This window comes from Vitis riparia, chromosome 18 (assembly GCF_004353265.1).
Source record: "Vitis riparia cultivar Riparia Gloire de Montpellier isolate 1030 chromosome 18, EGFV_Vit.rip_1.0, whole genome shotgun sequence".
Lineage (NCBI taxonomy): Eukaryota > Viridiplantae > Streptophyta > Magnoliopsida > Vitales > Vitaceae > Vitis > Vitis riparia.
In genome coordinates this window covers 24,370,020-24,425,226 of record NC_048448.1, presented here as the reverse complement: position 1 = coordinate 24,425,226, position 55,207 = coordinate 24,370,020, and the positions used below count along the sequence as shown (strand labels likewise).

The 55,207-nt window shown below is 32.4% G+C and overlaps 2 protein-coding genes across 2 annotated transcripts; both read left to right on the top strand.

Annotated features, from left to right (window-relative positions):
* The first annotated feature begins 24,237 nt into the window (after nucleotides 1–24,237).
* Nucleotides 24,238–26,598, top strand: LOC117907254. Its single transcript, XM_034820730.1, has one exon. It carries the CDS (start codon nucleotides 24,793–24,795, stop codon nucleotides 26,113–26,115), a length of 1,323 nt encoding a protein of 440 aa, XP_034676621.1. The 5' UTR covers nucleotides 24,238–24,792; the 3' UTR covers nucleotides 26,116–26,598.
* A 2,586-nt stretch (nucleotides 26,599–29,184) lies between these two features.
* Nucleotides 29,185–47,661, top strand: LOC117905572 (trihelix transcription factor GT-2-like). The gene is made up of 4 exons (XM_034818470.1): nucleotides 29,185–29,331; nucleotides 44,840–44,841; nucleotides 44,931–45,179; nucleotides 45,731–47,661. The coding sequence occupies exons 1-4, from the start codon at nucleotides 29,185–29,187 to the stop codon at nucleotides 47,175–47,177; spliced, it is 1,845 nt and encodes a 614-aa protein (XP_034674361.1). The 3' UTR covers nucleotides 47,178–47,661.
* Nucleotides 47,662–55,207: the final 7,546 nt, after the last annotated feature.

Genomic DNA, 55,207 nt, shown 5'->3' with positions numbered 1-55,207 from the left:
ATATCTTATATCAATATTTTTATGGTTAATTTTTTTTTTCTTTAATTCCAAAAATAAAATGAAATAAATAAATAAATTTGGTATTTTCTAACTAATCTTATATTCATATTTCTTATGGTTAAATAAATTTTTTATTCTTTTTTCTTTATTTCCAAAAATAAAAGGAAATAAATAAATAAATAAATAAACTTGGCTTAAATAATAGTTTTTAAGTAATTTCTTTATCTTATTTTTAATTACATTTTGCATTGAAAATAAAATAAAATAACTTTTTATTTGTTTTAATTATTTTAAATGTCAAACTATTGGGAACATAGTTTACACACTCATGTGGATATAATTTATACATATATATGAAATTTATACCATTATACAAGGTTATTATACTAATTGTACAAGGGGTATACAAAACTGTACATTTTGAACAACTTTTTTTTTTCTCTTATCATCTAAGGATTATACATTCTCTTACCACAAATTCTTTTATTTCATATACTTTATTTAACTCGTATATAACAATTCAAATACTTACCTTAATAATGATGTTTAGAAAAAAAAATTGTTTTTACGTTTTATATCATTTTTTAAATCAAACCATTGGAAACATGGTTCACATATCATATGTGGCACATAATGTATGCATATGGATGAAATTTGCACCATTGTACAAGGGTGTTATACTAACTGTATAAGGTAAATGTTCAATTGGACAAGGCAAATGTTCTAACTGTACAAGACAAATGTTTTAATTATACAAGGGGTATACAAGGCTATCATTTGTGAAAGATTTTAATCAATTTTGGACAACTTTTTTTTTTTTTTTTTTTTTGTCTTGTCATTTAAGGATTGCACACTCTTAATACACATTTCTCTATTACACACTCATCTTATGCACTTTATTTAACTCGCATATGATAATTCGATTACTTATCCCACTAATAATGTTTGAGAGAAAATTTTGTTTTTCCATCTTCCACTATTTTTTGAAACAAACCAATGAAAACATGATTAACCTACTTATGGTTACACATTGAATAGGGGGTATATGGAATTTGAGTCACTATACAAGGTATTTACACTAAGTGTACATGACAAATATACTAACTATATAAGGGTGTACAAGACTATTATTTGTGAAGGATTTTAAGTGATTCTGAAAAACTTGTTTGTTTATTTCCCTTAACCGATGATAAATGACATTCCTTACACACATTGGTTAAGCATACATTCATCTCAAGCACTTTATCTAACTTGTATATGGTCATTTGAATAGGTACCTCACTTATGATGATTGTAAAACAAAATTATACAACAATTTTTCTTCTTTTTTAAAACCAAACCAATGCAAACATGGTTAACCGACCTATTGTCAGATATTCATGAGATAATGTATGAAATTTGAGTTATTGTACAAATGTATTACACTAATTGTACAAGACAAATTTACTAATTGTACTAATTGTATGTACAAGACTACTTTTTGTTAAGGATTTCAAGTGATTTTGAAAAACTTTCCCATTTTTTTTCACTCAGATTTTTTTCCCCACTCAAATTCTCTCACTCAAGAATTGTTTCGAATTTTATTTTTAAATTTCATCATCAAAATTTTGTAATTTCATATTTTGTTTTTGTAGTTTTAGCAATGTTCTTTCTTTCCACTATTTTTTTTTTTTTTTTGTGAAATTTTATCCAAATGAATCTATATTTAAAATTATAATCATATTTATCAAATTTTTTACTAAGATTATCTTTAATTATTTTAATATATTTATACTTATTTATTTAAAAAATTAAAAACTAATTTTTTTTTTTTTTTTGTAAACATGTTCTACTGCCTATCAAGTAAAAAATTAGATAAGTTTGAAAGTCAATAAAAAAAAAAATTAAATACCACTTTCAATAATTTTTAGATAAAATTTTATATAATATATTTTACTTGAAATTTAATTTCTAAAGTTTAACTAAAAAATTGTATTGACAATTTTCTTGTTATAAGTCAAAATACTTTGCATTAGTCTATCTAGATAAGAAAAATTATTAATATAATATTAGAACTTCATATCTTAGTTACTTTTTTCAATAAATTTATCTTTTTAAAAATTTTAAAATAAAAACATTAAAAATTAAAAAGCTAAAAGGATATATATATAATAAAGTGAAGTGATAGTCAATTTTTAAATTTTTTGAAATATGGTTAATGTAGAAAATATAAAAAATAATTAAAAATATAAATGAAAGGGCAATATAAATTTAAAATAAAAATTAAAAATTAAACTAAAAGATAAATACAAAAAGATAAAAAAATAATTGGATGAAAAATCCCAAAGTTTTTATCATTGCAAGAGCAAAATGATTCAATATCTTTAAAAATGAAAAACAAAAAAACATTATTGCTTTTTATTTGACATAAAATAGAAATATAGATTGGAAGAAAAAAAAAAGTTAAAATGAGTAATACTTAATAGGGAATAGAAAATGGGAAAAAAAAATACAAAAAAAATTGAAATTCACACTCACTTGTGCCTATGTAAGGGTTAAGGGTTTTTTAGGGATTAATAAAAGACAAAATCGTTCATCTTAATTTTCATACTTTGTTCAGGTCTTGGGCTTAAATATGCATGATAGATGGACCAAATGTTAATTTTTGGGCTCAATTGGGCTCAAAACACAATTCTTCCTTAAGATTAGTCATTTTGATTTGTTGTTGTAGAATAAAAAAATTGACCTTTAATTTAAGTAAAAAAAAAAAAAAAGCAAGAGAACATAAATGTAGTTTTATTATGTATATTTTCATAATATAATGTGTATAATGTATAATATCATGAAAAAGTGAGTTTTGATTCACTAATTTGAAAAAATATAGAAAAATGAACATCAACTTTTATAAATCAATTTTATTTTCATCCATTTAAAAATATTTTAAAATATATGTACTTTTCATAAGTCAAATATTTGTTTCCTAAAATGACCTTTTATTTGTCAGGTTAATAATACCATTTTTATTTTTATTTTTTGCGGTGAGAAAGGATTAAAATAAAAAATTTAAAATACAAGTAAAACTAAAAAAAATCTTTAAATCTAAAAATATAAAACAAAATATTAATTTTCACTTCGCTAAATGATACTAGTAGAAAATATAGATATCGAAAAAAAGTTGAAAATACAATGAAAGTCGATATTTTTTTTTTAATTTTTAAGCTTTTTGGTTTTAATTGTATTTAATTTTAATTTTTTAGTTTTTATTGTATTTAATTTTTAAGTATTTTGGTTTTAATTTTTAAAATTTCTTATTTTGTCGTTGATGTCAACTAACAAATTTTTTATTTAATTTTATTAAAGAAAACAAGAAGATGAAGGAATTTATACAATACTATATATAAAATCATTATTAATTAGGAAATTAGAAAGATTTTATTTATATATTGGAGAATTTTTCCAAAATGATTTGTATCTCATATTATATAATAAAAAAATTATAATATATTTATTTGTAAGATATTTTTATTAAATTAAAATGATAAATTTAAATAAATAAATATGGTTTTTTTCTCTCTTAGAGAATTGGTTTCATTGAAAGACACAAGAGAGAGAAATACGTTTTTTTTTTTCTTCTCTTCTTAAATACAAAAGAAACATACATTCTTTTTTTTTTTCGTGAAAACGAAGTTCAAGACTCTTATACTATGAGAAAATAACAGTTATCATATTCATAGTTTCATTCACGACTTGAGATGAGAAAATTAGTTAGTAAAACAATCAATTGAGATTTTTGGGTATTTCTGAAGGTAGCCCGAAAGTCTTATTTTTCATCACATATTATATAAAAAATTTAATTATATTTGTTAGTTAGTGAAAACTCAAAAATCAAATAAGATTTTATAAATTTTAATTCATAAACATAATTTTCAGTTTTACTAATAAAGACATTTTCAAGAAAATAAAAATAAAAATTATTTATACAAAATGGAATTAGAAGATAAAAACAAGAGACCTAAATTAATTCTCAAAAAAGGTAACATCAGTCTAGCTCATTCTCTAATAATAATACCAATAAATAAAAAATTATTTAATTTTTAATTGCCACTATGTCATCCAACATTTTATAATTAAAATATTTTGGTAAGATAGACCTTAAGGCACGGCTAATTCCAAGGGACCCCGCATTTGAAAGTGGCTTATAATAAAAGATGCATGTCCATTGCATATTAAAAACATGTCACATTTATTAATGATAGAATTAATAAGATTTCAAATGTAGAAAAACTGAAAAAAAATAATTAATTAAAATATTTTTATTAAAATTTTACAAGTGGAGATGAGAGAGAGAGAGAGAGATACAAAATAGATAAATAAATAAATTTAAGCTAATGTGTTGGACCATTGGAGCTAGGTTTAAGCCAATCCTAAGCAGGTTAGAAGTCACTTGCCTAGCTCACCTTGTTTTATGAAGGGGTCATCAACTTGCCAATAATTGAAGAATAATCTATTAAGAGTTTATTTGACAATAATTTTAAAGAATGTTTTTAACTTAAAAAGTGTTTTTGAAAAATATTTGGCAACTATTTTCAAGGACAATTTTTTATTCTTCAAAAAAAAAAAAAAAAGCAAGAAAACATTTCTGACAATCATAAACTGTTTTTTATTTTCTGTTTTTTGTTTTTAAGAACAAAAAATATGGTGTTTTCAAATAACATATTTGAGTTTTTTTTTTTTCACTTATTGTCTTAAGGTTGTATTAGAAAATAATTATACAAACATGTACAATGATTAAAAATAAAGCATTGGATATAAGAATTATTTTTAAAACATATTTACAAATATTAAAAACATGTTAAAAATAATTTAGTTTCTCAAACAAACTTTTGTTTTACAAAACATCATAGAAAAACTATTCTCAAAAATATTTTTTTAGAACTATTTTTGAAAATAGTTATCAAACAGGGCCTAGGTGTTTTACAAAATTTAGAAAACGCTTTTAAAAATCTAAAAAATCACTTGAGTGTTTTCTATCAAAACATTTGATCAATGATTATTCTAAAAACATTTCTAAAAAAAATTCCATTAAAAATACTTGGAGTAAAAATACTACCAAATGCACTCTAAGTGTTTCTCTAGAAAACATTAGAAGTGATTTTTTAATACTACAAGTGATTTTTCAAAATTTTCAAAATGTTTCCTAAATTTTAATAAACACTTAATGCTTTTTAAAAACACTTTTAAGGGTAAAAACACTTCCTAAAATCATTATCAAATAAACTATAATTTTTATCAAATTCAATTACCTTATGTTATATAAGTAGATGATTCAAAATGTAATAAAAATAATAAAAGGACACAAGTTTTTCATTTTGTCTCTATAATATTTTAATCATTGGCATTTTAAGTATTTTTTTTATGTTAATGGTTTTTTTTAAGTATTTAATTTTCTTTTTATATTACATTAAAAAGTTAATTACTTTGGGATCAAAGAAAATATATTAATTAAGTGAATATTAATTTATCAAGGTGATCCTTATTTTTTAAAATATTGCATTTAATATCATTTTATTATAATTAAGTGAATTATTATATTTCATTTTATTAACCAATTCACATTAAAAAAAAAAACACTCAAAAGTGATGATCCCATCGAATAATTTCTTATTATAATGTGAAAATGTCATATCAAAACTTATTTCCATATTATGAAAAGTTAAAGATAAAATCCAAGCATATCAATTTTAAGAAGAAATAAGTAATTCTTGATACATATTTTATGAGTCTCCTAAATGAATCATATGGATTCAATTACATATTAAAAATTATTAATTTATGTGGTAAGTGAGTTGTGGACCTGCATTTTTTACGTGCATTCCCACTGGACGGTGAAACTCGTTTTTTTTTTTTTGTGAAAATTTGATTTTTTTTTTTGAAAAAATACTTGGAGTCACCACTTATTTTTGTTTTATTTTTTAAGGGAAAAACAAAATAAGAAATAAAAACTCTAAATGACCTGAAAGAAAAATAGGTCTGCAAAAAATCGAGTCTGGGTCTAGGGGTCAAGTTACTTATTGAAAAGGTACGGTGGTGAGCCGTAGCACCCCTCTAAGCTCGTATACGTATGACCTTTAGTAAACGAATTAAGGGAATTGTGGCAATTAATTAGTTAATTAATTATGGATACAAAAAAAAAAAAAAAAAAATCATGCAAATGAGTATGTACAAGTCATGGTGAAAATCAATATACATAAAAATAATGATGAAATCTAATTACAAGAATACACAAAATAAATGACAAGAGAATTATGCAAAATGATTTATTGAACTAAAAAAATTATTTCAAAAGAATCAGTTTTAAAGAAATTTCAAAGAATTTTGTTAAAAACAATTTTCAATTAATGATTTCAATTTGTTTATTTACAAAAAATGGTCAACTTATTTTCTCAACTTCATTTGTATTCAATTTTCAAAAAATTTATTTACACTTATTGTATCAAAAGAATTTATTATAAAATTTCAATTTGACAACAAAAATTATTTTACTTGCTTTTACAAAAAATGAATGAATTTTTACAATTTTATTTACAAAAGTATTTCAATTGATTTTCATTTAAGAAAAGTGATTTATACAAATTATTTAAAAAGACATGACTTTATTTGCAAAAGAAATTTTAATTAAAAAGAAAAAAAAAAGATTTAAATCATCTATTTCTAAAAAAATACTTTTAATCCCATTTTAATTAAGGAAAAATAATTTATTTAAAAAAATTGTTTTTTGGACAATTCTGTTAAAAATTAATTTTTGGGACACCTTATTTACAAAACAAATTTTAAACATTTTTTATTAAACAAAGAAATTTTTAGACAATTTTATTAAAAACAATTTTTCAAATTCTATTAAAAACAATTCTTTTGAATTTTTCTAAATACATTTTTCTGAATTTTTATTAATTAAAAAAACTTTCTTTAAAAAAAAATAATATCTTAAAATTATTATTTTATTAAAACATATTTACTGAATTCTACCTCTTATTTAAATAAAATTTCTAATTTGTTCGATATTTCATTTTGTACACACTCAATAAATATGTACAAACGAATATTTACAAGAACTAATAAAAATATAACCAAATAAAAGTGGAAAAAAAAATATGTACCCAAATAAACTTACAACAAACTCAATGTTTTCCTATGACTTTTTTATTCTCACTTTCTTCCATGAAATTTCGTGCTCCACGTGTCATAAATTCGTACTCAGCCAATAAGATTGCAAAATAAGCCTATGCAAAAACAAAAATAGCTCAAATGTAAGCTCAATTAATCAAACCCAAAACATGATAAATTAAAATAAATCTCATTAGGCCTAAATTTAATATTCCATAATCCAAGCCCAATTTAATATACAAACATAAATCCATGATCAAAATCAACTCAATTTAATATGCAAACCTACATCCAAAATATACCAAAATATTATATCATATCCAAATTAAATAATTAAAATGAGCACAATCATATAAATTATCAATTAATCTAACCCAAATTAGTCAATTCCAAATTAATTCATCAACAATAAATTATCACAAATTTCATATTAATTTACCAACAACAAATTAACCTAAATTTCATACTAATTAACAAAGACCAAACTTAACCCACAAACAAGTAATAATAATAATAATAATGATAATAATAATAATAATAATAATAATAATAATAATAATAATAATAATAATAATAATAATAATAATAATAATAATGAAAAATGAGTATGATGGGAAAGTGAGGAAATGAGAGAAAATGGGAGGGGGTCGTTGGGGGTAGAAGCTATAGGGAGAAGGAAAAAAAAATGCAAGAGAAAATGGGGGTCAGCCCTGTGTGTGAGTTGGGGGTGGAGTCTATGAGAAGGGAGAACCAGTAGAGAATAAACAAAAAAATAGAGAAAAATGGGCGCGTGTGGGGGGTGTTGTGGTCGTGCTGCTGGAAGGGAGGTGTGGTGGAGTGTATGGGAGGAAGAAGAGGAAGAATGGAAAAAAAAAATGGGAGAAAGAAAAGAAAATAAAATAAAATAAAAAATTGGTCGACGTGTATGGGAGTTTGGAATAGGAAGAAGAAGAAAAAAGAAAAATGGAAGAAAGGAGGTGAGGAGATGGGGAGCTGCCACTGCCGTGTGCTGTTGGGAGAGAGAAAATGAAGAATGGAAAGGAAATGAAATAGGAGTGGCCGACCAACCCGGGAATGGGGAAGAGAAAAACTAAAAAAAGAGAAAAAAATCATAAAAGAGAGAAAGGAAGAGAAAGAGGGGAAGTGACGTGGGAGGTATGAGAGAAGATAGAGAAAGTGGGTGGGGTAAGTGGGAAATGTAAGAAGAGAGAGGAAAGAAAAAGAAAAAAGAAAAATACATAAAAATATAATATAATATAATATAATAATAAAAATAAAATAGTAATAATAATAATAATAATAATAATAATAATAATAAAATGCAAAATAATAAAAAACTAATAATTAAATAGTGAGTAGGCCAAAAACATCACATGTAATTGGGATTTAAAATTTAAGCACAAAATTAGGCTCAAAATCAATGTAAAAATAAAATTGTGACAAATTTTAAGGTCTACAAATATGCCCCTATTCAGTAGAGTCCACAAGTAAAGTAAGTGTATATACAAACGAAATGAAGTGGGCTTTACCGAAGAAAAAGAAAGACCACAAAATTTTTTCCTAGCATGACACGAGCTCTCTTAAACCAAAACAAGAACAAAGAGGCTCTAAAACCCTACAAAAATGAAAAAACGGAAAATCCTAAGGTGCCTTTAAAGTTACACTATGCATCCAGACTACCCCTGAAAAGTATCCAAAAGTGACTTGGAAATCGATATCGAAGTCGAGTAGCAGTCGAACCACCAAAGAGCATACAAATGAGTACAAATGGAAAAACCATACGTGTACCATACGAGGACACAAGGTGTAGAGTATCTAACAATACAATCAAGACACATGCTACGAGCTCATAAAGTTATATCTTGCATAAAAGATGAGAAGAAACTCTAAAATATCATAATGAAGTGAGAAACACATATGCAACAAAGAGAGAAGTAAGATGAAATGTGGAACTGTGAGAGCATGTAATGTTAGTGATCATAAATATTAGGAACTATGGCTCTAAATGACAAGACTTACTCTAAATGCTAAATTGAGAAAATAATGACTTCGGAACTCAAACCAAAAAAACTAACTCTAAACACTAAACTAGAAGGCCCATAGGTGAAGACCTACAGTAGTGATACAACAAAAATGCCCATAGATGTCAATCTATAGTGGTGAATCTGAAATGCCTATAGATGTCTAATCTATGGTGGTGAGATAACTGAAACAAATGTTCATAGATGAAAATCTATGATGGTGAGATAACTGTGACAAATGCTCATAGATACACAATCTATGGTGGTGAATCTGATCAAGGCCCATAGATGAAAATCTATGGTGGTGAATTAATTGAAATGCCCATAAATGTTTGATCTATGGTGGTGAATCTGAAATGCCTATAGATGTATGGTCTATGGTGGTGAATCTAAAATGCCCATAGATGTTTGATCTATGGTGGTGAAAACTAAATGAGGTCCATAGATGAAAAATCTATGGTGGTGAATCTGAAATGCCCATAGATGAAAATCTATGGTGGTGAAACTGAAATGCCCATAGATGTTTGATCTATGGTGATGAAAATTGAAATGCCCATAGATGTTTGATCTATGGTGGTGAGAATCACTGAAATGCCCATAGATGTATGATCTATGGTGGTGAATCTGAAACGCCTATAGATGTCTGATCCATGGTGGTGAAAACTGATCGAGGCCCATAGATGAAAATCTATGGTGGTGAATCTAAAATGTCCATCCATAGATGAAAATCTATGGTGGTGAAACTGAAATGCCCATAGATGTCTGATCTATGGTGGTAAATCTGAAACGCCCATAGATGTCTGATCCATGGTGGTGAAAACTGATCGACGCCCATGGATGAAAATCTATGGTGGTGAATCTAAAATGTCCATAAATGTCTGATCTATGGTGGTGAAATTGAAAGACCCGTAGATGTTTGATCTATGGTGGTGAAAACCGATCAAGACCCATAGATGAAAATCTATGGTGGTGAATCCGAAATGCTCATAGATGTCTAATACATGGTGGTGAAAATTGAAATGCCCATAGATGTCTAATCTATGGTGGTGAGAATCACTTAAATGCCCATGGATGTTTGATCTATGGTGGTGAATCTGAAACGCTCATATATGTCTGATCCATGGTGGTGAAAACTGATCAAGGCCCATAGATGAAAATCTATGGTGGCGAATCTGAAATGCCCATAGATGTCTGATCTATGATGGTGAATCTAAAATGCCCATAAATGTCTAATATATGGTGGTGAAAATTGAAATGCCCATAGATGTCTGATCTATGGTGGTGAGAATCACTGAAATGACAATAGATATCTGATCTATAGTGGTGAATCTGAAACACCCATATATGTCTGATCCATGGTGGTGAAAATTGATCAAAGCCCATAGATGAAAATCTATGGTGGCGAATCTAAAATGCCCATAGATGTATGATCTATGGTGTTAAATCTAAAATGCCCATAGATGTTTGATTCATGATGGTGAAAACTGATCAAGACCCATAAATGAAAATCTATGGTGGTGAATCTGAAATGTCCATAAATGTCTGATCTATAGTGGTGAAACTGAAAGACCCATAGATGTTTGATATATAGTGGTGAAAACTAAAATGCTTATAGATATCTAATCTATGGTTGTGAAAACTAAAAGAATGGGGATACCCTAAACAAAGTGAAGAAAAGAGGGATGCCCTAAACAACCTAGAAGAAAGGAAGGTGCCCTAAAAGAACCGACTGTAGGGAATGCCCCTAAACAAACTAAAGGAAAGGGGGATACCCTAAACAAACTGATGAAAGGAGGATGCCCTAAACAAACTACTAAAAGAGGGATGTCTTGAACAAGATGATAATAGGGGGGTGCCCTAAACAAACTAACAGGAAGGGGATGCCCTAAACAAAATGCCAGGAAAAGGGGATGCCCTAAACAAACTGACATAAAAGGGATGCCCCTAAACAAGCTAAAGGAAAGGGGGATGCCTTAAACAAGATAACAGGAAATGGGGATGCCCTAAACAAAGTGACAATAGGAGGATGCCCCTAAAAAAGCTAAAGGAAATAGGGATGCCCTAAACAAGCCAAATGAAGAGAGATTGCCCTAAACAAGCTGACGGTAGGAGAATGCCCTAGGTGATAACTCGTAAAGATCGACAAATGGGTCTAATAACCATGAAATCAACATGAGATGTGATAAACCCAAAAAAGGTGGTATGCCCTAGTAGAAGAGTGTTGAAGGAGGTATGCCCCAGTATGACAACTCGCAAAGATCAAGAAATAGATCGAGTAGTGAGAAAATATGCAAAAGATCTAATGAACTCAATGGTGGGGGTATGCACCAGTGTAAAATAGTAACTAACTTAAGACACAGAATGTCACCATACAAGACACTCTAGGATATGCTCAATGATGATGCAATGAAAAAGTCTAACATCAATGAATAAATGTTTAAACGAGACCAATGCAACACTAAAACTATGTTGATAAAGCAAAACTAAAACAAAGGACCAAACAAAAGCTGACCAAGACCCTAAGTCTAAAATGTAAGCAAATCAAGACACAACATGTCAACTATCAACATGAAAACATCATCACAAATATATCAATAATCTAACAGGCCCTACCATCATGGAATGTGTTGAATCTAATGTCCGAAGGCATGTGAAAACTCAACCAGAAAGCTCAAGACTAGTTTGTATCCTCCTCTGATCAAGAGAAGAGGATAAGGTCATGTAAGATGATGAAATATGTGGGCTCAAAAGATGTGAGGCTCTGACAAGATGGATGGAAGTATAATGGTGTCAAATGTAGAATGTATGGGTGTGTAACAAAGGAAAGTGGGTATCCAAGTCGAACCAAGTATGTTGAGAAGACTGAACCTAGGGTGTCAATAACTCTATGATCCATCGAAAGCAACAATCATAAAGAAGAGATAAAGTCTCAATGTCAAAATCATCAAGGTGGCTATGCCCCAGTATGAATGCATCCTTTTAAAATGGGTAAACCCTCAGTACAAGATAATTTCTGGAAAGTATGTGTCTGGCATAAACTATCATCTCATAAAATCTATCGCCAATGAGTGGGTTAAGCCCTAATGTAATCATCTTCAAAGCAAACATTGATGAAATGAGTACAACCAATCATACAACATCTAATCAAAATGAATCTCCGCTCCTCAAAGCCATCGTGGTAATATGAAGAGAGTATCTGACCTCCTCTAAAGAAAGAGCATGTCCTAATGTGAATAAGATCAAACAAAGTGGTATGCCTTAACAAAAATACACTCTGACATGATCATGCCCAGATGTAAGCTAGTATCTTTAAGATCAATCACCAATGAAAGAATTATGCCCCAGTATAGGGCAATCTCTAAAATGACTAAACTCCACTACATGTTCTCACAAGTGTCTGTGTCCTGATCCAGTCATCTAAAAAATCTGTCAACAATGATGAGAAGGCTATGCTCCTATAATCACATCAAAGAAATCACCTAGTCATATCTTGTACTTCAATGTGAAAGAAATCTAATCACCTCTAAGGAACAGTTATGCCTCAAAAACCATCATCGACTGAGAGGGGTATGCCCCTGTGTAAAGTACACTAGATGAAATATGCCAATCATGTCTTATGCTCCAATGTGAAAAATGACATCTGATTTCATTCGAGGGATGGCCATGACTCAAATATCCATCATCGACTAAGAGGAGTATGCCTAGGCATAATGGTCATCTAAAAAAAAATCAACCCTCGACTAAGAAAGGTGTGCCCCCACGATGTATCAAGCAAAATTGATGTATATCTGATAAAAAAACTCTTTGAGGTGGTTATGCCCTAGTGTAGGGTCATACCATAACTCCTGGTCCATCACATTCAGAATGTTCTCGAACCAATCCTAAGTATCGCCCACATAAGAGCTATCAAACACAATGTGTGATGTCATAGCCTCATGGTGGTCTTAAGACTCAGGATGTAATGTAGGCTAAGGTAATAAGATGAAAGAAACGAAAGGAAACTAGGCTCAAATACCCAATGATAAAGCCTCATACCCTCGTGTATAAAATGCAATATGTGCAAAGAGTCTCATAAACCATGGATCTAAGGACGTCCAATATGAATTTATCGATGATGAAGAAAGAATCTAAGATGAATACATCAATGATGAAAGAGAATAAAGGAATAATATCGAACTGTTGATGAGATGTATAAGAATGATGTGTGGAAAATATCGAACACGGAATGTAAATTGATATGAATAAAGAACAATGTAGGCAAAGCGAATGAAATACCACGAGAAGAACAAATAGATCGAAGGAAAATGAATGAGCGCTAATCCACTCAAATCAAGTCATGAAGAATAATTAAATCACCAATGTATGTAATGATGGAGAAGACAATGATCTAGAGTCCCTAGGAAAGGTCACTTGTCTCTCACACATAAAATACATAACGAGATAGACACAAGAAGATGAGAGCCTCCTGAAAGTTCACATACGAACTCTCATAAGCAACTAACTAAAAAAAAATAGCTCTCAATGGCCAATATACACACTCAATGGAGAAGAACATTGTATACATACATAAATCCATGTGCTTATTACATTTTTTTTTCTTTTTTTTCATTCATTTTTTTTCAATTTTTTTTTTTTTTTTTTTTTTTTTTGCACATACTCTGAATATCAATAAATGAACTCCTCTAAGAATACATAATGAAATGGATATACTCTCAAACAATGATGTACATGAACTCTCTCTAACAAGATGACCTTTTCAACTAAGGATCTCTAAACCAAAGTCCATGAAATAGGAGTGGAATGGAACATGACTATCTTCCATGCACTGAAATGTGAAAGATCATCACTCATGGCATAGAAAGAAACGCGATAACAAAGACAAATGATAGAACAAAGGATATAAACAAAGAGGTATAATGAAAAATGATGGTAGGACAACAAAAATAATAATGGAGAAGGTGAGTTAATAAGTCCATGGCTCATGAGATTCCCGAATAAAACATATATACACAAAAGGGCCCTTATCCCGGTGTAAAAGGTGAGCAAGGCTATAAGAAAGAAAATGTTATGATGCTCATGTGAGACTTAAAGGGCTAGCAATGGTCCAGATGTCAATAAAGGTAATAGAGTGTGAGCTAATCAAAATGAAGGCCACCCATCCTGCAACCACGGTCTCAAACATTATGCTCTCAAACCCTCAAATGATCAATACTGAAGATCGATGTCTATCTTATATAACCACGTCAACCGTCTAGAATCGTGTGTCAAAACCTACTCCAAATGCTCCATAATAATCTCAAAGATAATCTTCTCAAAGCAAAGTAAACGACGATCTCATCAGGCACAACTACTCATCACAAGCCAAATCTCATCATACAAGATCAATCTCTATATTCATGGCAAAATAAGTGATAGTCCCATCAGGCAATCGACCAATCCTCACATCGTAATCCACCCAAAGATCATAAGGCATCCATCGCCATGCAAGATCAACCCTAGGCTCAAACTCCTCACACTCTACCTGGTCGGATAAAAAATGAGATGTCCAAAGATAGAACAACTGGTGATGGAAAGGTCATGTAATGGTGTCAAGGGTGATGTTGTGTAAAGCTCACAATGGATGGATGTAGGTTGAAGCAAAGTCCAGGTGTGGGAGTGAGTAAGGTACTGCTCTAATCATAAGAAGATGAGTCATAGTCTCAAATTCCCTAGGTCAAATCTTCGATCCTAAGCTAATAAGCTCAATATCCTCTATGATAGGTCAAACCTCAAAACCACAATGTGCAAGTGAATAGATGTCTCAAGTCAAAAGTACAACACATCATATGATATATGGTCCTGTGATAGCAATCTAAAATTGGATAAATGATAGAAACTCTAAGGTCATAAAGGTTTCCATGTGAGATGGCTACAAATGTGACTAAAGAATTTTTATCAATAATCCATAAAATGAATGAGGTGTGAAAAACAACACAGTCATGAGATCAATACTCCATTTATAACAAAATATCCTTGATTCGTTTTCAACCCGAGCTCCATAAAGAAAAATGATAAGGTGATAAAGATGAACCTCTCAAAAATGGTGTGAATGTGAAAACATGCATTTCACCTACTTGTAATAAAAATATCGGGTTGAAAATAGAAATAGGCAAATCGACCAAACAATGAAGTATCAAGCCCATAACAGGTGAAAAATGTAAAAAAAAAAAGTGAGCATGATGAACATATCCTAAAACGTCAAGTAGAAAGTGACAACAAACCGAAAGAATGTGTCGACTCAATAAAAGAAGACTATCTGAAGCCCTAGGGAGAAAGTGTGCTAGACTCAATGAGCGACAAGAAGAAACCAAAACCACACAACAAAGGGTGGTTCAACTAATACTCAAACTTCCACTAATCTCTAAGTCATCTCAACTAAAGACCAAAAAATGGAGTATTGGATCTGAATTGTAACTAAAGAGGTTCTGAAGGCCCTTAGATGCACCCACATGTAGGAAAGAAGTCCTAGTCGAAGGATTTAAGGCTCAACCTACAAGGTCAATGTGGCTCTAAAAAGAAAAATTGTGGACTTTAAAGGATCCCTAGCAGAAGTGATCATACCTTCCGAAGGTACGCAACCCTCTACACTCCTCCGAAGAGACGAGATGCTTCTATGCAAGTTGGTCATCACCTCCACACATGCACTACCTCAACATCCCAGTGGGTTTACTATGGTGAAAACTCTCAAAACTCTCAACACTCAATGGTAATCTAAGGTGCATAGTGAAGGGTGTGGGTGCATCCGAAAATCCTATAAAGTTAAAGCAGAAAATGAAACACACCGGTCATACAAATATCCTAAAATCTAGCTCTGGGCTATATAGGTCTTCAAAGATCGGACTCCAATCATCATCAATGTGTTGGCCTCCTCTAGAATGCTCCCAAACATAGATATAGCCCATCACTAAAAACCCTATTCCAAATCACTAGCTCGGTCGAAGAGCAAATAAAGTAACAAGTCTCATATCAAATACGAGATCAAGGGAAACAAGGTCGACCGAGACTATGGAATTGGATGTAAGGGAATAGATGTGTGTCCCACACAAACAAGTAATACATGCATCACATAAAAGAATAGCAATCATGCACCAAGTAGTCATGCAAATAATAGGTATATCACTCATATCTACACACAAGCTAAGCAAGAATATGATAAGCAAGATAGGTATATAACAAGAATAAACAATATGTTGAGATAAAGAAGATAATATACAATAAAGAGAATCAATCACACCAATATGAACGAGATATACAAAAATGAGAATATACATGTCAAGGAAAGTAAGATAATCAAACAACAAGAAAAGTCAATATGCAAAAGTAGGTAAGAAAAACAATCGATGTAATCAACATGTCAATATAACCAATGAACAATAATAACCAAATATGCATCATAAAGAAAAAGGGTAATCATGCAACATGTAGTCATACAAAACATATACATACAAATATAAGCAAATATATACAAGCGCACATGATAACAAGAATCAATATATAATAAAGCACATGCAATATATATACCAAATAATCAACATGTCAACACTCATATGCCTTAAAACATGCAAATATACCATAAAGGCACAGTGAGGGGGTATCCACTAATCGATTAATCAAACACCACATTTCTCTCAACTTGAGTTCAAGTTTGACATTCTAAAGACTCCCCAGCAGAATCGCCATTTTGTGGACCCGCGTTTTTCACGTGCATTCCCACTCGACAGCATAACTCACTTTTTTTTTATTTATTTGTTGAAAATTTAATTTTTAGAAAAAATACTTTGAGTCGCCACTTATTTTAATTTTTTTTAAGGGAAAAACAAAATAAGAAAGAAAAACCCTAAGTGTGACTCCTGAATGAAAAACGGGTCTGTGAAAAACCAAGTCTGAATCCGGGGGTCAAGTTACCTATTGGGAAGGTACAGTGGTGAGTCGTAGCACCCCTTTAAGCCCGTATACATACGGTTTCTACTAAACGAATTGAAGGAATTTGTGACAATTAACTAATTAATCATAGATACCAAAATTAATAACATAAATCAATATACACAAAAATGATAACATAATAAAATTACAAGATTGTACAAAATAAATGACAATAGAATTATGCAAATTGATTTATTGAACTAATAAAAAAAATTTGAAAAAATTAGTTTTCCGAAAATTTCAAAGGATTTTATTAAAAACAATTTTGAATAAGTGATTTCAATTTATTTATTTAAAAAATATTTTCTTCAGGTGATTTGCTTCAATTTCTTTTATATTTAATTTTCAACAAAAAAAAGTTATTTACACTTATTGTATCAAAAGAATTTATTACAAAATTTCAATTAGGCAATAAAAATTATTTTACTTGTTTTTACAAAAAATGAATGAATTTTTACAATTTTATTTACAAAAGTATTTTAATTTGTTTTCATTTAAGAAAAGTGATTTATACAAATTATTAAAAAAATTATATAACTTTATTTGCAAAAGAATTTTTAATTAAAAAATTAATTTTTGGGACAATTTTATTTACAAAACAATTTTTGGACACCTTTTATTAAACAAAGAAATTTTTGGACAATTATTATTACAAACAATTTTTCAAATTCTATTAAAAACAATTTTTTTGGATTTTTCTAAATGCATTTTTCTGAATTTTTATTAATAAAAAAAAAACTTTCTTTTATTAAGAAGAATATTTTGAAATTATTATTTTATTAAAACATATTTACTGAATTATTCATCTTATTTAAACAAAATTTCTAGTTTATTCGATCTTCAATTCTGCACACATACAATAAATATATACAAACGAATATTTACAAGAACTAATAAAAATAAAAACCAAGTAAAAGTGGGAAATAAAATATGTACTCAAATAAACTTACAACAAGTCCAGTATTTTCTTACAGCTTTTTCAATCACTTTCTTCCACAAAATTCCATGCTCCACGTGTCATAAATTCGTACTCAGCCAACAAAATTGCATAATAGACTCATGTAAAAACAAAAATAGCACAAATGTAAATATCTAGAGATGTACAAAATTCCAAACAAATATTCAAACTCAAATTCAAATTTCAAATTAGTCTCATAAATTTCAACAATTAAAAATGAGCTCAAATTAGCAAATATGACCCAACAAAAATATCTCACATGTCATAGGCCCTAATATAAAATTTCCAAGTTAATAGCCAAAATATAAGCTCAATTGATCAAACCTAAAACATGATAAATTAAAATAAACCTCATTGAGCCTGAATTTAATATCTCATAATCCAAGCCCAATTTAATATACAAACCTAGATCCATAACCAAAATCAACCCAATTTATGCTAACTCAATTCACAATCAAAACCAAACTTAATTTAATCAATAAATAACTAAATAAATTCAACCTAAAATCACAAACCATCACTACACAAATCAATAATAATAATAATAATAATAATAATAATAATGAAAAATGTTTATGATGGAAAAGTGAGGAAATGAGAAAATGAGAGAAAAGAAAAAGGGTCATCGTCGGTAGTGGCTCGTCAACGGCAACTAGCCAGTGGTCCTGCCGACGGGTTGTTCGTTAGAGGCGATGGAGCCAAGGCCAGAGATTTCATTTTCATGCTTTGAGCTGGCGCTAGAACGACTGTTGGTGGAGATGCGAGAGGAGCCAGTGAAGGAGTTGCGGGAGAAGAAGTTGTAGGTGGCAAAGTAGCCGGCTCCCCCATTTTTTTCCTCATTTTCCTCTCCATTCTTCATTTTCTTTTTTCGAATTCTCTCTCTTTACTCCCACACGGTTGGCCCCCATTTCTTGGGCATTTTTTCTTTTCTTCCCCAACTTTTCTCTATATTCTGTTTCTCCCCAAGACACACTCCAGCTACCCCAAACACAAATGCAGGCCGGAAATTTTCCTCATTCTTTCCTTTTATTTTTCTCCCATATTTTTTTATCTACCTACTGACAGCTAGTTGCACCACCGGCCACTCCGCCACCTACAACTCCTCCTCTCGCAACTCCTTCACCGGGTCCTCTCGCATCTCCACCAACAGTCGTTCCAACGCTAGCTCAAAACACGAAAGTGAAATCTCCGGCCTTGGCCCCATCACCTCTAACGAACAGCCAATCGCTGCCGTCAACGACCCTTTCTCTTTTCTCTTATTTTCTCCTTTCCTCACTTTCCCATCATAAACACATTTTTCATTATTATTATTATTGATTTGTTCAGTGATGGTTTCTGATTTTAGGTTTTATTTATTTATTTATTTATTTATTTATTTATTAAATTAAGTTTGTTTTAATTATGAATTGAGTTAGCATAAATTGGGTTGATTTTGGTTGTGGATTTAGGTTTATATATTAAATTGGGCTTGGATTATGAGATATTAAATTCAGGTCCAATGAGGTTTATTTTAATTTATAATATTTTAGGTTTGATCAATTGAGCTTATATTTTGGCTATTAATTTGGAAATTTTATATTAGGGCCTATGACATGTGAGATATTTTTGTTGAGTCATATTTGCTAATTTGAGCTCATTTTTAATTGTTGAAATTTATGAGACTAATTTGAAATTTGAATTTGAGTTTGAATATTTGTTTGGAATTTTGTACATCTCTAGATATTTATATTTGTGCTATTTTTGTTTTTCCATGGGTCTATTCTGCAATTTTGTTGGTTGTGTACGAATTTATAACACGTGGAGCATGGAATTTTGTAAAAGAAAGTGATTGAAAAAGTTGTAAGAAAATATTGGACTTATTGTAAGTTTATTTGGGTACATATTTTATTTCCCACTTTTACTTGGTTTTTATTTTTATTAGTTCTTGTAAATATTCATTTGTATATATTTATTGTGTGTGTACAGAATTGAACATCGAATAAATTAGAAATTTGTTTAAATAAGAGGAAGAATTCAGTAAATATGTTTTAATAAAATAATAATTTCAAAATATTCTTCTTAATAAAAGAAAGCTTTTTTTATTAATAAAAATTCAGAAAAATGCTTTTAGAAAAATAAATAAAAAATGTTTTTAATAGAATTTAAAAAATTGTTTGTAATAATAATTGTCCAAAAATTTCTTTGTTTAATAAAAGTTGTCCAAAAATTGTTTTGTAAATAAAATTGTCCCAAAAATTAATTTTTTAATTGAAATTTCTTTTGCAAATAAAGTTATATATTTTTTTAATAATTGTATAAATCACTTTTCTTAAATGAAAACAAATTCAAATATTTTTGTAAATAAAATTGTAAAAATTCATTCATTTTTTTTTGTAAAAACAAGTAAAATAATTTTTATTGCCAAATTGAAATTTTGTAATAAATTCTTTTGATACAATTAGTGTAAATAACCTTTTTAAAAAAAAAGTTAAATACAAATGAAATTGAATCAAATCACTTGAATAAAATATTTTGTAAATTAAAATCACTCATTCAAAATTGTTTTTAATAAAATCCTTTGAAATTTTCAGAAAACTAATTTTTTCAAACATTTTTTTATTCAATAAATCAATTTGCATAATTTTATTGTCATTTATTTTGTATAATCTTGCAATTTTATTTTGTTATCACTTTTGTGTATGTTGATTTATGTTATTAATTTAAGTATCCATGATTAATTAGTTAATTGTCATAATTCCTTCAATTCGTTTAATAGAGACAATATGTATACATGCTTATAGGGGTACTACGGCTCACCATCATACATTCCCAATAGGTAACCTGACCCCCAGATCCAAACTTGGTTTTTCACTGACCTATTTTTCCTTCAAGAGTCATACTTATGGTTTTTCTTTTTTATTTTGTTTTTCCCTTATAAAAAATTAAAATAAGTGGCGACTCCAAATCTTTTTTCTAAAAATCAAATTTTCAACAAATAAAAAAAAAAGTGAGTTACGCCGTCAAGTGGAAACGCACGTGATAAACACTGGTCCACATGAGTCTATACGAAACTACACAAATTTTTCTATAATATATTATCTTATAAATTTATCGAATTCTTAATTTAACGCACCAACCCCAATTTGGGATTGACAAAATACATTATTTAATTGAGATTATCAATTTATCAAGTAGTAATTTATCAGGGTTATCCGATAATTACAATTATACATTTTAAGAAAGAAAAAAAAAAGATAAATAAATAATTTGCATTTTATATGCCTTCATATTTTCTATGAACAATTGAATTTAAAAAAAAAAAAACGTTTAAAGCCTGAAAGCAAATTGCATTCACCGTTAATTTTAAAAAATATTAAACTATTGCAATAAAGCAAAATGATTGACTTACTGCAATTGTTTTGTTATTTTACTGAAGTGTCGATCAAAAGGAAGAAATCAAGAAGAAGAAAAATCCAAGATGGATTAAAAGTAGTCTGAAAAGCATCCCAGGGAGAAGGAAAAGTGAATTCCCTTTGAAATTTAGTGAAGTGAAACCAAGTCTCATCTTATGTAAATACCAATAAATTAGTCCATAAAGAATGCCATAAACTTACTTTTATAAATGTTTTTTTGTGCCAAGAGATATGAAGTGACAAACAAGGTGGCTCTGCCTCAAGATGCTTCTTCATTTTTAAAAGGTGAAAGTGCCAAATCCACTACCCCAAAGATTAGCACCCAACCCCAACCCTACATATATATTTTACAATTTTTGAAGGTGATGGTTCACATAACCATGCATGTATCACATCTTTTGTGTTGAAGAAGCCCAAGATGGGTGTAAAAATTCCACTTTATTGAATGATGACTTTGATAATTGGTATAGACTAGGATGTGAAGTCCAATGCTATATCCAATTCAAAGTGGTTCAAACACGTTTTCAAAGATAGTGAAGGGTATTTTGGTAATTATTTTTTAAAATAATTTTTTATTAATAAACAAAAAACTATTTTCTATTTTTTATTAAACACCAAATATAAAAATTATTTTTAAAATATATTTACAAATATTAAAAATATGTTTCAAACATTTTAAATTTCAAATAAAACTTTATTCTATAAAATATTAGAGAACAAATTTTAAAAGTGGTCTGAAAAACTATTTTTTAAAACAATTACTAAACAGGGTCTTATTTGATTTTTTTTTTTTTTAGAATTAAAATACTTTTGGGAATTTGAAATATTTTCAACTTTTTTTAATATATATTTTTAATTTTTTTTTTAGAAAAAATTGTTTATAATACTTCATTTTCAATTATTTTATGTATTTATAGAATTACTCTTTAAAACTATTTAAAAAAAAATAAGTAAAATTGTTTTTGAAGCATTTGATAACCAAACATGTTTTCATGTTTGATTTCCCTATCCAATAATTTGGTTGTCACCACTTTTTCTCCACCATCCGCCAAACTTTTACTCATCTCATTCAACCATAATAAAACCCACTTTGAAATTCCTACACATAGGTTGAAATCAACTTAAATTATCAGAAGAAAGGGAGTACAAAAAAAAATATAGAAACCCTAGACAGTACATGGGTGAGGCTGAATTCTGTGTAGTAGGTAATCCTCAAAATTGGCTTCAAGTCATGAATCGTGTGCTGAACACACTGCCAATAGACCCCATTTTCCATGCACTCTTGCTCGACACCCAGGGCAACCTTTGACCTCAACCTCTGGTAAGAATTTAAATAAAATAAAAAAAACCATTAAACAGAGTCTGCTGTCAATAATGAGTACAACAACTTCAGAGGGAACCGTCAACAGATACAGAAATTGAGGCCATGCCTTGAATGCATGGACTGAATATAGGGTTCACAGTGACATTCAATGGGCCCATTTACACCTTTCTTGACCTGGAATGCATCTCCCAGTTAAGATTTTAATTAATTAAATATCATGATTATCATAAATTCTTTGGGATTCAGCAAATGATGAATTCGAAAGATGATGTTGAATACTCAAATCATTGATTTGGTCTAAAAATTGTTGTCATGTTGGTTTACAATTTGAGCTCTTCTTCTGACTAGTGGAATCTGGGAACTAGAGAGCTCATGGGTCTTTCACATGGGCCATTTTCTCAAATAATCAAACCACATGCCTTGATGTATGCAAAATGTACTGAATCAAAACACTAGGGTTAAGGGGGGACAGGTATACTATAGCACATTTTGTCTTATATCAGACAACAATATTGAGCTAGGGAAGCTAGCACCAAGGGCCTAGTCTGAAAACAAGTTGAGGGGGGTGACATATGGATCTTATTTTAAAGGGGGTAAAATAATAACAAAGCATTTGTATGATCTAGTGGGAGGCAGCTAAGTCCTTCAGGCATTACCTAGATCCATCTGACTAGTACAAGTATTTTTTTTTCAATAATTTAAAAAAAATTAAAATTAAACCATGATTTATTTGAATTAGGATTAAAATAATTTGGAAAATACTGGATCTTATGAGCACACAAAACCAATAGGGCCAAGGGAGCAAGGACTCGGAATCCTCCGAATCAATTTCCAAGTTGTCCCACATTGGATAAAGAAACAATGGAAATAACATAAGGAGTGGATGTCATCCCAAATTGTTTAGGTTATGTTTGATTCTCAAAAAATAATAATGAAATAAAAAAAAATGTAAAGGAAAATGATATTTTTATGTTTGATTGTTTTACGAAAAATATCAAAGAAAATCAAATATAATTAAAAACTTATATATTTTTAAATTATTTAATTTTTATATTGATGAGTTAAAATAAATAAAATGAGTTTGAAATAAAAAATAATTATAATTTATCGAGTTTTAATCTATTTTTTAGTTTGTTTTTTTTTTTTTTCTTCTACTCTTCTTTTATATATTTTTTTTCTTACATTTTTTCTCAAATTTTCTTTAACCAAACATAGTCTTAGGGTTTCAAGTGACTTATTTGCATGACAGTGGACGGACCTTAATTTTGTTTCCATTTGCCAGTACCATTTTATGCCTTTGTTATTGTTAGGAGAGTGACATCAAAATATGCTAGATTGGACCCACCAGATCTCCCTCATACATTGAATCTGCATACATATATTATCATCAATGGTATATATTTTAACCCTTGGTTGTAGCTCTATATACATAAAATAATCATCTCCATTTATTCAGCCTTAAAAGATATGTCATAAATTTATATATAATGGGATGTGATATTGGTGATCTTCGTGATCTTCAACGTGGATTCTTGGCCTTTTTCAGATAAGTTTCTATGTATCTCCTGTGTTGAAGAGCAATGAGGTTGGGTGATTTTCTTTTGGATTGGATTTGATTTGATTTGATTTTTCTTGTATTTTTCCATAAATTTTGGGTGATTTTGGAGTTGTTTGTCTCTGCACTTGGGGTTTCTCTCTTTCCTTTTCTTTTCCCAAATTGCGAATCTTCTTGAGTAAATTTTTTGGCTGGGAGTTGGGTTTCTTGGTGGGTATTTCGGGGGTGTGATATTTGGGTATGAAATGGTGTTGCTTTCCTGAGGATCTGTGTCCAATTTGGGAGGGAAAAGGGGACATGGGTATGGTTGATTCTGAACTCAAGACTCCATGAAAGCTTAGAGAAAGTGGCTTCTACTTAGCAAGAAATACTGTGAACTAGGGTTTCAAGGGAAATGGGTGTATGGGTTTGACCTGAATTGTTGTATTGATCAAGCAATGGAAGGGAATTTGAATATGATACCTGGTGGTGCGCCTTATGGAGGTCTTGATCTGCAAGGAGCGACACGAATTCACCATCATCAACATCCTCATAACTTACACCAACAACACCATTCTCACTCTCGCCAAGGGACGATGAACCATTCGTCCATCCACCATGAAGTTTTCCCACTCACAATGGGCTCAATGCAAGATTGTGACCAGTCCATTTCGATGGCTGATTACAATAAGGGGGAGAAGGGGAAGGCCCTGACAAGTGATGAGGATGAACCAAGCTTTAATGAAGATGCAATTGATGGGCACAATGATCCCAATAGAGGAAAAAAAGGGTCACCATGGCAGCGGGTGAAGTGGACTGATAAGATGGTGAGGCTTTTGATAACGGCTGTTTCTTATATTGGTGAGGATGCTGCCTCTGAATGTGGTGTTGGTGGGAGAAGGAAGTATGCAATTTTACAGAAAAAGGGCAAGTGGAAATCGGTGTCAAAGGTTATGGCTGAAAGGGGTCATTACGTTTCACCACAGCAGTGTGAGGATAAGTTCAATGATCTTAACAAAAGGTATAAGAGACTTAATGATGTGCTAGGGAGGGGCACCTCCTGTCAGGTTGTTGAGAATCCCGCACTTTTGGATATGATGGATCACTTAACAGAGAAAACGAAGGAGGATGTTAGGAAAATTTTGAGCTCAAAGCATTTGTTCTATGAAGAGATGTGTTCATACCATAATGGAAATCGATTGCATTTGCCTCCTGACCCAGCATTGCAGCGATCTTTGCAGTTGGCTCTTAGAAGTAGAGATGAGCATGATAATAGTGATATGAGGAGGCACCCACATGATGATCTTGATGAAGATGATCACGATGCTGAAGTGGATGACCATGATGAATTTGAGGAGAGTCATGCTTTACATGGTGATAACAGAGGAGTATATGGGATGCCTGTGAAGAGGATGAAACAAGGACAGAACCAGGAAGATTTTAGTTTTGGGAATCCCTCAAATTCCCAGGACTGCAATAGAAGTCCTCATCCTCAAAGTGCTCATGTTGATATGAATCAAGTGTACCCTGTAGGCTCAGCAGAAGATTTGTTACAGAAGCAGTGGATGAGATCCCGCTCACTTCAATTAGAAGAACAGAAGCTACAAATTCAAGAACAGATGTTGGAATTGGAAAAACAGCGGTTCAAGTGGCAAAGATTTTGCAGGAAAAAAGACAGGGACTTGGATAAGCTGAGAATGGAAAATGAGAGGATGAAGCTTGAAAATGAGCGCATGGCTTTGGAATTGAAGCAGAAGGAGATGGGTGCCAACTATAACTAAATGGCTGTTGTTGAACTTGATTTGTCAATGTATCAGGACTTGCATGCAACAAACTTTCTTTTGTTGTTGGTAAGCTGCTATTGATCTTAATTGGAGTGTTGCATGATTGATGGAAGAACTTTGTTGGAATCATATCCATCTCTACCTGCATATATTGTGTGATATTAGGATAGTGTAAACCACCTGTGGGTTTCTTGCTGTTTTGCCTACAACCCAATGGTATTGCCTGAGAGTGAAGAATTTATGGCCAGAAACTTTTGTTTTTGTATTGGGTTTGTGTTTTCACTGTAACCTTGATAGTTTAATATCAGACTTTTTTTGGCTGTTCCTTTTGATGAAATTCATATGTATTGTTTCTTTTTCCCAATCTTTATTGTTAGAACTATTGTGATTTTCAGTGGCCCACTGAACGTTATTGTTCAGTTGGTTGTCTTTTCTGTTCGGCTCCTAGACTTTGAATTTCAAATGCTGTGAATTCCATTCCCCAACCTTACTTCTCTAATAATTTTCAAGCATGTTCTCAATACAAAGTAAGTAACCAGTTGTCTGTTTTCATATTAATTACAATTAAAATAGGGCCTATAAAGCATACATATTCTGATTCAGATATAATTAGTATACACAGAAGCATTCCAATTTCTTTCACTTCTACATTACTATGATGCTAAACCACTGAATGCTGGATTTTTAAGGTGTTGCAAAATTTGTGCTACCTTTTATGATTACTTAGGAATGTCTATGGTTTTTCTTTGGTCTTGGCCAGGTTGGCCTGTGAAGTGCTCAGACATGATCGCAAATAATAGGTCTACACACACATATATGAAATGTACTTCCTTTCTTTCTGTATTTACCTAGATTTCTTGCCAGAACTTCACGGTTTGATTGTCTGTTCACTAGGCGGATCCTGTTTTTGTGAGAATTGTACTTCCTGCCTTTCTTTCTGTGATTATCCAGTTTGTAGATGAAGATTTTCACAGTTAGATTCTTCTAGTCTGTCTGCATGGCAGATGCAAATCCCATCAGCATCCTATGCTTCTGATGGATCAAAGGTGAATTTGCTTTCAGTGCTGACTAGGCATGTAATGCGATTTTGTTCTCTGGTGGGATTCTTGGTGTTACCGTATTTATGGTTATAGAAAATAGCATTATTAAACTGGTGGCTGTCTTAGAGACTGTTAACTTCTTGAGGTTGCTTATAGAAGAAAAGATTGTTCTAGAGCAACTAAAGTGAATATTGTGTTTGCCAGACAATTGTTTATTGGATTATCTCTGTTAGAACCTTGTAGGATATTGTGAGTATTTTTTTCTGCTTATAGTCGATGCCTTTGTTAGTGTTGAAAGCTATCTGGCTAGCTGCTTCCTTTCTTGAATTCAATACTAGCATATGGATTTTTTTCTCCAGTCAAACATACTGGAGATTTACTTATCACCATCCTGTTAGATGTGCTTCTAATATTAACATCCGAACAGTATACTTTTTTGTGGTTTTTGAAGACCCTCTGCAATGATCTTTTTTCCCCTGTTTTTTTGTTTTTTTGTTTTCATTTTTTTAATGATATTAATATGGAATATAACCTATAACATCCTCCATTCCTACCACAACCCTTATAAATTAATAACTTGTTTTTAGAATAGGCTTAACTACTCTGTGCGCTTTGATGCAGATCACCACCCCTCTAAATTTTGTCTAGGTACAAATGGGTGGGGTTAGGTTTCTTGATATTAACATCCCAACAGTATACTTTTTTGCGGTTTTTGAAGACCCTCTGCAATGATCTTTTTTCCCTTTTTTTTTTTTGTTTTCATTTTTTTAATGATATTAATATGGAATATAACCTATAACATCCTCCATTCCTACCACAACCCTTATAAATTAATAACTTGTTTTTATAATTGGCTTAACTACTCTGTGCGCTTTGATACAGGTCACCACCCCTCTAAATTTTGTCTGGGTACAAATGGGTGGGGTTAGGTTTCTTGATATTAACATTCGAACAGTATACTTTTTTATGGTTTTTGAAGACCCTCTGCAATGATCTTTTTTCCCCTTTTTTTTTGTTTTTTTGTTTTCATTTTTTTAATGATATTAATAATGAATATAACCTATAACATTCTCCATTCCTACCACAACCCTTATAAATTAATAACTTGTTTTTATAATAGGTTTAACTACTCTGTGCGCTTTGATGCAGGTCACCACCCCTCTAAATTTTGTCTGGGTACAAATGGGTGGGGTTAGGTTTCTTGCTTCTTTGATTCAAAACAGACCTTAATAGGTTTTTGTGCTTTTTCTTTTATGGAAATGAAGTTCATTTAAATTTTAAATATATCTTGTTATATTGTGAAACATTGCTATGTTTTAGGTATAGCAGTTCCAAGCCCAATCTGAATTCTGCACTGCACACAACCATTATTTAGTCTAACAGCAAGACTGTAGGAGGTTTATTACATTTCACAAACAACTCAGGCCAATTCTTTTACACACACGCACCTCACTCTCTCTCTTTCTCACACTCATCTCACAAGTGCAGCTCTCCCGGGTCACAGAGCAGACTGCAGTTGGGACTGACCCAGCTCATTTGGTGTTGGTTTGTCAGCCAACTACCAGATGGAGGTGGCAATGGGTGGCGGCATTTCGCAACCCAGCATCAGACACCCATTATTCTCCACTCTATACCTAGCGGTGCCTATCAAACAGAGCCAACAGCCTAGCTGCTTGCTTGAATGCATTGGATCCTAGGCGGATCTCATTGAAGCCCACTGCTCTGATCCAGGTTCTCCACTGAACTAGTGTTTTGGGCATCAATTCAGTGACCTAGTCCAGGATAACTCGGTCATTGTGGTTGGCTACTTGCTCCACAATCATAAATACATCCAGATACTTGCTCCAAGACATGCTTCAACCATGTCCTACTTGCTCCATGTCCTCCAAGACATGCTTCAACCATGTCTTGGAGTTGAAGCATGGAAGCATCAAGATCCACCAAGCTGTTGGCCACAAGACCCCTACTTCCTGTAGATGATCAATGTTGTCTGTGGATGGAACGCAAATTCCAGTTAAACGAAACAATGGTGGGCCACCAACCTGGAGAGCTAGGGTTGCATCAGCCAGTCACAGCATCCCCTTTTCATGCTGAAATCAATGCCATGAACATGCTTCTTGGCGTGGGCTGCTTGAAGGATAGCTTGATTGGCGATGAAGTGTGGGAATTTCAGGTGGGTGGAGTAGTGGCCGAAGGAATCCATAGGGTTTTCTGGGTGTGATCTCAGAAAACAGAATGAGTAGCTAAAAGGCGAAGCGGTAATATGGTATTGCCACTTGAAATGAAAAAAGATATTATAGCTTTGATGTAACACTAATGGGATCCACAGCGCTACATTTTCCATTACAGGCCTAAATTAATGCCCCAAAGCTTGACTAGCCCTTTTTGTTTTATCCTTTTTTGGGAGCTTTTGAGTGAAATGGAATCTGGGAAAAATGTATCACGAGTGTGGGACATCCACTCTTGTAGCAGGACTTTTCTAGTGATATAGATTGAAAGTCTTCTGTGGCTGCACTGGAATCTGGAGTTGTGAACAACCATCTAATGCATCCATCTTTGAATAAAATTCTTGAATTTTGTCCATGGAGACTGATTGTTCAAGGAAGGAGTTGATGAAAATGGAACCAAAACCCATGCAGCTTGGCCAATTCATTCAAACTGCTAATGTGGGCAGCCTTTGCTAAGTGATCTCACAATACTCAGGGACTGCAACACACAAGTTCCAATCCATAAACTGCCCATGTCGATTTGAATCAAGTGTAGCCTCAAGGCACAAGAGAAGCAGTGGATGAGGTCTTGCTCTCTTCATCAGTAAGAAGAAAGAAGCAGCGGCTCTGTTGGACTTGGAGCAGTTGGAGTAGACGACAAGAATAAGTTAATGGCTGGTGTCGTCCAATTTGATTTCTCAAAGTAACAAAACTTGCCTGTAACGAACAACCTTTTTCTGTTCTGGGTAAGCTGCCAGTAATGTTAGTTGGAGTTTTGAATGATTGATGGGGAAACTTTGTTGAAATGATATATGGCCTGTCCCTTGCTGCATATATTGGGTAATTAAGCAGGGGTTTTGTTTGTTTTGCCTAGCACCAAATGGTATAGTGCCTGAGTGAAGACTAATGGCCAGAAAGGTTTTCTCCCTAGCTCCACCACTGGTTTTCATCCTTTCAAAAAGTTATTTTTCGATATTCAACAAAAAGTTAAATATTTTTATTTTTCCTATTCAATAAAAAAAATTAAAAAATAAGTAATAAGTAAAAAAAAGAATTCAAAATAAATAATTCAAAAGTCTGAAAACAAATTACATTCAAGATTAAGTTAAAAAGACAAACACTACCTACGAGTATTTGATTAAGTGGATGGAAACTATTAGATAGTAATTGCTTTTAACTCTTTCTATGGACAAAAGGGAGAAATGAAAAGACAGGATTTAGAACAAAGTTTTCAGGCCTATTTTCCTCTCGACCTTAGCATGTATATTGATGAGTATTGTTGGTAGCCTATTTTGAGAAATAAAACCCTATTAACCTTCCAATGAGTGGTTTAAAGATGACATCTAACAATGTATTTCAGCCCTATCTTACTCATTTCAATGGATCTAATTACACTGAGTGGACAAGCAAATGAAGGTACCATTTGGTTTTCAAGATCTTTGGGAAGTTGCTGAGATTGGATATTTCAAGCCAAAGAATCAAGCGACCCTCACATTGCAACATTCCAATGAACCCAAGAAGCTCTCCAACAACAATAGCCAAAGAAGCCCGGGACATTCTTGAGGCATCTCACAAGGGAGAAAAGAAAGTAAAAATAGTGAAACTTTAAGGTGTGGATGCTAAATTTGACAAATGAAGAATCAAAGATTTTAGAAAGTGTCTTAAATTCCATGTTCAATATAGATTCTTTAGGTAAAAGAATATTGTATAAAATATTTTATATATTCATATTTTTCTTGTAAAATTAAGGAAAGTAGTTAAAAAGATTTTATAAATATTATAGGTTATATAACTAATAAGGTGAAAAAAATTATGAGAAGGAGATTAGTATATAAAGCCTATACTAAATAAATAGAAATGTAAGGAAGAATAGTAGACACTTTATGAAGTCAAATTTAGATTATAAAGAATAAAAAAACATGAGAAATTTTAGGACTCCATAGTTATATATATATATTGGGAATGTTTGGATTAGTCCAATACCAACCCTGCCTCACTTATGGTGTATGAATTCTATTATTTGAGCTCTTTAAATCTAACTCATGGAAGCATACAAGTATAAAAACCTTAGATTTTAAGGTTTAATGTATTATACCTAAGATCTAGATGTTCCCCAATTAAATTAAGTTGGTGAAGATGTGTTATACACATCATAAATTTCACAAACCTAAAAATCTTCTGCTATGATAACTCTTCCTCAAGTCCAAGCACTTGAAAAGGAGGAGGTCTCAAGAGGGGTAGTGGCTATGGCTTTCTTTTCTCTAAAATGAATAGGAAGACTAGAGTGTCAAGAGTGAAGTTCTAAACACCTAAGGGGCTTATATAGGCTTCCCAATGAGTTTATGTGACTTGAACTCATCTTGAACTTGGGTCACTTAATTTAGCCTACTTGAGTTCTAATTAATTAATTAGTTCAATCCAAAAAGACCATTTACAACACAATGTCTTTAAATCTCTCAAAAGCATACTAGTTTTTCAATCAACCACACTTACCAGGTATCATTGAAACATCATACTGAATGGTACAAACGGTAACGACTACTTGGGTTGCTTTTAGCTTCTCACTGACTACATTAGAAACTAAATTGTTTGCCCTTGATTCAACTTAAAAGCTAGCTCTTGCTTCATTTGATGCTTCAAAAGTTTTAAATATTTAAAAGCCTTCCTTCCTAACCAAGTTAAAAGACCCTCACCAAGGAACCCTCTTCCCATGCACACTCTATTGTTTCCAGAAACCATTCCATAGGCGCTAAAGAAAGGGTGGTAAGCCATGAAAGTCCTAAAGTGCAATATTCATTGTTCTTTTGCGCTAAAGCAAGAGAAGTTTAAGTAGGAGTACATTACTTCTTTTTTTAAGTGCTCTTAGGTGTGGTGGGCTATCATTCGCTATGTCTTTGAGTGCCTGTCTTACCACGTGGTTAGTGCACTAAGCTAATTGAGACTCAACTTTTCAGATTTGGCACCTACGCCCAACCTGGTCTGCTAACTCTTAGTAACTTAATGTTCAATCGTGCATGGTATATGCACCATTTGTACAAATAGAATGTGTGATCAAGAAATACAAGCTCAAGTGAAGACCATTAGAACCCACAAGAAAATACCAACTCCCTCAAAATCTAATTATGAAATTAATTTAACATCCTATTATAGAAATCTAACTATATTTCAATATCCTATAATATTACAACAAGATACACTTGATTATGTGATCTACTATCCACTATATACAAACTTCTTATAAATTGGTGTCTATAATCTAACTAGATGAACGCTATTAACCTATCAATATTACCTCTACAATCCATGAGCCTTAAATTCTCGTCTTATGTGATAAGTTGACACACTCCAACACACTAAGAGCATGTGTCAAATTCACTAAAGGAATTATCGCGACCACTAAATTACAACATTGAAGCTTCCGCTTGTATAACAAGCAACATAGTTTCCAATGGCACCAAAAGGAATTTAGTGGATGTTTGATGAAATTTAAAACTTATTACTTAGTGACTTAAGTTAGCTTTTAAGTTAAATTACTTTTAAGTTGTTAACTTAAAACTTATTACTTATTTTTTTACCTTAATATTAAAGTTCTTTGATAAAGTTGATTCTAAATCATCAAATTGACATATTTACCCTAATTAATTTAATTAATATTTATATTTTCACTAATCTTAAATAATAAATTAATCTATGAAGTATTCATATTTAAAGTATTTTAAATATATAAGATAACTACAAAAAATATTTATTGTAAAAGATGAGTTATAAATATAGAGTTATAGTTATAAAATATATTCTTTCTAAATTAAACATGGGTAAATGAGATAAAAGTATTAGAGATTAAGAATAATTAAACTATTTTAGTGGATGTTTGATAAATCAATTTAATAACTTAAAGTAACTTAATAACATAATTTAAATCATTAAGTAAATTAAGTATGTTTGGTAAAATAACTTAATGGTATGACTTAAAGTAAAAAACAACTTTAAGTTAAATAAAAATAATTAACTTATTCTTAACTCAATATTTTCATTTTACGTTTTTACTCTCATTTGCCCTAATTACCACCACAATCTCTTTTTCTACTCTTCTACCTCCATTTTTATTCAACCTTATTTACCCAAATTATAATTTATTAAGATAAATATGTCAATTTATTAATTTAGAATCAGTTTTAAGTTAATTTTATCAAATAACCTTAATTTTTAAAGTAAAAATTAAGTAATAAGTTTTAAGTCAATAATTTAAGTATAATTTAACTTAAAATCAATTTAAGTCATTAAGTAATAAGTAATAAGTTTTACCAAGCACCCTTAATTTAAAGTTATTTTTTACTTTAAATTGTAAAACTAAGTCATTTTACTATTCATATAGAAGGGGAAGCATTGGGAATTAGAATTGACAACAAATTCTTACCAATGCTAGAATGGAAACATTGGAAGTTGGCTTCTTGATTTTAGTATTATATCAGCCAATAAAAACTATTCTCCATTGGTAAAAACTTTTCTATCAAAAAATCACTAGACATGTTTTTCACTCTGAAAAAATCTTTCCCAACAGGTTCTTAGAATCTTTGACGGGTCTACAAAAATAAAAAGGAAAAACACACACACACAAACAAAATCTCAAGCACATGATAATACATCTAAAGAGACAAAATTAATTCCTACTCATTTTAAGGTGCATTACAGAGAAAATTAATTATAGGGGATGGAGCACTGAGTCTAGGTTGATTAGTATGCAAGTCTTTAGAGCTCGGATATGATGTCCATGATATGCCTTATTGTCTGTTTCCACACCTAAAAAACTTGTTTCAAATTCTCATGATAGCTTTTCTGATTCAATCTACTTCCAGAATTATGAATCCATCAGCCATATATCAGTTTCAACCACACTGCAATACTGAATTCAACAAACAAATCATAGAAAATCACATTAGAAAAACAAAAACAAAAAAAAACAAAGAGTTTTCCTGATTGTGATGAGGAAGGATCACAGTCTACCAAAGTTTCACCAAAATTCTTCCAACAATGACCCCGAAATTCTTGCGATGGCTCGAAGCCGAAAGACTGACTAAGCAAGTCCAACTTTAAGGGTGTTTTGTAAATTATTGATTATGAGTTGATTTGAAAAAGTATCAATTCCTTCAACCTCATGAACACAACTCTCTAAATCCAGCCCAATTATACTTTGGCCTTCTATAGCATAATTGGGTTCCATACAGCATCTGATTGTACAAGACTACTAGAAGGCTCTGGTAGTTCCTTCAATTACAATCACTTGTAGAAGTTAGAACCGGTTAGTACCAGAATTTTGTTTTCATGTCCATCTACTCTCTCTCAAAACAACTCAACTCAAAGAATGAACTACCCTAAGCCAACTTGAATATGACTGGGAAGGGTTAGTCCTTTGGCTTCTCTGATTCAAAGACAACTGAAGGTTTAGTTGTTTTCAATAATATGTAAGCTCTCTCATACACACCATTAACTTTCCCCATCATATATATGCACTTGGCCCTTAAATTGCAATTACTTCAATTAATTGATATTCAGGTGGGTTTGTACTCATATGTTGCAAAAACTATAGGAAACCTTCAACAACCTTTTAAATTCTTACACATGCAGACACCTACATAAAGGACATGTAAATGAATTGTGGGCTGCAGTTACCCTTCAAGTGGATATGGCAATAATTAGCTTCATGCCCTTATTGAGCTTCCTGTATATCCAGTTCCATAAACTTTAGCCTTCTGTCAGTACTCTAAAGCCTGATTAATGGAGGATTAGTGTAAAATATTCCACTGTATGTGTTCCTTCAAACCTTGCTTTTCCACCCCCCTACTCGAGGTCAGTAGTACTCATGAATTGATCTGATGGTAATGTTACTAGATATTTACCCCCATAAAATAAAGTGTAAGTTGACTACAGTGTTTTTGGGGTTTAATATATTGACAAATACGACATTTTTGTTGATATGGCATCAGATGATTGGTGGCTGAAAAGCAAAGTCTTGCTGGTGGCTCATATATATGGAATTTATTCTGATTTGGAAAGGGGGTGATAGATAATAAGTGTCAGTGGAATTAATATCTAGATATGTGGCTCATACACTCTCCATATACACTGTCACAAGCAGGATAACCCACTGTTCAATGGGTTCCACGAGGCCTGTTCACATTTATCTTCAAATCTCTGTGGCTCAACATGACACATACAGGTGAATAATTGCATGAAATAACTGGGTATGAGGTCAATGATAGTCCTTTACTGATAAAATTGCCTCCGATGATAAATATATGCAACCACATAAATGTTAATGTCTGTTTCTGTTGAAAATAATAACTGTTAAACATTTATTTCATGGATATCTAGCGGTCTAGGAGGGGGGGGGGAAATAGCCATGCAGTAAGGCCTTTAGACTTTCACTTCAAAACTAGCTTTGAGCTGTATGTCTATAGGTCTTAGGAGGTTGTATGGACTGAGTTTATATGGAAAGTTGTTGCTTTAATTTACCAGTAGCTAAGCCTAGCATCGTTTAGTCTAATTAAATGGGGTCCTGACCCACCATTTATTTGGTTAACACTAGTGGTTTCATGTGTTTTCATGCCTTTATAAGGTTTGATTGATGCTGACCTTGGATTTTTTTCCTTTTTCTCATGCACCCAGATCATAACAGATTCTGATCATCCTTTGAAGTTGATCCGAATACTGCCTTTCATTAAGTATATTAATTCAGTTATGAGGAAACTACTAGTATTTGTATCCTCAATTCTTGTAAAAGTTGTTTCAGAATCCCCATCTTTGTCCAAGTCTTGGCTCTGATAAAACTGTTTCTAAATCCTCTTTTCAGCCATTCACACTTTAAAAAAGAAACAGTTGCCCAGAATTTCAGTGAGAGGGCTTAATTGTACAACTACCATTCTTAAAAAGATGATGGTACAACCACATGACCTTAAAAGCCCTTTTTGTTTGTTGTCTCTGCACTAACTCCACCAGCATGTAATTTTCTGGGGGCCAATGATCAGCTGCTGCCATGTACAGTTTCAGAAAATAACTATTATTTCATCTGGGTCAACCACACAAATTTGATGCGTGTCTTCCCTCAGATTTGTTTATCTACTTACATATATATATATATATATATATATATATATAGCCATCGGGGAATAGTTGAAACAAGCCCCTAGTGACTACTGTGGAACTCTCTCTAGGTCTTCTGCATGTATTTATCCTGCAGTACTGACTGCATTCACTCTGAATTGGTTGCATGTGACTGCTATTGTTAACCTTTTTTTTTTTTTTTTTTGTCTTGGAAGTTTGAGTTCTGAAGTCACTATTAAGGCATATTTGAAGGTGAGAGGTAGGGGGGGTCTCTCCATACTCATTGGGGGTGTATCCTGAAAAGCTTATGAGCTAATAATTTGAAGCTTTTAGGCCTTACATATTTTCAGCACTATCAGTTACCTGGGAACAAGGGCTTTAGCATGTCGGAATGGCAATGCAGGAGCTGTACATGTCGCTGACTCCAAATAGTATGGGGCCGGGAAGATCAACCAGTTGGATATCTAGGGCCATTGGTGGGTTCCACACGGAGATTATCATCAACCAAGTTCAGCTAATGATCCTGGAGAAAACTGAAAAAACCCATGGAAATTAAGGGTGAACTCAAGGCAATCCTACTTGTATGATGAAGGGTGAAGCCAGAAACCTCCTGGATAAGTACTAGTTAAGAGACTGTTTGGGGGTGAAGGTGAGTTTAGGATCATCTGATCAACCAGTTATGGGGCAACGTGGGCCAATGTCTTTGTGGCCCTGACTTCATGGGAATCTGATACTAGAACATAATCATATACTGGGGTATGGGGTTGTTTTGTTGCCTTTGGACCCATTAGCCTACAAAATGTGTTGCCAAACATAGCCTAATTAGAAGTGTTTTAAAGAAAGACTTATCCATTTGAATCTCAGTGTCATGGAAGTGGACAGGAGTAACAAAGGAAAAAACAGGAAAGTGGACGTGAGAGGAACCCCTTTTTTTGTTACTACTCTCTTTTTTTTCCTTCTCTTTCTCTCTCTCTCTCTCCCACCCACCATTGTAGGTTGTCATTTGTGGCACATGGGGGCCTCCACCCTCCTCTTGGACACTGTTCAATTTGGGCTTTTGAGTGCTTCTTTGGGCCACTATGACCCCCCTCCCCATCAATAGTGACAGCCCCTTGTACACTTGCCCCCTTTGGGTTGTCATGGTTCTGGTAGGGTTTCTGAAAAAAATAATAAATTACTTTAAATAAATAAATAAACCGACATACAAATAGTTCAAAAACTATTTCCTAACATTGGCTCCATACAAGGGAATGAGTATTTAGGGATAATCAAGTCCATCAGTCAAAGAACGAAGGTCATACTCTATTTCTTTCGAAATAGTAACCTTCAAGGTAACAAGAAAAAAGTCTTTACCTTAATTTTTTCAAAATAACAGATTTTGAGGAATGATGGGAAAGTTGTAGTACATCAATAAAAAAAAAAATAATTTGATTTTAAATACGAAACAATTTGTTGCTTTGATTCCTCTTTGATTATCATAAATTTTAAAATATTTTTTAAATTATCCCATTTTAAAATCTCCTATCATCTCCTTGGTAATCACATACGATAACAAAAACTTTTACAAAAAGCAATATAATCTAATAAATTATTTTAATAAAATTAATGAATAAAAACGTTTGAGAAAGGGGGATCACATGCTTTGGAATTTTCAATTTCAAAGAAGCATCTGAGATGCATTTTACCAAGGCAGCCCCCAGGTGAGATCCGTAATGATAATAATGGGATCTGGGCACATGGCTATGACAACTTGTGGCTTACGCTCCTCCAACTTTTACCATTTTAACCTCATAATTTTAATTAGGAATCCATGAATGGAAGGACATTTAAGGAAAGTCATGGAGAACATGGTGAGACGTTATAGACTAGAATGTGGGGAGAGAATAACGGCTGGTGCCCTGAAAAAAATAAATTAAATTAAATTAGTCAAATATAATAATGGGGATTTTAATCATTTTGATGATTATTAAATTGCTTCCTCCTACTGTCTGTGTCTGTCATTGGGATTAGTTTAGAGATAAAAACATTACAGCTATAAGCAAAAGTAGTAATAATAATAATTATTGTAATGAATAATCAAAGCGTACGGGTTCAATTTAAGCTTATTTTAAACCTTGTTGATGGGTCACTTTCAAGACTTTCATCTGCACCAAAAATCAATTCAATTGATCCCCCATCCCCCCATCCATGATTGTTGTTGTTGAATTTAAGAGTAATTCAATCATTGATTCGATTAACTTCTATAACAAATTTTCTCACCCCATTTGGGAGTGATGCCGTTAAAATGTTTTTGACATCAAGTACTTTTGTCCAAAATAATTTTACGATTAGTAAATTATTTTTTGGATATAATTTTAAAAAGTATCTTAATATTTTCATTTTTTAAGAAACATAGTCATAGCGATAATTCAACAGCTACTATTAATAATTTTTAGATTTTTAAAGATGATTTTTAAAATTTTATTAAATATTTAATTTTTATGATACAAGTGCTTTCGAAGGAGACGAAAACAATTTTTTTAAGGTTGAATACGTCTCATATCAAATAAGGGAGAAAATTCCTGATATTATATATATCATTTTTAACCTTATAAATACGATTTAAAATCACGAAGGTCCATTTGGGTGTAGAGTGAACAATAATCACATAATTAAATATAGGTCATTACAAATGGTATCTGAACTAATCTCGATCTTAATGTCCCATATGGTTAAGTTTGGCCCCGACGTCTCATATGGTTGAATTTGGCCCTGACCTCGATGTCCCAAATGGTTGAGTTTGATCTCGCAATCCGTGGGAGACAATGAAGATGTTGTTTATAGGGGGATGATTGTAATATCTCATATTGAATAAAAGAGAAAAAAATTTAACCTATATATATTAATAATTTTGTGGACACTTTCTAAAGTTTTCAAAAAACAAAAGATTCACAGCGAAAATACCTACACAGTAAATTTGAGTAATATTTTCATTAAAACTTTTATAATATTAATATTATTTTTTAAAACTTGTCAATTAAAGTGAAAAATAAAAGATTATTTAAAACTTGACGCAACTCATTAAGTATTTGAACGAAATATATATATATATATATATAAAAGGAAAAGCAAAAGAGGAGAAAGTAGAAAGAAGAACGTAATCTCCAATTATCAAGATGTTGAGACAATAAAGTTGCCCATCATCTCCTAATCCTCTACTAATCTGATTAAAAAACAAAAAGGCAAAGAAAATAAAAAATAAAAAATAAAAAATAAATTTTCAAGAAAAAAAGAAAGGTGGGGAAAAAGAAGGGAGGGGGATGAGTTGGTCAGCAAGTGCGAGATAAAGAAAGGGATTAAACCACATGGAAGACACATGATGTAAGTGTAGATTCACATGGCAGCCATGTTGAGTAAACCTTTTGTCTACTTATAACTTTTTTCAACAAATTCTTGCCATAACATCATAACCTTAATCACCATGCATGCATGCATCATCATCATCATCAATCATCCTCATCATCTCTTCACTCTTTAGTGTGCCCATGTGTTTTTCCCTTTTCCATCTAACCATTTTCTTAATCCCTCTTTCTCTTTTCCTATTTTTAGAAACTTTTGTCCCATCTCCCCTTTGACATTAATTTATTAGTTTATTACATCCCCTAAATTTATTTTTGTCACAATGGGCATACACTAGAAGATGAATAATAATAATAGCTCTTCACCTTTTTTTTTTCTTTTTCAATAATAAGTAAAATAATTATTTTATAATATAGAAATTTTTTACGGCCTGTTTGGTAATTATTTTCGAAAATAATTTTGAAAAACAGTTTTTGAAAACTGTTCTCTAATTTTTGTTGAACAAAAATTTATTTAAAAAGCTAAAGTGTTTTTAACTTATTTTAATTATTCTTGTGTAATTAATTTTTAAAACAACTTTCATAAAATAAATGAAAATAATGTAAAATAATTAAAAAATATTATCTAAAAACAGAAAATAATTATTTGTTGTTAAACGAGTTTTTTTTTTCTTTTTAAAGAACAGAAAATTGTTTTCGAAAAAAATCGATAAAAAGATCTTTATATTTCATATTTTTTATAGGGAGTATATCATAACCCAAAAAAAGAAGGAGAAAAAAACAAATAAAATAACAATATGAATTCTGATGAATAAATCTACTATCATTCAAAAGAAATGGAATACGCATCAAATATTTTTCCTAAAAATCAAAGATGTCTCAACAATTCCTTTATTAAAATAAATACAAATGAGAACCTCTAAATTAAGTCCATGCTATAAAAGGAAATAAAATTTGAAAATTTTAATTATTAATTTCAAAACAAATTGTTGACTTGAAATCCCTAAAATCAATCAAAACCATTTTTCTAAATCTATGAATTTTGTAATCAAACACAAAGATGAAAGAAAAAAATTCCATCATTTGGATCTAATTGGAAGAATCATTAAAGAAGTTTGATAAATTTTTGTAAATGCATCATGGGACAATGATGAAACCCATGTATCACCACATTTTTCTTTGGAGTGGAATCTGCACTCTGCTCATATCCTTTTTGATAAAGGGAATCTGCATGATTTGATGGTGGTTATGACTTATATCATATGACACGGTGAATAGAAAATACTCACATTTCATTCACAATTGGTTTGGCATATGCGATCACTTTCTTCCACACCTAGTAAATCTCTTTCCCCCACCCTTTGAATTTTTTATTTTTTTATTTTTTGTTTTTTGTTTTAAGTATGTAATAAGTCTTAATAATTAGAAAATTGACAATAGTGATCTCGATAATGATTTGGAAGCGGTTTTAAATTAATTATTTAAGTGTTACTCTGGACATATTTCCTTCTATATAAAATATAATAATTCTTATATTAAAAGTCTCGATGGATCATATATCCTTAAAATTTATTTTTAAAATTTAACAAAGTAAATTTTTTAATATTTTAAGTTTTCGTAACTTTAAAGAGTTATTTTATTTTATATAAGAGTTATGGCATATTTGATAATTATTTTAGAAAATAATTTTGAAAAATAGTTTTTGAAAATTTTTCTTTGATTTGTATAGAGCAAAAGTCTGTTTAGAGAGTAAAATATTTTGAACTTGTTTTTAATATTTTTAAATACGTTTTTAAAATAATTTTTAAATCTAGTATTTTATTTTTAATCATTCTATATATTTATATAATTATTTATTAAAACAATCCTTAAAAAAATAAAAACGATATAAAACAACTAAAAAATGGTCTCTCTCGAAACATTCTATTTTTTATTTTTAAGAATATAAAATAGAAAATAGTTTTTATTTACCGTGTTTTCTATTTGTGTTTTTTTTTAATATAAAAAATTATTCTTAAAAATAGCTTCTAAACAAGTACTTACTATTATTTTTTATTTTTATATTAAAAAATCTTATGTTTAAATTTGTGTTTTTTACTAATTATACGTAATAATTCTTATTATTATTGGATTTCATCCATATAATTGTTGTAATTTTATGAAATAACTTTTATCTTATCATTATTTCTTTTAATAAACAAGGACTTGCATGTAATTAAAAGCAATTAATACTTATCAATTATTAAAAAAAAAAATTAAAATCCCATCATCATTTTTCCAAGTGAGAAAGTGATAAAAATGACCCAAAAAAATTAATAATTGAAAATAAATGATAAATTGCTAAATCCTTATCATGTTTAAAATGCTAAATTTATTGGGGGTAATGACTTGCCCTGTACCGCAGGCCACCGGATCAAAACTCATATTTAAGAGAGAGAGAGAGAGAGAGAGAGAGAGAGAGAGAGAGAGAGAGAGAGAGAGAGAGAGAGAGAGAGAGAGAGAGAGAGAGAGAGAGAGAGAGAGAGAGAGAGAGAGAGAGAGTTCTACGGTTCTACCCATGAGTGGTGGTGGGCATAGTGGCAAGGCATCTATCTCTCCAGCGAAGCACACAGTTTTGTAGACATAAAACCAATTCTATTCTTACTTTTGTTTTTTTTTTTTTTTTTTTCTATTTTTTTTTTAATTTCTTAGTTCTTTGTATGACAAGCAAAATAACATATACAAAATGTGACTAGTCTTATCATCATCAATTACGTACCATTCACCTCTTCATAATAAAATAAAAAAATTTAAAATTTTAAAAATTAAAAAACTTATGCCCCTTTGATGGTTGCCTAACTTACATATTACCTCTCTCTCCCCGTTTCCCCTTCTTCCCTCATTCCTAATATTCCCAACTTACCCTTTTTCTTTTCTTGGCAAACACCACTCCCCCTTTTTCTTCTCTTCTTCTTCCTTTACCAAAACACCCTTGTGCCGGCATGATTCTTCATGTTCTCTTGTTTTTTTATTTTTAGTTTTCCCCACCTAATGATTCAATACTTTCATATATATAAATATACATCTATATAATAAAGTTAATTTTGGATGATTTGTGCATTTAATGTCTTATTGATTGATGGGTCCCCATGTGTTACTATTTTTTTATTGTCAATAATTGAGTTCATTTCTCCCTTCTTTTCTTTCTTTTTTTTTTTTAATGGTTGAAGCTCTTATCCATCTCCCTAGTCTCCTTAGTCTCCTTCCCCACACTTTGCGTTTGACCTAAGATACCTCCCTCTACCTCAAGGTTATCATATATATAAATATTGCAAGTAACTACCATATGTTTCTTTTTTCTTTTTTTTTTTTATCAAAAACTATTAAAAATTTCAAATAAAAGATGGCAACAGACTAACTTTGGTTTAATGATAAGTGTAATTTCTTATATCATATATGGAAAAAAAAAATTATCACTATATATGTATGGATTCGTTTTAATATTATAAATATATTTTAAAATCGTAAAAACTCTTTAAATTAACAACGAATAATATCTACATAATTAGATGACGATCGGATGCAGACCATTATAAATTATATCAAAATTAGGGATAATGATATCAAAGTCAATCATTACAAATGGTATTAAAGTTATAGATTATGGTATTAGAACTTATCCTCAAGCCCGGCATGGAGGTTTGTTTCATCTCATGAAGAAGTGTCTATATGAAGGGTATGAAAGTTTGTTTAACCCCGTCCTGTGAAAAGGCGTCTACAAGGGGGTTTATACATTTGTAAGTTTCTTTTAATTTTATAAACACATTTTTAAAACGAAAAATAATATTCACATGATTGGATACGAGTTATTATAATAAGAATCGATCATTACAATAAAAGTCATATCAATTAGACTCGACAAAATATATGTATAGTCAAATCTACGTGGTTAGATATGAATCATTACAATAAAAGTTATATAAATTGAACTTAACAAAATAAATGTTACATTTGGCATATGGAGGTGTTGAAAATAAAATCAACAAAATTTGAGAGGCACACGATAACCCAAGAAGCCACCACGGCGAATGGTCCCCAGAGGCCAAATTTTAATGGCCGGAAATAAGATCATAGCCATGGAAATATGAATAACATTTATGAGGGTAGGTCACAACCTAACTATATTGGACACTATTTATTTCAATTCATAAATAGCTTTGCCTAATAACATGACCTTCATCCAACAGGGTTTAATTGGAGAAAGGGGGGCATGGATCCCACACTTTCTACGGTCATTTTACGGCGAATTTTCTTTCACAATTATGATAACCTTGTCAAACAAGCAAACCAATCGTCGCCATCCATGAGCCATCCCCGTAGGCCCGTCTGGCCCGTCGTGGCGGTGCCACCACCACATTTCACCAGCAAGTTGCAGCAAAAACCCAAAACCAAAATCAATCTCATTAATATTTATTTTTATACCATGGGTATTATGGGCACACAAAAAATGAAGAATCTGATATAATAATTAAGCCAATCTAACAAAAATAGTGGCAGGGGTGGAAGAGTAAATTCGCAGGCAAGGCAACGGCCACAGAAATCCAAAACGCACCCAAAAGCAAAGCTGACCTACATGGGCCGGCCTTTAACTATATTTAGCTGGACAGACAAAAACCAACTTATTATCACCATCGTCGCTATCTGCAGCTGTTCTTGCTCATCTTCGATTTCCAATTACTACATTTATTTTATTTTATTTTATTTTTTTCTTATGCTAATTTTATTATTACTGTGACAGCCCAAGTGACGCTTATTGTTGTTGAAAAAGTACTACTCAAGATTCCACAGCTAAAAGAGAAGAATTTTTTTTTGAGGGGGTTGATGGTTTTTTTATTTTTATTTTTATTTTTTATTTTTTATTTTTTATTTTTAATTTTTGAGATTGACAGGCAGATCCCACCGAAATAAATTAATAAATTCACCATACAAACATCCTCATAAAACCCTCAGAATTCACCATCTTTTGTTGTTGTTGGTGTATATTTTTTTTTTTCAGCTGTAATTGGGCTAAAGGAGTCCTATGCTGGGGGTCTCAGGCCTGTTGGGAAGCTCGGGCGATGGCGCGGCTGCTGCCGTAGAGCATGAAGGTGGTGGCGGAGGGGTGGTGGGGGTGGGGGTGATGTGGGTGATGTGGGTGATGTGGGTGGGGGAGGTGGATCAAATTCAGGTGGTTACGGGGAGGAGGATAGGGGGAGAGGAGAAGAGGGTGACCGGGGTTCCGCCGGTAACCGGTGGCCGAGACAGGAGACGTTGGCCTTGTTGAAGATAAGGTCTGATATGGATGTTACTTTTCGTGACTCAAGTCTCAAAGGCCCATTATGGGAAGAGGTTTCCAGGTACTGAATTTTGCCCTTTTTTTCTATGTTTTTTTTGTTTGGTTGGATGGGAATCTCAGCTGTTTGGGTTGTTGGGTGGAGATCTGTGAATCAGTTTTCAGTGAATTTTGTGTTTCTGATTCGAGGGGTAGTGTTTTGTTGTTCATCTCCAGGGAATTCAGCTTCAAGTGAGTGTTGGATTCCTGGCTTTTGGCTTCTTTTCTAGCATTTTCTTTCCAGAGTTGGAAGAAAGCTGAATTGATCTCCTGGGAATTGGGTTTCCGTAATTCCATCTTCAATTATCAGTTCCCAATCCATCTTGTAAATTCCAAATCAACAGAAAAAGAATTCACATGAGGTGGTGTTCTTCCATCCATGTAAAAGCTGTCTTCATATTCTGATTTTCTGGGGCTCCTGCCTCGTCTTTCCCTGGTTTTCTTAGGTTTTCTTGTGGGAATTCTTGATACAGTTGAATTATATTTTATGTATCAATGGTTTTAGCTTTTGTTTTATTGGTTGATTTGAGATGAGATAGAAACGAAAACGGAGTGTTCTTCAACTGTTATTATCAGGAAACTGGCGGAGCTTGGCTATCATCGAAGCGCCAAGAAATGCAAGGAAAAATTCGAGAACGTCTTCAAGTACCACAGGAGAACCAAAGAAGGCCGAGCCTCCAAGGCCGACGGCAAAACTTATCGGTTTTTCGAACAGTTGGAAGCTTTGGAAACTCAACCCTCACTTGCCTCCCTCCCCCACTCTAAACCTCCAGCTCCGGCGGTGCTTGCCGCCACAATGCCGCTGGCTAACCTTCCAACCACTCTCCCTCAAATCACTGTTCCATCAACATTACCCAACCCTACAAATTCCACAGCAAACCCTACAATTCCCACCATCCCTTCCCCGACGCCACCCACGAGCCGGCATCCTCCACACAACAATGTTCACACCGCCCATCCAGCCATGGCCGCCAATTTCCTCTCCAATTCCACCTCTTCCTCAACCTCCTCCGACGAAGAATTGGAGAGACGGGGTAAGAGAAAGAGGAAGTGGAAGGCCTTCTTCCAGAGGCTAATGAAGGATGTGATCGAGAGGCAAGAGGAGCTGCAGAAGAGATTCTTGGAAGCCATAGAGAAGCGAGAGCACGACCGAATGGTCCGTGAAGAAGCGTGGAAAATGCAGGAAATGGCGAGAATGAATAGAGAGCACGAGCTTTTAGTCCAGGAGAGATCAATAGCCGCCGCCAAAGACGCAGCGGTCATTGCATTCCTGCAGAAAATATCCGAGCAGCAAAACCCGGTGCAACTGCAAGACAGTACCCCGCCACTGCCGCAGCCCCAGGCGGGACCGCCACAACCGCCGCCACCGCAGCCTCAGCTGCAGCTGGTGAAGGTTTTGGAACCGAGGAAGATGGACAACGGAGGAGGAGGCGAGAATTTAGTTCCAACAAGCTCATCCCGATGGCCGAAAGCCGAAGTCCAAGCCCTGATTCGGCTCCGAACCAGCTTGGATGTCAAGTATCAGGAAAACGGACCCAAAGGGCCCTTATGGGAGGAGATCTCGGCGGGCATGAGAAAGCTGGGATACAACCGGAACGCCAAAAGATGCAAAGAGAAATGGGAGAACATCAACAAGTACTTCAAGAAAGTGAAGGAAAGCAACAAGAAAAGACCAGAAGATTCCAAGACGTGTCCATATTTCCACCAGCTTGAAGCGCTGTACAAAGAGAAGAACAAGATGGAGATAAACTCATTCAATCCCAGTTACGCCGTCTTGAAACCCGAAAACCCTATGGTCCCCATAATGGTGCAGCCAGAGCAACAATGGCCTCTACACCCCGAGATGAACAGATCGGAATCGGGAATGGAGGACATGGAAAGCGAAAACAACATGGAGCAGAACCAGGAGGACGACGAAGACGACGGAGAAGAAGAGCAAGAAGGAGATGAGGACGACGAAGATGATGGAGGTGGCTATGAGATAGTAACAAACAAAACATCTTCGATGGGCACGGCTGAGTGAGACAATACAGAGAAACCTTTTTTTTTTTCCTTTTTTTTTTCTTTATTTCTTTCTTTTTTTAATTTATTTTTGTTGATGAGAGAGTTTGGCACTTGACTGGGAGAGCTGTGGCAAATGGCAATGGAAGTGGGTCAGATCGCAGAAGTTGTCGGAGAGAGGATGAGTGGGTCAGATTCCGGCTGGCAAGATGGGGTTGCAGCAAAAACTTCAAAAAAAAAATTTATACTTCAAGGGAGGAGGAAGGAAAAAAAAAACAAACACATGGGTTGTAGCCTATAGTGGGATTATATGTTTATTTTTATAATTTATTTATTATTTTCTAAATAAATAATCTGAGAGGGGGAGGGGGGAGGGCTGAAGGGGGTGGTTCCACAGAATAAAATATAGAGATCAGTGTTGTATTTTTCTGCATTTGATGGGGTGTAAATGTGAGCAATGGTTCAGTTCTGGGTCAATGATAACAATTAAGAAACTAGTTTCAGAACTTTTTCATCAATTTTGAGGTTTTTTTTTTTTTTTTTTTTTTTTTCCTTTTGGGTGTGTGTTATAGTAATGGGTGAGGGGCTGAAACGGAGGAGATGAAAGAACTCAAGAAGTGCATAACAGCTTAAAATGAAGGGGACAATGAGCAAAGCTCACTGGAACACCCACAACATGCCAACTTCACATGAATGAAAGCCTCCTCCTTGGACCCCACCCTCAAGGAATCTTCTTGGGTTTTTTAATTGAAATCACTTCCCTTCCCATTCAGTCTTCTCATCCTACCTCACTTTATATATATAATTTTTTATTTTTTTTAATTGTGTTATAAAAAATAACTAAAAATAATTTTAAAATGTTTTATGTCATGTACATGTGAATTAAAAATTATTCTCAAAAACCGTTTTCAAAAATATTGTCAACCAGAAGCTAACATGTTGTCTTAATTTTCTCCGGGTCCATGTTATTATTATTATTCATTGTGTAACAATATTTTCAAATGTCAAAATCTCGTAATAAAATTCAAAATTAACTTCATTTGAGAAAATTAAATTGTGGGCTTCTTTACATAAATGAAAAAAAAAATACGGTTAGAGTGAGAAAAGAAAATGGGGTAGCTTTTATGAGTCCAATCCCATAATAATAGCATATATTGATTATGTAATCTAATGTTTCCCAATGTGTTGACTTTCCACATAACCATGGTATTGATTGTAGTAGATCAATCATTCCATCATTGATTAAAAAGTTATAGAAGACACCTTATGGGTGTTGGGCACAGCATTAGAATTCAATCTCAAAGTGAGCATTTCTCCATCACCATGGTCCATTTTCTTTGACTTGTGCATGCTCTATGATTTTGTCCAGTTCGTGGGAAGTCTCCAAATATTGTCCATTAAACATGGGGTCCACGTATTGAGTGGTCATGATCTATTGATGGAGAATAGATATTCTGTTACACAGTTACAGTATAAGACATTAGAAACCTCCTGTTCACATCATCTTCACTCCCAAAATTCTATCCATCCATCCATCCATCCATCTTCATATCTCTCCCCTCTTTGCTTGAACTTATCACCTTCTGGGAATGGTGAAATTCTATTTTCACTTCCTGGGTCTTGCTGACTTTGAGTCATGCTTTCATTCTGACTCAGTTCATGGGTTGGATGGGAGAGTTTGGAGTCTTTGGACCCCATTGCCCACACCACAAGGCATAAATTAGACTTATATTATATGATCTTTTGAGTTTAAGCTTAGGATGGGGACTCACATATGGAGGCCTGAGAGCAGGCTTTAAGGGGAGGAGTGGGACAAATCAGGAAAGTCAAAGGAGGGAGAGAACTCCAAAGAGAGACCTTTTGAGCTATAAATCTTTTAATTTAATGCTCAAAACAAATACCAATTCCAGAAATTTCTAATGGGAGACCAATTTAAGATCTTTTAGCAAGTTTGAAGATGATGGGTTTGTTTGGACTGAAGGGGTTCAAGTACTGTTGAAGATGAGTTAATGTACAGAATGATGAAAAGGCCAAAATTTATGAATGACAATTTTATCTGCAAATGGAAGATTTTATTGGATGAATTTATCGTAGGTGTGAGATGGATAATGTTGGCCAAATTCTAGGGTAGTTATTGATGCATTTAACATTGTTGTTAACTGCTATTTACTTGTTTTTAGCATATTATATTTTCACTGTTATTTCCTTTTTAAAGGAATATTTAAGAAGGGTAATGTGTAAATAAATTAGGTTAAATAGTTTTTGCATGCAGATGTCGGCCTTTTGTATTTTGCTGCTTTCAAATTCATGTAAACAAAAATAAAATATTATAAAAATAAATAATTTAATACTTAATACTATCAAGCACTATTTAATTTGAAGTTTTATTTACAAGTAAGTAAAAAAGAATAAGCAAATACTACCTTACTATTTTCTTTTTCTTTTTTTTCTCTAGAATATGATGATATTATAACCATAAAAGAAAGATTAAAACCAAAAATATGAAGGTATAACAATCATTTACATATAAAGCATATGAATATTTTGTAATGAAAATAATTAAATAAACATTATAAAAATTGTGAAATGATGGTTTTTTTTTAATCAATTTGGATAGGCAAATTCTTGACTTTAAATAAAAAATAAACAGTGTTGTAACAATCATCAATACAACATTTGGAGTGATGTATGCCCTATCTCGCACTCTAAACATTGAATAAACTATTCCACGATCTCGCCGAATAAGAATTCCCTTTCGTCCAGGAGCACAATCACAAACACCACCCAAAAAGTGAGTTTCGGACAGGAAAGCTATGGTCATGGCCTAAAATTGGAATCCCTAAAACAAAAATCAGAGTGGGGATTTGATCTGTTGTAGGTGTTGTTGATCCTAATTTTTCTTCGATTTTCTTGTTGACAAAAATTAGGTATTTAACAAAATTTAGGAAACGCTTTTAAAAATCTCAAAAATCATTTATAGTGTTGATAATTCCTAAAAACACTTCGAGTAAAAACACTCTTAAACACACACGTAATCATCATAGATTTTATTACCCATTTTAATTATGATATTTATAAAAGAATAGTTGTATTGATTTTTTTTTATTGTTTTAAACAAGCTATTTTTAAAATCATGTCCAAACTTTGTCACGAGGATCATAAAAATATCATCTAGAAATACCTTTTTTTTTTTAACCAAACCCAAAATAAATAAATAAATAAATAAATAAAAGAATACATGATAATCTGATAATCTGATTAATTTACATGATAATTCGTTAAATAATTCTGGTGATGAGGACTTTATGCAAAATTTTATATCATTAGAGGATGTGGGGCAATATTCCAAAGATATTCCTAGTGTCCAAGTTTCAACTAGAAAAATGTATTTATTTATTAGGAGAGGAGTGTGATGTTCATTCACAAATTTAAATTCCCATTACCGTTCTCGTAGGAAAAAATTTTGGGTTACTTCTAAAGATGGTCAAAAATCCCGATTTGATTGTTTTATTGGTAAATTTTTTGTCCTAAATTATGAATAAAACTACAAATATGAAAAACTCTGCTAGTTTTCAATGATTTTTCATAATATAAAAGTCTTGACTTTTATTTTCATACAAAGAAAATCAAAAACTTTAAAAAAAAAAATTATTCCATAAAACTTTTTTCAAAGAAAAAACTATTTTATATATATATAAAAAATATTTAGAGTAGGAGATGTATAGTTTCTAAGAGACCGTTTGACAATGATTTTAGAAAATATTTCCAATTTTTCTAAACATTTGAAATTTTGTATCATTGAAATATTATAAAGATTAAAAACGTTTCTTAAAATCCATTGTGAAACACACTCTAAGTAGTTATAAAACTCAAATTGATCTTTATTTTTTAAATTATTGGGTTGGGCCGGATCGAGTGAAGCTAGGTTAGGTCAATCCACTTGGCCACGCAAGCCCATTTTCAAAGATAGTATTCAAGATTTTTTTTTTTTAAAATTGTTTTCTGGTGAATTTATTAATGGCAAAAATAAGATAATACCAGGGTTGATGAGGTTCAAAGGTTTGAATGGAACCAAGAAATGGTGTCCAAGCAAGGGAAAGATGTGTCCACAAGTTAGGTTGAGATTCTATTGTTTGTCAAAATCTTCCACATCTTCTATAATAATAATAATAAAACCTCTCCAATGAAAACAAGTACTTCCCTTTGGAACCTCACCAAATCATTGGCATCTCCATGGATTAAAAATATATCACCATTTTAATTTAACAATCTCAATCAAATCTTTGAATGGTACAATATCTATTAGAAAAAAAAATTACTCTAATTAGATGACAAAAAATAATGCTCAATTTCGTGCACTCAACGAATCCCTTGACTTATAGACAAATGCATATGTTTGACTAAATATTATTCTTTAAGTTAATTCTATCTTATTAATAAACCACCACGAATTACTTGTGACCCATATTTTAATTTTTCTTCCTTTTACTTTATTTTTGTTTTCTTCTCTTCGATTTCAAATTACAAGGCATTCTATTTACGGCGTATTTATGAGCTTATAAATGAGGATGATTAGATTGACTCAACATACATTATTAGCGTATAAGGAAAAGAATAGTTTTACATTCCATTCCCTTTTTCTTCTCTTCTAAATTGATCACATGGTTACTATCTTTGGATCGAGGATATGCTCATTATTTCACGAGTACAAACAAACTTTTCCGGGTAAATTTTCCAATCACTTCCCTCTATTGGGAGTGACGTGATCTGAAATCGACTAGGGAGGAAGAAAAAAGATGAGGGGAAGAAGGCATTTTTCGTTACGTATAACTTATGTGTTAGAATAGCTTTTGGATGTGTGCTACATCTACCATTCTTTATAGGCCTTTTTTTCGGCTTTTATGAAAGAAACTACAAGTGGGCTTGTGTACTATCAACCCAGCGCAAGCCCATGAAATTGGCAGTCATGAATTTTCCAATTTTGTGGTCCATGAAGTGGGCATTCCTCATTCAATTGAGTCCGCCGTGTATGAATGGCCTTTAAGAACTGGAATTCAGCGTTGTCTTGGTGGGTCTTGTCGATCAACGCCCTAAACAATCATGGCTCCACGGCGCTATTCATTGCTGATTCACTATGAAGTAAATGATCTTCTTAAAGGAGCAGCAGGACCGGACCACGGCAAGGGTAGGGGCTGGGAACTAGGGGCAAAATAAACTATTGGCCAGCCAACAACATTTATGTAGGTCCAGATGCATGCACATGTATCAAACTCAAATTTGCCATAAATCATGCTGCAGCAGTTGATCATCTAAGCATTGAACTACTCAGGTGTTGGGACTACAGCGTCACTGGGACCTGTTAGAATGTGTAAATTTTTCTGGGATTTTGATGAGAAAAAGCTTGGCGATAAGGCAATGATGGTGCAGGGGAAAGAAAGTCAAGATCGATATACGCCTTTTTGGAGTGGCTGCAAACATATCAAGACATCCACAATACTATAAAGAGACATGAGATTATTCATCTACAGTTTTCATGATTCATTCTTGAAATTTTGGGTACCTAATTATGAATAAGAGTGATGGATGCTAGATTTCAACCAAAAAGAATACCATTTGCGACTCTTGTCAGCTTATGTGATGACGTAACAATCAACTTTTAGATATTGTTTACTTTGAATCCGATAAATCTTCACGATTTTCAAACATGTTTACATAGTTAAGAGAAACTTATATCACAGTTATGATTGTGATGTTTCATATCAGATAAGAAAAAAAGTTTTTGACACTACATATGCATGCGTGAGTGCCCATCAAACCTAAAAACGTAGAAGGAATGAACCATAGAAATAAATAGGTCATTGCAAATTATATCAAAGTCAATTTTCAACTCCGATGAACCTTTATTTGTTTGGCCCTACAAAGGGTGCCATGTATTTGACCCCACAATCCTGTAGAACGCAACGAGAATGTCATGTTTGCATGTTCCTTTCCCTTCCGATATGATAATGACACCCTTGTAGATTTTCATTTGGTTAAAACTAGAAGTATCTCTTCCCCAAAAGCATACAAATGACTGAGGTTTTCATAACCAACCACAGGCTACAGTAAAGGTAACACTATGCATGGTGATCCCACAAATAAGCTGACAGCCACATTTCACAGCAATGTGACACTCTTGCAAAACACTCTATGAGGTCGTTATAAAACTCCAGTGGTTTTCAAGGAACACGTGCTCATTTCCAGGAAGAAGATCCTTGACAGAGACAGGACCTTGATCAAGCTCAGGCAAAAGAGAAAAGGCTGAGGAAACATACATGTGTAGATATTTGAATTCATGTAAACAGCAGAGGAGCATTACCAGTGTGGCTTCATACTCATTAATAGGAATGCCAAAGGTGAGTGGTGAGTTGAATGTGTGTGTGTGTGTGTATCATTGTAAGTTGCATGATTGCAAATGGAGTGATGGGTCAAGTGTGACTTCCATAACAGTGAAAGAAAAGGAGCTTATGTGAGTTCTGGTTTCACTTCTACAGTGCCAACCACAACAGGAGCAAAACAAGGGGAAAGGACAACAAACCAGCAACATAATGTATAGAATTAACTAAGTTTGGCACCCTAAAAGCTTGACACATGGGTCCTGCATGGAGGACCATACAGATCCTCTGCTCTCTTCAACCCCCCACCCCCCGCCCCGGCCACTTCTTCTTCCTCTTAATTCATGCTAATTGAAGTTTGGAACATCCTGATGTATTTTCAGCTTAATTGAATGGTTCCAAAGACTCAACCCAAAGCTGATCTAAAGAATCGTTTAGCATGTTCAGCTTGGCCTAATTCTTATTTCTCTGTTCTTTCTCCTACATGGACAGTATGATTAGTTGACCTAGTTATAAACAAACAAAGATCCCCTTGCAATTTCTGATCCAATTTAGGGTATGTCATTCAGTTTTCTTAATAGTTTTTTTCAGTTTATTAAATATTAAAACAAATACAAATATTTATAATAATGCAGATCAAACTTGAGAATTAGGTTGGTATGTGTTCAAACCTAATCCTAACTCAACTTTGATGCTGGTTCACACAGGCTCAAACTTGACTCAAACTCAAGTTTGAGATATCTTAGAAGGGTGATGTTACATCATTCAAACAGACTACACCAATAGACAATTTATAGAACCAACCTTTGATTCTGCAAAAATAATTTCATTTACAACTGAGGAAGATGATTCCTATGATCAAATCAAAAAATTAATCATATTTTCACACGAAACTTTCGAAAAACAAAAGTGAAAATAGAGCAGCCCAATTCCAGTGTCCTTTCGAACAGAGGAAATGGGAAGAAATGGTAGGGCCCAAGTGGGCATATGATTGGAAAGTAAGGGAGACACCACATGGCTCAGCATTTAAAGCTAAGCTTGTACTGATCAGGTTCAATATTGGCCCCCATGTGGTTGTTCTTATGAAGCTGCTCTGTTGCATCCAAGCAAGCACATGTTAATTTTGCAAAGATAGCCCAAAAATAGAAAGCTCCAAAGCCCCATTTTCACTCATGATCTGTTTCATTGACAAGATGCAGTGCTGCAACAGCATCCTGAACCACCAAAAAGATGTAGAACTGATGACTAAGACTGGGATAGTATGTATACTTATGGGACATGAGGATTACTAGTAACTTAATCAACTAACAAGTTTGCCTTATGGTTTTGGTCACCTTACATATTATGTATCACACTGTGTCACCAGAAAAGAATTCTCATAACAGCTAAGAAAAATCATGGCAGACTCTTACAATGCATATGGCATCAATTCTTCGAGTGTAGAAGCAGACAAAACAGATGAATAGGTACCCGATTAAAGATAATAAAAACCCAAAATTCTAATATCATGCTAGACTAGAAAGATAAAAAAACAACAGAAGGCACTAAAAATCAGAGCTCTTATACTATGTTAAACCATGACAAATAATATTGCTCATCCTAAATGCTTAACTTAGTATTGTAAAACATGTTAGTATTTTCAAACTTGAAGGGGGATGCTAAGATTGCTTTTTCACTT

Coding starts and splice junctions, on each gene's coding strand:
- LOC117907254 (XM_034820730.1), top strand. CDS start 24,793: ATGGAAGGGAATTTGAATATGATACCTGGTGGTGCGCCTTATGGAGGT.
- LOC117905572 (XM_034818470.1), top strand. CDS start 29,185: ATGGTGGGCCACCAACCTGGAGAGCTAGGGTTGCATCAGCCAGTCACA. Junction 45,180..45,730: donor TTATGGGAAGAGGTTTCCAG/GTACTGAATTTT, acceptor TGTTATTATCAG/GAAACTGGCGGAGCTTGGCT.